Here is a 72,089-nt window from a genome sequence, read left to right on the forward strand (position 1 = left end):
CATAGAAGTTCTTTCCTCCGATCTACAATCATTTTATCTTCAAAAGAAGAATCCAATAAAGGAAGCAGTCGTTGAGAAGGGAGTGAGACAGGGTTGTAGCCTATCCCAGATGTTATTCAGTCTGTGTATTGAACAAGCAGCAAAGGAAACATTTAAAAAAATAGAGCAGAAATTAAAGTGCAGGGAGATAAAATAAAAACTTTTAAGGTCTGCCGCTGACGTAATCCAGTCAGAGACAGCAAAGAACTTGCAAGCGCAGTTGAATTAAATGGACAGTGTCTTGAAAGGTGGTTATAAGTTGAACATCAACAAAAGGAAACCGCACGTAGTGCCGCGCGGTTAGAGCATAAGTTAGTTTACGTAGTGTGTAAGTCTAGGGACCGATGACCTCAGGAGTTTGGGCCCTTAGGAATTCACACATATTTATTGTTTTATTAACAAAGGCAAAACGACAACAATGGAATGTAATCGACTATAATCGTATGATACTAAGGGAATTAGATTAGAAAACGAGACACTTAAAGCAGTACATGAGTTTTTATTTGGGCAGCAAAATAACTGAGGATAGCCGAAGCAGAGAGATTTGAAAATGTATACTGGCAATGCCACGAAAGGCATTTATGAATATAGCTTAAAGTATTAGGAAGTCTTGTGAAGGTATTTTTCTGGAACGTAGCCATGTATGGAAGCGAAACGTGGACGATGAATATTTTAGACAAAAAACGAATAGAAACCTTCGAAACGTGGTGCTACAGAAGAATGTTAAAGATTAGAAGGGTCGGTCATGTATATTGATGAGGAGGTACTGAGTAGAATTGGAGAGACAAGTAAGTTGCACACAACTTGACCAAAAAATAAGGGATAGATTGATGACATACATTCTGAGACATCAAGGGATCACCAGTTTAGTATTGGAAGGAAGAGTGGGGTGAGGGGAGGACGGTTAAAAGTCGCAGAGCGAGACCAAGAGATGAATACAGTAAGCAGATTCAGAAGGATGTAGGTATCCGTAGTTATTGGGAGATGAAAAAAGCTCACACAGGATAGGTTAGCATGGAGAGTAGCATTAAACCAATCTCCGGACTGAAGACCGCAATAACAACAAGATTCCAATAATATAAGAGTTTGATACTTAGTCTGGTTGGTTAGTAATATAAAAAATACAGTAATAAACATTATATCGTTAGGATGTGTCATGTTTCATGACATATCCTTAGTGGCATTTTCGTAGATTATTATTATTTCTCAATTTACGAATTACGTTTCATACATCTATGAGTATAATAAATGTGTATATAGCCCTGTATTTCTTTTCACCATTTTTAATAACATTTTCGTTTGATATTTTTGTTTTTCATTTCTTCAGTCCTTGTCGCTTCTGTGACAGAGAGTGTGCGAATTTCTTTGCTTGACACTTCCTTTTACTTTGATTCTTGTGCAGGGGTGCTTTAAGTGGTAGTGGCAGTTTAGTTGACTTTTGTGTAGAGATTAAGTTGCTTCTATTGGGCCAAAGAGACCTTTGGTGTCACTCCTCAGCATCCGTTGTAGAGGTTGGCGCAGGTAGATGGAAAATATCTTCTTTGCCCGTTTCCGCTACTATGGGTGAATCTGTATCTGGTAGCGTGGAACATCACAGTTTGCTGGGTAGTCGGAAGGTGAGGTTGTCTGATCTGGTCATCTTTTGATATGTAAGTTTAAGTAGCTGGACTGTGTAAGGATTTGCTTGAGGCTGAGATGCTCGTACGTTTCTCAGAAGTAAAGCAGTCGTAAATCATACCGGAGTATCTATTTCATTATTCTTATTAATATTTCGGAGATTTAACGCGATTCTTAGTGATGGGGGATTGCCTGGCCCAACGTATGTCTCACTTGAATTAGTGTGAATATTTTATCCGAGGAAGCGTTGCTCGCCTGTGTGTGTGTGTGTGTGTGTGTGTGTGTGTGTGTGTGTGTGTGTGTGTGTGTGTTATCCGTCTGCAGTATTAGAGTTCTTTTCTACGCTTTGGTTTCCTCTCGAGAGTTTCCGGTTCTCGTAGAGTATGAACTGGTAATAAAGCACGTGCCTCTCATGTGGTGCAGGAGAAACTTTCACTCTCTAAATCTCATCTTGTCTCGCTCAGATTTCTTTTTATAACTTTCCGTGTGTGTTTGATTTTTACCTTATTTGAATAACTTACTTGTGTTCGGTGTTTCTTTGTGTTCGTTGCCTAAACTAAATCACGTGTCTTTCCGCCACGTGAAGAGCCTTCAGCTCAACGTTATTATTCATTCAAGCGTGCTGTCCAACTTGAAATTCAAATCGTATGAGAATTTGCTTTCATCCTACTTTTTTTTGTATCACCGAGACGGAGGATATCTGTGTTAGCTACCGACCACGCAGCTACTTTGGCCCACCGTGTTTCATTCTGGTGTATAAATTTATTCTTATGTATAAATTTATTCTTATGTGTGTATTGTGGGATCAATGTGGCTGTGCATGTAAATGAAATGAATCCTTCCACATACCAAACCGAGCCTTTTCCCGCGTATTGTGAACTAGTTACTGAAATAGTAGTTGTATTACACAAAAAATATTAAGCATTCTTTTAGTGATAATTATTGATCGCATTTGGTGTTCTTACCTATATTGATTTTTAAATAAATGTTAAATGATTTTTAAATTACATTTTTAAAATCACTTGTACAGCCTGTCCAACTTTTTGTCTGGCTTCCTGCGACCCATCTGACTTGACTATAGGTTTCCTAGTATTTTATTTGATCGTCATACGAAACTCGTATTCTGAATTTCATGAAATTGTAGGTAGATATTATACCAGTGAGTCAATGAAATCTAAATTATGTTACTTAGTAATGAGCTCATAAGCTTAATATATACATGCGCCTTAAAAAAACTTAATTTATTGTCACTTATTCTATGCAAACAAGCAATAGGTTCGTGATCAGTCTGACTGTTTGGATAGGGTATGTAGTTAAATGACGAGTAGGTACCATTTACCAGTTTAAGGCAACGATTCAAACGCTGTCTGCAGGTAAGTTTTGGTTTGGCTGCTGTAAAGTGGCTGGTTCTGATAAAATTCCACTTGACACGCAGGCTCTCATGCAACACTCAACTCACTGTCCAACTTTTTGTCTGGCTTCCTGCGACCCATCTGACTTGACTATAGGTTTCCTAGTATTTTATTTGATTGTCATACGAAACTCGTATTCTGAATTTCATGAAATTATAGGTAGATATTATACCAGTGAGTCAATGAAATCTAAATTATGTTACTTAGTAATGAGCTCATAAGCTTAATATATACATGCGCCTTAAAAAAACTTAATTTATTGTCACTTATTCTATGCAAACAAGCAATAGGTTCGTGATCAGTCTGACTGTTCGGATAGGGTGTGTAGTTAAATGACGAGTAGGTACCATTTACCAGTTTAAGGCAACGATTCAAACGCTGTCTGCAGGTAAGTTTTGGTTTGGCTGCTGTAAAGTGGCTGGTTCTGATAAAATTCCACTTGACACGCAGGCTCTCATGCAACACTCAATCAACATGTAAACTTCCTAAAATGAGTCAGTCGCAAATCACTTCAGAGTTTCATACCCATAGATGAGTCGTCAGTTAGTAAATTCTTGTGATACGATAAAGAAGTTGTTTCAGATATATGACGCTTTATCACGAGCTGTCCGAGGCTCGCAAGCAGACTCACATGCAGACCTGTAGGAACGTCGACTGCTCCGCTGGGACGACTGAGACTGGTCATCTGTGGCTGCTAACAGAGCCCGGCCGCCTTCTCCGCAGTGATGCTGCAGGCGCATCTGAGCACGGGTGGAATAGGGATCACGACTCAGGCTACTACTTCAGAAATCCCTCCAGTTGGCCACTAAATGCCAAAAGTCGCGTACATACTTGTTTTGGTAGTGAAGCTGGAAAAGTACCAAACTTGTGCTTTAATAAATACAGCTGATATAGATTAAAAACGGTCATGACCATGGTCTTTCATCTTCCTTACTGTAGTTTCAAACTCACACATCTCTTGAACATTATAGTTACGATACTCAAGTTTCATACAGCATACCTACTTTCTAAGAACTTACAGCAGAGAATCACATTTTTCTCAATCATTTCGAAAATAATGGGTATGTTTTAGACCGTATTTAGGACACTGTTTTTATGTTAAAAGTAATATCCTCCGCGAATTTCAAGTTGGTAACATAGTTCGCAGCGGCGTTAAAATTTATGAAAATTACTTTATTAAATTATGTCAAACTTGGAATTACACTCTTTCACACACACCTCCAATGAAATTGCTAAAATTTTGTATAGATATCAATTACTTTTGGTGATGCATTATTTCTTATTGCTATCAGCAAGGGCAATGTCACATCTAGCATGGCCTGCTACAACCAGTATGAGGAAGTCCTGTATCCACAGCGTTCTAGTTTCATTAGTACCTCTGTTACGTATAGGAAGCCGTACTACCTTACTCATACCGTAAGTACACACATTCGACACATTCGCCCGCTCACTCACCTGCATTGTGTGTGACCTGTCACATTGAGGGTTGATTTAGTCTCTATTAATGACGGTGAAATTGATTAGTTGCGAAGAAAAATTACGAAAAAAAACATCTTACCGAAAATATCGGCAATCGCTTTCGGTTGAATACTCGCCTACTTGAAATTCTTTTATTTTACCAAAAGCAGCAGTTAGTTTCAGAGACGCGATTGATCTTTAAGAAAACGGAGCGATTTCCAACTCCACATAAATGTCATAATTAAAACAAGCTGGCATTGCAGAGACCGTATTTTCATAATTCTTCGTAATATATACTCCCAGACGACGTACAACGGAAGTAAGTGAATTTTAAATGATTTTGCTATAGTGTTATTAATTTCCAGATCATAGGAAAAGAAACAAACCACACGTTGCAGGAGTAGTAGAGTTTACATTATATAATACCACAGACATCGTCTTACAAGTGTAAAACTTGTACGGAAATTCATACTTTATACACTGTAATAAATTGCTTTTCCAGTTCAGCAAAAAAATATGCAACTCCTCAAGGTGGCGTGTCTTGGTGCGTCTCAACACTGTCGGTGTTTGATAGTAGCCAGTTTGTGAAATACAGTGATAGACAGCAACACTAAAAAAGAATGGGTAATTTTTTCACAGATGCCTATGGCTGGTTGACCTTATTCTACCCTGTTTGGCCAGCCGGGGTGGCCGAGCGGTTCTAGGCGCTACAGTCTGGAACCGCGCGACCGCTACGGTCGCAGGTTCGAATCCTGCCTCGGGCATGGATGTGTGGAATGTCCTTAGGTTAGTTAGGTTTAAGTAGTTCTAAGTTCTAGGGGACTGATGACGTTAGAAGTTAAGTCTCATAGTGCTCAGAGCCATTTGAACCATTTGATTTTGCACTATTTGTATGTTCCATCCGAATATTGTGTTCGAATTTGAAAACGCCACGTCAGGGACGAAGGACGTGAAGGTATCTTCAGAACGCAAAGTGAATGAATTAAAAAGTAAACACAGAGGGGCTTTCGCAAATAAGAGGAGTGAAGCGGCTGAACCTCCAGTAACCATGTTACGTGTAGTCAGGCGTATGTATGACACTTCCACCTCTTGGAAACTGAGTAGAATTTTGCGACGAATCCCGTCCCGCAGTTTCGGCGGCGTCGGCAACGGAAGACTCCACGTCGCCTGTGCCACTGTGTAGGGGTTGGGAGGTGGGGAGAGCGGGATGAGGAAGGGGGCGGGGCAGAAGGGAGGGAGGGAGGCAGAAAGCAGGCAGCGCCGAGCCGCGGCGCAAACAGCCGCGCCACTTGCACACGTCACTCACCTGCGGGTTATTAAAACCCGTAATGAAGCCCGCGAGCGCCAGCGGGCCAGCCCTAAGAGGATTGGCTGCAAGCCGAACACCGCAGCCGTCTCACGGACTTTAGATTAAATTCGAGATGCACCCGCCGCAAGTCACAGACGCACATTACGATTAGTGACTTGTCACTTGCAGACGTGCAGCAGTGGCGAACTTCTACCGTTGCACCCAGAAGACATGTTCAAATGTCAATGAAACTGCGTACACGTACATACAACCGGTGAGTACGTAAATGATTTGAGTTGCAGTTCCCTGTAACAGGTGGGACGGCCACTAGAGTGCATTAGAGCTGTAAATGTTTTGTTACCTGTGTGGTAACAAAGCTTAGAGAAAGCTTTTGACAATGTTGACTGGAACACTCTCTTTCAAATTCTGAGGGTGGCAGTAATAAAATACAGGGAGCGAAAACCTATTTACAATTTGTACAGGAACCAGATGGCAGTTATAAGAGTCGAGGGACATCAAAGGGAAGCAGTGGTTGGGAAGGGAGTGCGACAGGGTTGTAGCCTCTCCCCGATGTTATTCAATCTCTATATTGAGCAAGCAGTGAAGGAATCAAAAGAAAAATTCGGAGTAGGTATTAAAATCCATGGAGAAGAAATAAAAACTTTGAGGTTCGCCGATGACATTGTAATTCTGTCAGAGACAGCAAAGGACTTGGAAGAGCAGCTGAACGGAATGGACAGTGTCTTGAAAGGAGGGTATAAGATGAACATCAACAAAAGCAAAACAAGGATAATGGAATGTAGTCGAATTAAGTCGGGTGATGCTGAGGGAATTAGATTAGGAAATGAGACACTTAAAGTGTTAAAGCAGTTTAGCTATTTGGGGAGCAAAATAACTGATGATGGTCGAAGTAGAGAGGATATAAAATGTCGACTGGCAATGGCAAGGAAAGCGTTTCTGAAGAAGAGAAATTTGTTAACATCGAGTATAGATTTAAGTGTCAGGAAGTCGTTTCTGAAAGTTTTTGTATGGAGTGTAGCCGTGTATGGAAGTGAAACATGGACGATAAACAGTTTGGACAAGAAGAGAATAGAAGCTTTCGAAATGTGGTGCTACAGAAGAATGCTGAAGATTAGATGGGTAGATCACATAACTAATGAGGAGGTATTGAATAGAATTAGGGAGAAGAGAAGTTTGTTGCACAACTTGACAAGAAGAAGGGACCAGTTGGTAGGACATGTTCTGAGGCATCAAGGGATCACCAATTTGGTACTGGAGGGCAGCGTGGAGGGTAAAAATCGTAGAGGGAGACCAAGAGATGAATACAGTAAGCAGATTCAGAAGGATGTAGGCTGCAGTAGGTACTGGGAGATGAAGAAGCTTGCACAGGATAGAGTAGCATGGAGAGCTGCATCAAACCAGTCTCAGGACTGAAGACCACAACAACAACAACCTGTGTGGTAGGGTATACAAGGGGCTTGGAGAGCGTCAGATGTTGAGTCATGACTGTGAAGGACGCAGAGATGGTGCTTATTCGTGTGAGACAGCGTTTTCTACACATGAGAGAACTAGCTAGAAAGGGGCCTCTTCATTTGGCCAGATAGTCGAATCGTGCAATATCCAGGTGTATAGGAAAACAGACGTGACTGTGGCCCAATGCTGGACTACTTGGAAACCTGACGTCAGGTATGCGTGTCTTCAAGGTTCCATTCGACAACGTCTCACCACCACCACCGTATTTTTCACACCCTAAAACCTTCACATCTGCCATTAACGTACATGAACAAGTAATGCACTCCTTGCTTCGTTCTTCGTTATCCCCTACAATTAGCCGGAGACTAGCGGCAGCCGATACGGGAATTGTCGTTCAATGCATAGGCTGCCGTTAAAAGCAGAGGAGAAACGGCAGTGTTTCGAGTTTTTTAGTCACCTGGAACAAAGAGCCTGCGAAGATCTTGACTCTGTAATCACTGAAATGACATCTTAACTCGTTGAGTCTGATTTCCTTTCCTCCTTACGTTACAGTAATTTCACCTTTCTCTTTAGAGTTAAAAACGGCCGTATCAATTGATTTATTCTTAAAATCAACGCAGAAAGAGAGTGACTCAGGCAATCACTGGTTAAAATATTCTTTATTCCGATCAATTCAAATACACACATCAAAAAATTTTGCATCATCTCGGAACCGAGAGTTCCAGAACCTGTACAGAAAATTGGAATAGAGGTCAATATAAATCTAATTTCCGCCCTTTTTATTGCTCATGAAAACCACACATTGCATGCTGTACCACCAACAGCGAGACCTTCATAGGTGGCGGTCCAAATTGCTGTACACACTGGTACCTCCAATACCCAGTAGCACGTCCTCTTGCATTGATGCATACCTGTATTCGTCGTGGCTTACTATCCACAAGTTCATCAAGGCATTGTTGGTGTAGATTGTCCCACTCCTAAATGGCGATTCGGCGTAGATCCCTCAGAGTGGTTGGTGTGCCTCGTCGTCTATAAACAGCTTTTTCAATGTATCCCAGGCATGTTCGATAGGGTTCATGTCTGGAGAACATGCTGGTCACTCTAGTCAAGCGGTGTCGTTAACCTGGAGGAAGTCATCCACAAGATGTGCACGATGGGGGCGTGAATTTACGTCCATGAAGACGAATGCCTCGCCAATATGCTGCCGATAGGGTTGCACTATCGGTCGGAGGATGACAATCACGTATCGTACAGCCGTTACAGCGCCTTCCGTGACAACCAGCGGCGTACGTCTGCCCCACACAATGCCGCCCGAAAACAGCAGGGAACCTCCACCTTGCTGCACTCGCTGGAGAGTGTGTCTAAGACGTTCAGCCTGACCGGATTACCTCCAGACACGTCTCCGACGATTCTCTAGTTGTAGTCTTATGTGGCACTCATCGGTGAAGAGAACGTGATGTCAATTCTGAGCTATCCAGTCGGCAAGTTGTTGGGACCATCTGTACCGCGCTGTATGGTGTCATGGTGGCGAAGATGGACCTCGCTACGGACGTCTGGAGTGAAGTTGCGGAACATGCAGAGTATTTCGCACAGTTTGAGTCGTAACATGACGTCCTGTGGCGGCACGAAATGCATAATTCAATATGGTGACGTTGCTGTCAGGGTTCCTCCGAGCCATAATTCGTAGGTAGCGGTCATCCACTGCAGTAGTAACCATTGGGCGGCCTGAGCGAGGCATGTCAACGACAGTTCCTGTCTCTCCGTATCTCCTCTGTATCCGAACAACATCGCTTTGGTTCACTCGGAGACGCCTGGACATTTCCCTTGCTGAGAGCCCTTCCTGGCACAAAGTAACTATGCGGGCACAATCGGACCGCGGTATTGACCGTCTAGGCATGGTTGAACTACTGACAACACGAACTGTGTACCTCCTTCCAGATGGAATGACTGGAATTGATCGGCTGTCAGACCCCCTCCGTCTAACAGGCGCTGCTCATGCATGGTTGTTTATATCTTTGGTCTGGTTCAGTGACATCTCTGAACAGTCAAAGTGACTGTGTCTGAGATACAATATCCACAGTCAACGTCAATCTTCAGGTGTTCTGGGAATTGGGGCGATGCAAAACGTTTTTTGATGTATGTATATCCCTTAATTATTTTCCCGCATTAGTAAGGGATTACTGGGCTCTACAATGGGAGAAAGCGTTTTCCTCCTGTTCTAAACTGGAAATGAGAAGTGATAGCGCTAACACAGCAAGACATCTTTGGTTATTAGATCTTTAAAACGTGGTAGTTCCACTATTAATGCACGTGCGATTTTCGGCATTAGTCATCTCTCATATAATTTTACTCCACAAATCAAACACCTGAAATACCCTGAATGCTCCGTCTCTCTTTATAGGAGTATATTCATGCTACCGTGGAAGAAAACGTGCCACACACATACACAAACACAAAAACACATGTAAACACACACGCATACAACACAGACTTTTCAAATTTATGCGAGGGTTGGAACTTTAATGGTGGCAACTATTTATTTACAGCTCGCACAAAATAGATACGTATTCGAAAGATTCACTGATCTTCATTGTAGTCTCCAGCATTGTGTACAACCCGTTGCCGGTGATGTGGAAGTCGTAGGATACTCTTAGCAGTGCCAGTTGTGTTGACAGTTCGAGCGGCGCGGTCTATTACCCGACGAATTAGTAGCAATTCTGAAGCGAATGCCGTGAAGTGTTTCCTTTAGTTTAGAAATCGAGTTGAGCTCACGAGAGCTTAAGTCAGCGGAGAGCAGTAGATGGTAAAGCACTTAACAGCCTCATCAGTCAAACGAATAAGTAACAGCTTGCACTGTACGTGCTTGAGTATTGTCCTTCAAAATGATGGTCAAGTCATGCATAAAGTGTCGTCACTTCTGTCTATATGCTGTTCATTTTTGGAACACAACCTATGACTATCTTAGAGACAGGAGTTATAATACTTTCTGCAAGACCTGACCATCATTTTGCAGGACAATGCTCAAGCACGTACAGTGCAGGCTGTTACTGTTTTGTTTGATGGGGCTGCTAAGTGCTGTACCCACTGCACTCCCCTGACTTAAGCCCTCGATTTATAAACTGAATGAAACACTTCGCGGCATTCGCCTCAGAACTGCTACAAATTTGTTTGGCAATAGACTGCGCCGTTCGAAGTCAACACAACTGGCAGTGCTAAGAGTATACTACGACTTCCACATCGCTGGAAACTGGTTATACATAATGCAGGTGACTACTTTGAAGGTCAGTAAAAGTTTGAAACACGTATCTATTTTGTACGAGATGTAAATAAATAGTTGCCACTTTTAAAGTTCCAACCCTCGTAGTTTTACTCAGGTGACAAAATGTGAAAATTAATAATAGTAATAGTAATAATAATAAAATAGTAGTTTATCATAACAAAAAACGAATTTCATACTATCAGAATAAGCTATTTTGTGATCAGGCAGATGCATTGCTGTTATTCGTGGAAGTGAACGTTATACAGTGTGAAGAAACGGAAATGAGCGTGCGGCATTGTGGGCCGGGAGTCCCCCATTCAGCGAAGTTCGGCCGCCGAGGGCAAGTACTTATTGCATTCGACGCTACATTGAGCGACTTGCGCGCCGGATATGGGGATGAAATGATGACGAGGACAACACATCACCCAGTACCTGAGCAGAGAAAAATCTCCTACCCCAGCCGGGAATCGAACCCGGGCCGCTTGGCGTGGCATTCCGCCGCGCTGACCACTCAGCTAACGTACCAGTGTGAGGCAAATAAAACTTGCGCGGCCGGGATTAGCCGAGCGGTCTCGGGCGCTGCAGTCATGGACTGTGCGGCTGGTCCCGGCGGAGGTTCCAGTCCTCCCTTGGGCATAGGTGTGTGTGTTTGTCCTTACGATAATTTAGGTTAAGTAGTGTGTAAGCTTAGGGACTGATGACCTTAGCAGTTAAGTCCCATAAGATTTCACACACATTTCAACATTTTTTGCGCGGCCGGGTGGATACGATTGCAACATTACTGGAGGAGGAAAAGACCTACAGCTACTTCCAACAGGATGAAGCATCTGCCAGTACAATCGGCCGAAACTTGAAGCACATTTACAAAGTCTTCACACCTGACAGAGTTGTTAGTGAAGATCGGTCTTGTCACTGCCATAGCTAGCCGCCCGGTTCACCTGATCTATCACAGTGCGATTATTTTGTGTGGGGAGCCCTCAAGTCTAAGGTGTATCGCAATGGCCCTCATACTCTTCAAAAACTGGAGCAAAATATTTCATATGAGACTGCAGAGATTCCAACGGTCCTGCTTCGATCCGCTATCAGCAACCTCCTGACCAGGCCCCAAAAGTGTCAAGAGATGAATGGTTGTCCCTTTCAACACACGCTATAGTCAGGTTAATGCTGTATTTCCTTCCGTCTAGTGTGTTTCTTTGCAGCCTGGAGCGCTGTTGTCTGGGCCGCCTTTATTTGCCCCACCCTGTACAACTTTTCATTCTGTACCCCTCAGGGTACAGTGATTTTTACGTATACTGACCCACTGGTAAGTCCGGGACTTTGCAGCCAAATATCCGGTAGGCTGGTAGTGGGGCGGGGGGGTTTACGACGGGAATACATTTGAGGAAATTGCCAGTTACAGCTACTTCCTTACAACCGAAGGAAGTCTTCTTGAAAACCGTTCTGAAAACTTGAGTATGGGAACTATTTGTATTCAGCGACGGAGTTTCCCAAGGAGGATGTGTATGGTAAGTGTGTAGTTTTACACTGTACATCGATTACAGTCGATGATCTTTTCCACATGTACATACGTTACACTGTACATCGATTACAGTCGATGATCTTTTCCACATGTACATACGAAGAGCTCCAGATAATGTTGTGGCCCAATTAACAATATCGTGTCTGCTGAGAATAAACGCCTGTGAGAAATTAGTTAATTTCTCAACCAATGTTTAGACTGGAAAGCAATGTTTGTATTGCAGTTGCATAACATCACATAGTAAAGTTAAATTAATTTTCTGCGTACAACATTTAAAATTCCTAGACTAAACAAAAGTCGCAGATCACTGAATAAAAATGAAAAATGGTGTTTGTGTGTGTGTGTGTGTGTGTGTGTATGTGTTTAAAGTAGCGTTTCTTGTCCTAATTAATTTTAGTATGGTGCCTGTTAGGAAGGACCAAGTTATGTACACTGCCGTTAAAAAGTGATCTGATAACGGCATGTGTCACCCGTGATTTAGTAGGCGTTCTGATAATGGTTGCAGTGTCGTTTTCTAGCAGATGGCACAGTGACGTACCTGCCAGAGTGTCATCTGTGCTTACCCTATAAATACGGAATGCAGTGTGGTGCAAACCACTGAGGCAAGCCGGTAACTATGCCACGGAGATGCTGAAATGTTGTTGTTGTTGTTGTGGTCTTCAGTCCTGAGACTGGTTTGATGCAGCTCTCCATGCTGCTCTATCCTGTGCAAGCTTCTTCATCTCCCAGTACCTACTGCAGCTTACATCCTTCTGAATCTGCTTAGTGTATTTATCTCTTGGTCTCCCTCTACGATTTTTACCCTCCACGCTGCCCTCCAGTACTGAATTGGTGATCCCTTGATGCCTCAGAATATGTCCTACCAACCGATCCCTTCTTCTCCCCAATTCTATTCAATACCTCCTCATTAGTTATGTGATCTACCCATCTAATCTTCAGCATTCTTCTGTAGCACCACATTTCGAAAGCTTCTATTCTCTTCTTGTCCAAACTGTTTATCGTCCATGTTTCTCTTCCATACATGGCTACACTCCATACAAAAACTTTCAGAAACGACTTCCTGACACTTAGATCAATACTCGCTGTTAACAAATTTCTCTTCTTCAGAAACACTTTCCTTGCCATTGCCAGTCTACATTTTATATCCTCTGTACTTCGACCATCATCAGTTATTTTGCTCCCCAAATAGCAAACCTCCTTCACTACTTAAAGTGTCTCATTTCCTAATCTAATTTCCTCAGCATCACCCGACTTAATTCGACTACATTCCATTATCCTCGTTTTGCCTTTGTTGATGTTCATCTTATATTCTCCTTTCAAGACACTGTCCATTCCGTTCAGCTGCTCTTCCAAGTCCTCTGCTGTCTCTGACAGAATTACAATGTCATCGGCGAACCTTAAAGTTTTTATTTCTTCTCCATGAATTTTAATGCCTACTCCGAACTTTTCTTTTGTTTCCTTTATTGCTTGCTCAATATACAGATTGAATAGTATCCGGGAGAGGCTACAACCCTTTCTCCCTCCCTTCCCAACCACTGCTTCTCTTTCATGTCCCTCGACTCTTGTAACTGTCATCTGCTTTCTATACAAATTGTAAACAGCCATTCGCTCCCTTTATTTTACCCCTGCCACCTTCAGAATTTGAAAGAGAGTATTCCAGTCAACATTGTCAAAGGCTTTCTCTAAGCCTACAAATGCTAGAAACGTAGGTTTGCCTTTCCTTAATCTTTCTTCTAAGATAAGTCGTAGGATCAGTATTGCCTCACGTGTTCCAACATTTCTACGGAATCCAAACTGATCTTCCCCGAGGTCGGCTTCTACCAGTTTTTCCATTCGTCTGTAAGGAATTCGCGTTAGTATTTTGCAGCTGTGACGTATTAAACTGATAGTTCGGTAATTTTCACATCCGTCAACACCTGCTTTCTTTGGGATTGGAATTATATTCTTATTGAAGTCTGAGGGAATTTCGCCTGTCGCATACACCTTGCTCACCAGATGGTAGAGTTTTGACTGGCTCTCCCAAGGCCGTCAGTAGTTCTAATGGAATGTTGTCTACTACCGGGGCCTTCTTTCGACTCAGGTCTTTCAGTGCTCTGTCAAACTCTTCACGCAGTATCGTATCTCCCATATCATCTTCATCTACATCCTCTTCCATTTCCATAATATTGTCCTCAAGTACATCGCCCTTGTATAGACGCCCTATACTTCTTCCACCTTTCTGCTTTCCTGTCGTTGCTTAGAACTGGTTTTCCATCTGAGCTCTTGGTATTCATGCAAGTGGTTCTCTTTTCTCCAGAGGTCTCTTTAATATTCCTGTAGGCAGTATCCATGTTACCCCTCGTGAGATAAGCCTCTACATCCTTACATTTGTCCTCTAGCCACCCCTGCTTAGCCATTTTGAACTTCCTTTCGACCTAATTTTTGAGACGTTTGTATTCCTTTTTGCCTGCTTCACTTACTGCGTTTTTGTATTTTCTTCTTTCATCAATTAACCCCCCCCCCCATAAACCATGGACCTTGCCGTTGGTGGGGAGGCTTGCGTGCCTCAGCGATACAGGTGGTCGTGCCGTAGGTGCAACCACAACGGATTGGTATCTGTTAAGAGGCCCGACAAACGTGTGGTTCCTGAAGAGGGGCAGCAGCCTTTTCAGTAGTTGCAGGGGCAGCAGTCTGGATGATTGACTGATCTGGCCTTGTAACACTATTTTACGTCCGGAATATTTTACCCAAGAGGACGCTATCATCATTTAACCATACAGTAAAGCTGCATGCCCTCGGGAAAAATTACGGCTGTAGTTTTTCCTTGCTTTCAACCGTTCGCAGTACCAGCACAGCAGGGCCGTTTTGGCTAGCGTTACAATGCCAGATCAGTCAATCATCCAGACTGTTGCCCCTGCAACTACTGAAAAGGCTGCAGCCCCTCTTCAGGAACCACACGTTTGTCTGCACTCTCAACTGATACCCCTCCGTTGTGACTGCACCTATGGTACGGCTATCTGTATCGTTGAGGCACGCAAGCCTCCCCACCAGCGGCAAGGGCCATGGTTCACAGGGGGGACGATGAAATAGGTACATATAATTAAAGTTGCTAATTTTAACGTATTAACCTAGAGCATAAGCGATATATCAATTAGACAGATGTACGTGTGATAGAACACTGCTAGGCAGCTATCGCTGAGGCAGAGAATGTGTAGTGAAAGAGTTATGTTAGGCCGCGAAGTAGTTGGCAGTGGTTGCTCGGGAGTAACAGGAGTAGCGCGCCAGAGGCTGGCAGTGCCTTTTGCGATGCTCCGGAGTGGGCAGTCACTTAGTATTGAATATTCTGTGTAATAGTTTCAGTCTTGTGTAGTAATGATTTATGGAAGAAATACGATTTGAAGAAAAATTAATTAAGGAAATGCTACAAATATTGTTATGAAATTTTGATGAAGAATGTTTCTACATATTGTTACATCGATCTACAATAAGGCAATGAATATTCATGTATTTATGCGCTTTTGCTGTAGAACGAATTTGAATAAGACCAGCTTTGTATGTACCCCAAGTTTTTTACTGTATTTTTTTGTAAAGATCATTTGTTTGCGTAAATGTAATTTTTTTGATATGGCTTAACAATGGTAAGTCATTTACACAGTACAGTAAGATTTTCAAGTAAGATATTGCAGTCATTCTCCTCAGTCATGTTCCGCCTCCCAGTTTCAAGTCTTTTTATTGAAACAAATTCTAAAGGTTTCACAGTCAAATATCTTGGATTTTGATTTTTGTACCTGTAGTTCGTTTAGTAGTGCAGATAGCAGAACAACGCGTTAGCCAAGACGACATCAATACGAGGTAAGATTTTTACTTCACATAATGTATGTATTTTCGCCCGGGGACCACTTAAGTACTTATTCAGGTTTACAGGGCCGTAGTAAGATCGAGTAGATCAGAGTGTACTTACCCCTAATTTGTCATTATCGCGCACAGTTTTAATTATTCTAGGTTTATTGGTATTGACGTTTGCTAGTAGACAGACTGTCTAAAACAGCGTCAGGTAAATGTACAGGTACACGTAATCAGATACGCAGTAAACACACCGCTTGACGTAGCTGTTCTTTGTTGGACATAAACAACACACCTTACTTTAAGACATATACGTTTCAACGCGCTCGTTCTTTCTACAGGTATCTGAGCGTGTTTGAAAGGAGCCAGATTGTGACTGTTCGAGTGGCGGGATTGTCCTTTCTAAGAACTGCCATAGTAGGTGGATGTGCTGCGTCAATTGTAGAACGATTCTTCTATCAGTTCTCACGTGAACGTTCTCACACCCGTAAATAAGGTTCTAGATGTCCTCAGAGCACACACGCCCGCCAGGATCGTCGTTTTGTAAGGGCGGCAGTGGCAGATCGTACAGCCTACTAAAGCATAGATAAGATGTCTTACGAGCCGAGACGTCACCACGAACTGTTGCGAACCGATTAGTAGCAGTGGGAATACGGGTATGTACATCTGTAGCCAGTCTTCCACTCACGCCACAGCAAAGCCGAGCACGGCTCGACTGATGCATTCAGAGGATCACTTGGAGGATGGAATGGTGGGCCGTGGTCGTCAGCGATGAAACCAGATTCTACGTGCACGTACGTGATGGTCGTTTGGAAGTACGACGGAGACCTGGTGAACACTGTTTCAGAGAGTGCATTCGTCCAAGAGACGCTGACGCCACCCCAGATCCTACGGTCTCGTACAGAATGTCATTAGACCCCTTATTTTGCCTTCCTTGCAGCAAGAAGGTGGGCCCAGCCGGAGTGGCCGTGCGGTTCTGGGCGCTACAGTCTGGAGCCGAGCGACCGCTACGGTCGCAGGTTCGAATCCTGCCTCGGGCATGGATGTATGTCCTTAGGTTAGTTAGGTTTAATTAGTTCTAAGTTCTAGGCGACTGATGACCTCAGAAGTTGAGTCGCGTAGTGCTCAGAGCCATTTTGAGCAAGAAGGTGGCGTGTGGTTCCAGAAAGTTAATGGTCGCCGACGCACTGTCCGTGAAACTCAATGTGCTCTGCAAGACGTGCGCCACTTCCTTGGTCAGCACGATCTCCGGACTTGTTTCCAGTCGACCACGTATGGGATATAAATGGGACGACAAGCGCTACTCGTCAACCAACAACTCTTAGAGAACTACTTGAACTGGTCGACCAGGCGTGGTATAATGTACCCCAGGACAATATTCAGGATCTATACGATCGATTGGATCGCAGAGTCAGCGCCTGAATTGCTGCCCATGCAGGCTACACTAAGAACTAGCATGTGTGTTGCAGCGTTGGTCGATACCTAGTGTGCTATTGACCCTTGTATACATTATTGCAATAACAAATCTTCAGTGAATTGGAAACCTCTATAGGGTTGCACTAAGTTCGTTTTTTCCGGCGGTGTATACTAATTAATCTCCACGATGAGTCGTTCTCATTTCATATCTGCACTTCGTCAACTGAGTCGTGCTTCCACAAACGTCTTTCTGTCGAAGTGCTCAACTTCAGACAAATAAGGCCCCAAAATGAAGTTAACTTCTTAACAAACTGAATTACCAATGCCACGGATAACGGAGGATAATGCCAGCCTTCAGAGGAAAGTACACAGTGCAAGCACCTGTCAAACAGACCACTTGTTTCATTAGGATTTGCGACAAGAGTTCAATAAGGAAGAAATAGTCAATTGCTTGGAGGTAGAATGCTGTGGTGGGGGTGGTGGTGGGAAAGGGCTAGAGTGGGCTTCTTGGGATATTAACAGTCACTTTTCACCACATATTTCATGTATTTATTTACGTTCAAACATTGACAATAAACATGCAAGGGATAGTTACATAAATTCTGTATCGAGTGGTCTCACAGGAATTATCAATGCCACTTGTACCTAATTTGCATATGGAGCGGCCCAGCTATTTATTTTATTATCCACATGGAATCAAGATTAGGACAGGGATATGAAACAGGGGGAGGAATAACAATTCCAAACGCATGCAACTACTTGAGGACAGACTACTGTTCCTCCTGGACAGACTAAACAGATTCCACACCCACTGCGAATTTTAATAGTTGGCGTCATACAATTATTGAACTATATGAAAAAAAAGTAAATTAGTTACGGCGTGCACACACTTTATTCAACATGTGAACGTCACTACAGATATTCGGATCTGAGTTATGACATGTTCGCTGTGACTCCTATCACTGGCTATGATGTGGCACAGACAAATAGCGAAATTCTGCATGGCCCGCTGAAGTATCGGAGCATCGACGCTGTCGATGATCTCCTGAATGGCTGGTTTCGGCTCATAAATGGTTTTGGAGTTATTTCTGTACACCTTGTCTTTAATATAGCCCTACAAAAAGGAGAAGATGGTGGTTAATCGACGCCGGTACCAGGGGCCTCTGGATATCGCAGAGCCAGAATTCGGTCTCCAAAGTGCTCCTCTCCTGCTTCGATGGTGTCACGTTACGTCTTGACGTCTTGCATGTACCACATCTTGTCGAAATCAGGGTCACTTTGGATAATGGGGGGGGGGGGGGGGGGTGAAATCGTCTTCCGAAACCTTCACGTACCGTTAGGTAATCACCCTGCCATCAAGGGATGTCGCACCGATTATTCCGTGAGTGGACATTGCACAGCACACAGTTGTCCGTCGAGAGTGAAGAGACTTCTCAATCGCGAAATGCGGACTCTCAGTCCCCAAATGCACTAATTTTGTTTATTGACAAACACATGAAAATGAAAGTGGGCTTCGCCGTTAAACCAAACCATACAGCACATATTAATTCCTATTATACCTCGCGGCCAACCGTGCAGTTTGAACGTCCTAACGCAAACCGTTCAGAAATTACGACAGTTTTATTTCATATAGCTCAGTAATTGTCATCCTATATAAGCAATTTAATCTGCCTTCATGAATCGGTCACTGGGAGAAAGCTCACCAGGGATTAATCAATGAGCTGAAACTTAAGCAATAATACTTGCTAGTGGTGGATTTGGCAACACGTGGAGGGCGTTGCAAGTCAAAGTTATCAGAGTTACTAGAAAGAAATCATCATTCATAATATAAGCTGCATCGGAACTATATGCGGAATCAGCGGCGCCAAGTGAAAATTTGTGCCGGACTGGGATTCGAGCACAGGACGTCCTCCTTGTATATAACTGTGTCGCCTCTATGGGGTATAAGTCCACCACCTTTAGTGCAAATGCACAATCACGTTCGACCTCCTGCGGGAATCTCAATGTAGCGAGCATGCAGGACATTGACATGGACTGCCGATAGGTGGCCCAAGGTGGGCCGAGGAACGTACCGAGTCAGCGCAATTGCTCTGTAATCTATATCCGGGTGTTGCTGACTAGTAAGTAGGAGAGCACGGATTAGAGTTCCGCTGCGGCATGCATTTTCACTCGGCTCCCAGTGGAGCATGAAGTCATGATGCAGCTGACTAATTCCTTCCATTTCCTTTATCTTTCTCCCCTCCCCACCTTCACTATACATAATATGTATCACAGTTGCGGAATCCACGTAGTGTCCAAAGAACAGACACCACGCATTCGTATCACTGAATTTATTGGAACTGAGTCGAAAATTACGTTCACATTAATTACGATTAAATATCAGCACCCGAGTGTCAGTCCCTGAGATGGAAGGTCTATAAAAACTACCTTGGTTTAATGACTGTCACGAAGGGCGATCACATAACTTCGCTTCCAAAGTGAATTACACAAAGATGATCAAAACTGCCAGAACTTTCAGCTCTTCCTTAGCTAATACAAGCCACAGACGATGCTTGTTAGTGGATTCTGCGAGTAATTTATACATTCCGATACGTAATTCGAAAACCAGGAAGACGGCCTAACAGAGCGATTGCCACTTACCACACTGGACAAACAACGAATGCCTGGAAACCACTCTCCATTCATGATCGTGTTGGGGAGAGCCTGACATACCCTCAGTCACCAACTAACACGTGCTCAAGTCCGACCCCAGCTTTTAGCTTTCCCTGTAATTGTAGTCTCCATTCTCTGCTGAACCTCCTCAATAAGTTGACCATGAACCTACCCTCGACATGCATCTGTTGTTACACCCCCAAGCATTCAAACACAAGTCTCACACACAAGCATTCATAAAGGACGTTAAAGGTGTAACATACCTAGAACAAATAAAGCCTATGTTCGTCTGTGAAAATAGAGTCAATAAGCAACCTGAGCTCTCAGTAATCGGAATCTAACCTGCGTAACACTGCGTGCGTGTTATACGAGTGTCAGTTCGACTGTCATTTAAGTCTTCAACAGATCGTTACATGAAAAACTTAAAACTAACTTTTGGATAAGCTATCTGACTGTGTAACTGAATATGAGAAACTACAAGAAAAAATGAACGTCTACAATTAATACCTAAGCTATCTGACTGTGTATTTGAATAAGAATTTACAAGTCATGCAGAATCTGGCTTGTGTAACGGTATTTACTACATTAGAGTACATGGCATGTTGTGGCGTGTCTTTCGCCGTAAATTTTGCACTCACCTCTTTAGATGACTGCCTTTCTCCGAATGGTTTACAAAAATTCGCAGTAGCGTGGATCAGCAGCGGCTAAAGCTTACTGTTACTAATAATGAATGTAATAAAAAGGAGTTTGCTTGGTTCCTGTTAACTACTACATAACTTGTAAGAAGGGATTTCGTAAATTAAGTCCATTTAAAAACTTCAGAAATCATCATGTCCAATAATAGTTTGACAAGTATTGATAATGGTGAAATGCCTGACAATGACCTCGTAAGACTCAATAAAGGCTGAGTATCAAATTAACAATTTATTTAAATTTAAATATTTCATTAACATTTAACAACCACAACATATTTATGAATTAGATGTGTAGACTAATTATTATTATCTGTAGTATAAGGAGGCTAGTTTAACTGACAAGCAAAACATGGGACTATTGCACACTCGGACTAACAATCACGAGCCCATCCCTGCAATAGCGCTTTACGCTCTGCTTGCGAATTTTTCCTTCAATTCCATCTTCAAGCGAAGTTAAGCCATCTAAATTTTCCTGGCCACATGAAGGAAATCAGGTCTTGAGTGTGGTGAGATCTGCCATCACCGACGTGAGGGTAGCGTAACACCTCTTCTGCCTCCGAGGTCTCGACCAACACACTGAAATTTTACTCTCGCAGGCAGACCTCGTCTCACAACACTGCTTAGATCGCGCTCCCATGTTTCGCCCTCAAATTGTTACTATCGATATCTGAGTGCTTATTTATTTAGTGCTTATTTATTTCCAATCTTACGCAATGTAAAGAATAACCTTAAGTTGGCTATATTGTTTTCGATACTCAATGTAATATTTAATCAATGCGATGGAGAGTTCTGACACACTCCTTAAAAAGGGAAGGAAATTAAGGGAAGAGGCAAAGAAGCAGGTGCAATGTGTACCAATAAATAAATTTAACAACACCGTCATTCTTCTTTTACGGATTGTTAGTCCGCTGTACAGGTAATTGCACACTAAAAAGGGTAGCAATGTGAAAGTGCACCAAACATGGTGTCGTTACAAAGATTTTCTAATTTTAAAATCAAAAGCTATTCACTGGCTATTAAAATTTCTCTTTTACTTGTGATAAACTTCATAAAAATAGCTATTTCCTGAAATGTTATGTTTTTGTTGACTTCGCTGGCTCCACAGAAGTGACAGAACTGCGAAGATATACCTGCATACATCATCTATGTTGAGCGGCTGCTCAGTGATGCTGCATGTCTGCGACTTGTGCTGGACTGGATAAAATGGCGGCCTATCAAAACGCCGTACTTCTTCTTCCTATATTGTATTTAATTACTTGTAAAACTGATACCGATGCTCTTTCAAATATTTAAACGAAGTACATAAAAATATAGAATTTCTATTAATGTTAGAAGGATTGTTCATTATTGGCTCAATTACCTTGGGACAGTTTTGGGAACCTTTTAAAATAAGTAATTAGGCACATTTTAATACATGAAAAATTCCAATTCGTAAAGCTTAGAAAAATAGCAAGAAAAACATGTAGTGTGTCATTGTTTTGTAAGAATGGAATGTTCACTCTTTTGCCCTCTGCACATTTGTAGAAATGTGAGAGGAGAAGCAACATCATAAGCTGTGTGTGGAGGTGTGTTTAGTGTCTATATCACTAACTCCTAAACGTAGAGTGTAATAGAATCATGCAGCGGTGTTTAAAGTGATATCTCACTGACACATCTACGTGGATAAACTGCATTTTTAGTGACACTGTGACTTTTATTGTCTGTGTCCTTTCACAGAGACAGCACTGTGTAATTGTGGCTCTCGAAGGCAAAGCTCAGCATTGGTTTCTGATGGCCACTCAAGAACAGGTATTTAGTGTTTTACATCTGTAGTTGCAGACACCTTTCATTATGACAGATCTCCTTGGTTGCTGTCATCACAGGAAGTGACGTCAACGTTGCAGACATCACGTGCGCAAGTGCATTTTGTAATTTGTTTGTGCCCTGGCAATATCTCAGTTACTTGGTAGTCTATGGACAAAAATTGACTCTAGTGTTAAATATGGAAACATTACAGATAAGAAATGCTTAAAGCATCGTTGATGTGTTTTCCTACTGTTTTTGTATTCTGCATGTTTTTGCTGGGCATTTGGATTACTTTTCCTATTAAATTATCTGACGGACTGGAGCTGTGTGTTGGATCAGGACTCGAAACCGCAGTTTATGGTTTTCGAACCCAGTGCTGTTACCTGAATTTTCCAGTACGACAACGAATCTCCACACAGCTCACCTCACACGCTTCAAAGCTCCAGTTCTTCTAATACGTTCGCCTTCTTTCCACTGACTCTATTCTGCAGTCCTCTCTCAACTCAAACTCTAAGAAGAAAAAATGAAGCAATTAATGTGTTAGAAACTTAGTACGAATACTGAAATGAAACTTAGTATGAATAGTGGAATGTTCTTTCCAATTACATTCTTTTATTTTCTTATGACAACAAACATAAAAGCATATCACAACGCGGTAATCAATTTCGACCAGACAGTAGTTATCGTCAGACTAAAAGCACAGGCTGAAAATGCTGAGGTGCCGTTTTCAGTACAAGTATCAACTGCCATATAAGTCGTTGAAATGATTATCGCCAAGAAACAAATTAGGTGTAAACAAAAGTATCGGATGCAGAAAGATAGCAGCACTTATTGTTCATTTTATAGGTGCAACTTTGTATGGACGCCTCAGTTCTTGAAAAGTTGGATCTCAGGTAGAAGCATACAGACCTTTTAAGGTATAAACTTGAAATATTTCGGAGGAATGGTAGGAATGAAGAGTACTGAAGCGCTGTGGAAAATGGAATGAAGTATAACAGAAAGGGGGCCAGCAATAAGATCTGTCAACATAAATATGCAGGTGTTTGCGACATTCTTCTTTGCAGGGATGCAGCTTGTGCAAAATCGTGAAACAGGACAAGAGTCGTGCCACCACACATACAACGTCCAGTATGTAGTTGAAGAGGTAATTCAATTTATTTATATATTTCGGCGTTCTACGGTAGACCCTAAGACTTTCTTTTACGTTTCCTCACCCTAGAAGCACAGTGCAACAGATATAAAATCATTAAAGATTACTGTGAGAGCTTGGAGAAGCTTATTTTGCGGAGATTTTGTTGGTATAGGACAGAGGCTGCTGTGTGGGCAGGAGTGGCGAAAGCTGAGCAGCATAAACAATGGGGCGCCTAGTCGCCTACCGCTTCCCTGCCTCCCCCTCCCCCCCTTTCCCTCACGCCGCACGCGCTCGGATTTCGCTCCCCTTCCATTCCTCCTGCCCCTCCTTCTACTTCCTCTTCTCCTTCACCCGGCGGCTAAGGGAGACGGCCTCACACTAAGTACCGCGCTGGCCTCAGGGCGGGTCGGCAGTTTGCCTCGGGCTACCAACTTTGGTTTTAATGGACAACACAGCCGGGACAGGCCAAAGATTGTGGATCGATAGCTGCTACACGTCAGGATGGTGCTTATCTACAGCCGCAAAAGATTCAAAGGCGAACAGGTAGGTCTGTAAGTGGATGGTAAAAAGATAACTACACAAATTTTCGTAGGTATTTCCGACAGAAAGTCTGGTAGTAAACGGCCCGACTCCGTAACTTTCTTTTTAGGCAGACTTTATGGATTCTATACTACTGTACTCTGTAGAGTACATTCGTAAAAATGTGTAACATTCCTAATTTCTCGTATCTGGTTCAAAGAAATAAAACCGGATATTTGTATAACGATAGCAGGCGAGCATTAATCCGTAGAGATGAGATCGAAGATTTGTTACCTTCCAAGATATAACTGCTAAGGCTTTTCGATGGGACAAAGTGCTTATCTAGCTGTCTACAGTTCGTAAAAGGAGGAGAGCAGTGGGTCATTATATGGTACATATAAATGTTCGCAGTGAAACTTTAAAGCAAATGGGGTTTACCAGAAGACATAAACTTCAGCTATTATTGGTTTTTCCGACTTCGATTTTAATAGCTGCTGCAGAAGAGGGCCATAAAAAGGAACGTACCTTAGACTTCAAATTTAACACTTTTAAGGTCAGTTTGTAAGAAAAGTTTCAAAGTAAACTTGGATAAGTGCTATAGCTCATCATTCTTCTCTTTCTGAAGCAACGAATCCAAAGGGTGTAAATTGTTTAAAAGGGAAAAAATACATTTACTATTTTGTCCTAAAAGATAAGCAGTGAAAAACTTCTCTCTAATTTAGTGCAAAACAAATCGTTGTTCAGTGGGAACTACAATGCTTTAAATGACACTGGTCGTACGTCAGCCGAATTTTCCGACAGGAAGATGCTTCTTCTTATCACATCATTCCAGAAGAAAACAAACATCAAATGCACTTGGAAAGGATCAAACTGCAAGGAAATAGTACTTGATGTTCCACTTAAGTATCACCACAAAATGTACAATTTTAATAAAACAGTAAGATGAAGAGCAAAGAGAAATAATGACTTAGTAATTTTAAAATATTCAGTACTAATTGGTTTGAGAAACAACTGATTAAAATAAACAGTACGTTGATGTAACGAAATGTACGATGTGTAGATATCAAATTTCAACAATTAAGATGATGTTGCAACTAAGAGCAAAGAGATATTTGTTGAAGGGTTCGAAGGGTTCTTTCAAAGTTTACGTGGTCAAAGAGATAAACCGGAAGGAAAATTAGTTAATAATGAAAATTACGTCCGGAAATAATGCCACCAGAGCTGTGTGAAGTCTTTCGAGGTATTATGAAGCCTACAGCTACTGGAATTGATGGAATTACAAAAACTGTAGACTGTCACTGTTATGAACATAACGTGAAAAATATTCTCTAAAATGTTCAAATGCATGAAAAATTAAGTTCGAACGAAGCAAAGGAACAAGCTGTACAGATTACTAGTGAAGGCATAGAACCAACTGAATGAATTTGGTATTTAGACCAGTTGACAATAGTGATGCAATGGAGAGTAAAATAAATAAACATACGGTAGGAGTAAGTATGAATAATAGGGCAAAGGGGGTGCTGGTACATTTTATTAGAATGGGTTGCATACATCCGTGGAAGCATACATTCAGGGGCAAACCTGATCGATTTATAACCCTCTCCCCATCTACTGTTCTATTAATTGATTTATTACCCCCTGACGATAATCCATCTTCTGAGCAACACTCTACCCTCCCCCTCTCCCTTATCCTCCCTCACCCCTCTGGGAAACATTCTCACTGATACACACACACTTTTTATATCAAATTAATTAGCTAATTATGATTCACCAGTGGCTATAGTCATCAAAATACATCTTCGCAGGATCCGACACAAGTGTGTGGTTGAATGGGGAGACTTGATTCCAAATTGCAGACAGCATTTGTACCAGAAACCTTAACACAATAAACCAGAAAATTCACGGTATTGGTCATAGGATTTTGTACATTTCTTACGACTTCAATCTAGAACTGCATTTCTTAAGTGATTCTTCACATAGCATACCATCTACTGTATGTGATCATTATCAATCAACCATCATCTTCCCTCGCCTATAGCCCTATGATTATATCGCAGAACGTCTGCTGCACTGTATACATGGCATAGAAATAGATGCATTACAAATATCATTTGTCAGCGTAGCAAATGTCTAGCAGCGGCATGAGAAAGATTGAAATATCGGCTTAATATCACATTCCTTAGCCGAATCACTGACTAAGTTCGTGAAAAGAGTGATTTTATCACGGGCTTACACCACTGATGACGTGCACCTGCACTTTTGGTCTGTTAACACACACTCAAGGGGTCACCATTTATATTCAGCATCGTGGTATTTGTGTCGAAGACCACATCATTTGGAAGCAATACCATACCTCACTTTATAAAGCATGAATAGCTTTTAACATGGATATCGTTAGTGATACTTCTGCAGAACCAAGAGGGCGTTTATGTAGCATGGTAGTAGCATAGTTGTTGCGATAATGTATTCAATAGCTGTTCATTTATAAGATGAGTATGTCTCTCTTTCTAAAACATACTGGTACCACTCGAAGGAAAACAATTGGAGCAATCCCAACCATACCAGAATTTTCTCTGCATATTTTTTTGGTGTCACCAGCATTCAGGTATTTGCTTAGCATTATATTTTATGGGTTTGATAGATTCGCTGTGATCAACAGGCCTATAAAGTACATGTCAGGGTACAAATTTACCGTGGTCCATGATCCGATGTATGTAAAGAAAATGACTCTGTATGATCATAAGGGAGGTATGGATTTGATGTGAGAAACTGCGATTTCAGTGCACCGATAGCCAAAGTAGGATTAAAGATTTTATTTGGGAAATTATCTCCAGTCATCAGATGGATATAGATACTGATATTTCCAGACCCACAATGTCAGGAGGAGGCATTTTTTATACTTTCCTCATTGTTGAATGTCATCAGATTGGGGCTGTTAACTATAATTACAGTGACAAATATGTGGCGGGTTTTCTGAGATGACATGCGGGATGCATAGCGGAGATAGCTGGTGGTTGAATGAATAGTTTTGGCTGACATGTTAGTCGGCACTTGCTAATAGCCATGCGGACAAGTCCTGGTGTTGGCACTTGCAGCGCCCTCTGGTGAATAAAGAGCTAGCCAGTGTGCTGGTAGAGCAGCACATGACACGGAAGTGGATATGTGTGTTGCATGACAAGATTCAATATGACAGAGGTTTGCAGTGGATGATTGTTCCATCCATTTAAACTGATTGTTTGACTGCTTAGCGACAGTCTGTCCAACATCGGAGCATTCAGTATCATGGGCATGCAGCTGTTGATTTGTAGGGGACAAGGGGTTATTTTTAGGAAATATGGTGCGAAATTGTGATTTAGTGTGTTACAGTGCGCGATACGCCAATCTCATTGCAGGCGGCGGATGAAGGCTGGGCCGCACGCTATGCAGGTGACACAGTTTTGCAGCGAGCGTTGGTATGTGTGTATGTCCGCAGTAGCTATCAACAGCCAGAATGCAGCATTAGCAGAATTACGCAGGAGCGGGCTACGTATGCCGCGGTTGCGTTAGCCAACTCTTCGAGAATGCTCGAATAAACATGGAACTGCGTAACCGGCGGATTCAGCAGCGGTCTGCACTATTTAAGAGCATCAGAGGTGGGCGTCGGCAGTCGGTTCGACCGATTTGGCGTTTGGTCGCTGTTACGTCGTTGTCATCAGTGATGCTGTCTCCGAGGACCGGCCGGCGGAGGGCGTTGCCCGCTGCTGCAACGGCGACTCCCGGCGTTGTCACGAGCTGCAGTGTCTGCAGGAGGCACACTCTAGGCTGGGCCTCGTGCTAGCGCCTGCGCAGCTGCTGACCAAGCACAGTGTCGCGTTCCCTGGGCTACGTGCATCACCACGTCTCCACCACGACACGAGCGGTGGGGCTGAGCTACCAGAAAATGTATTGGAAGAACCAACAATAAAGAGGAAGATTGGTATAAACAGCCACCTTCTTCTACCCAGCCACACCCTACAACCCCGATCACGTCACCCGCTCCGGTCATCCTATTACAAGTGGTGTCAGTCAGGCAACCTGTGCGTCACACACTCCTATTATAATTGGTGACAGCAGTGGTCTTCTTCCTGGATTTGGAGGAAATTGTGGCTCGTAATCGACGAGGATATGTGGCACCTGAGAAGGGCTACAATGGATCAGCAACTCATGCAACATTACAAGTAAGTGCCAATTTTTCGTTTGGTGGTTTGTCTGAACCTGTAGCATAGTCCGTCTTCCCTTCCTGTTCTTCTTTCTGGGCTTACTGTAGTTTTGATTCGATAGCTGGTAGTGATGGAGCAGTCTGTGTAAGCCAACATGGCTATTCAACAGCTACTTGAGCGAGTTTCGGAATCGGAGAAAGAGCTTGCTCGGTCTAAAGAAGAGAGCAAGGAACGGTTTCCTGTTAATGCAGTAATTCTTGACACTAAAGCTGCATCGTTGGTCTCCCTTTCACAGGAAAAGCTTGGGAGGTTGTTATGATTTAGCATGGCAGCTACACTTTTGCATGCAGCTAAGTTGAAAGTAACTGGGGATGCCAGAGCGTATGTTACATGCCATGAAGAATTAAGGGATACTCGGACACGTGAAGTATTCAAAAAAGGGTTGCTGGAAAGGTATCGGAGGAAAAATTATCGAGAACAACTGAATACAATGTATCAAAGGAATGGGGAGAAGCTTTTATAGATCGAATTCGAAAAATTAATGTTATTACCTATGAGCTAAAAGATTCCGGTAGGATTAATGATGCCATTCTGCAGGAAGCTGAGCAGAGGGCACTAGACACATTTTTGCGGGGAATACAACCCGGAACCTCCCGTAAGATTAGGATGGAATTCCCTAAGACTCTCAATGAGGCAGTCGGAATTGCTGTGGCGTTAGAGGAGGTTGAAGCAGTAACAAAGACACGGGACAGGAAAGCAGTATTTAATGCAGAAATAAAATGTTTCAGATGTGGTCGGATTGGACACATTAGACGCGATTACAAGGAAGCGCAGTGCAGGAAATGCAGACGTTGTGGTCATCGGGAGCGTAATTGCAGTGGGTCCTGACAGAAACATGATAGGAAACCGCAAGGTGGGCCTCACCCCCCTCAGTTAAATGGGGCAGGGGGTGGTGTGTCTACTGTGCAACACCCCCAGCAAGGATTAATGCTAGTGCAGAATCAGTGGCAGATTTTTTTTCTGACCGGCTTGGTGAGGGGCAGACTGTGCAGATTTTTATTGGATACCGGGTCTCAGGTATCCGTGGCGAGTAGAAATGTATTCGGTAAAGTAGAATTAAAACCACTACGCTGGGCGTTAAGTGGTATGGGTGGGGGACAGGTGAAGTCACTCGGATCAGCGTTGTTAAACTTCCGAGTGGAAACGAGGAACTTCCAGGTGAAGGTAGAAGTTCTTCCAGTTGTTGGCAGCGCCGTAGCGTGTCCTACGTGCGGGAGATAGAAGGAAAAAAGGTTGTGCCTGTCAGTATTGATAATTTTGGCCTTGAAGAGGTGCAGTTAGCACGGGGTACCGTAATAGCGAATCTGGAGATAATAGGGGAAGATGAACTGGATAAGGATTTCGCAGCAGATTACACAATGCTGGGAGAGTCTGTCAGCTGGTTCACACTGAGGGGTAAAGTAGCACATTTAGAAGGGCAAGACAGAGAAGTCATGGAGAACGTTTTGACAGAATATAAAGAGTTATATAATTCTCATGGTCCACTGCCCGCCACACCGTTAGTTCAGCATAACATCCCCACTGGGAATGAAGCACCGGCGCATAAAACTCCATATTGTGTTCGAAAAAGTTTACAGCCTGTCATGGAAGAATTTATTAATCATCACCTTACGGATGGGATAACAGAAACCAGTAGTAGTCCCTGGTCCGCTCCTGTCATAATAGTGGGTAAAAAAACACCTGATGGGGGCAAGGCATGTAGTTTTTGTTGTGATTATCGTTTCCGGAATCAAAAAACTGTATCGGATGCATACCCAATGACTGATATCACTGAAACTCTGGATAATTTGGGTCAGTGTCGGTACTTCACGACCATGGATCTTCGAAGCGGGTACTACCAGTTGGAGGTCGCCCCGGAAGACCGACCGAAGACAGCTTTTCAACAGCTACAGGTCATTTTCAGTATCAGTGAGTGCCTCTCGGACTCAAAAATGCTCCGGCAACCTTCCAACGGTTACTAGATAGCGTGTTACGAGGGCTGAAACCTAATCAGTGTGTGGTATATTTGGACGACATAATTGTTTTCTCAAAGGACGTGCAAGAACATGTGCACCGTTTGCGCGAAGTTTTCGATCGGCTGAAAGCAGCTTGGTTAACTCTTCATATGGAAAAATGTCACTTTTTGTTGCAAGAAGTCTGTTATTTAGGTCATATTGTAGGACAGGAGGGTGTCCGCATGGATCCAAAACCTGTAGAGGCGGTAATGAATTTTCCGACACCTACAAAAGTAAAAGAGTTGCCGTCTTATTTAGGACTCGCCAATTTTTACAGGAGGTATATTCCACAATTTGCAGAAATTGCAGGACCTCTCACGTAGTTGTTGAAGAAGGGAGCAAAATTTCACTGGTCAGCAGAATGCGAAGAGGCTTTTCAAAAGTTAAAAAAATTGTTAACATCTAGTCCGGTTTTGTTTCAAATGGCTGTGAGCACTATAGGACTTAACTTCTGAGATCATTAGTCCACTAGAACTTAAAACTACTTAAACCTAACTAACCTAAGGACATCACACAACACCCAGTCATCACGAGGCCGAGAAAATCCCTGACCCCGCCGGGAATCGAACCCGGGAACCCGGGCGCGGGAAGTGAGAACGCTAGCGCACGACCACGAGCTGCGGACGATCCGGATTTGGCTTTTCCAGATTTTATTAACCAATTTATATTATCCTGTGACTCTAGCAATTTTGCTATGGGTATTGTATTATCTCAGGATATAGATGGGCAGGAACACCCAATAGCATATGCTTCCAGACAGCTAAACAACGCAGAAAAAAATTACGCATCAACCGAGAAGGAGTTATTGGCATTAATTTTCGGAATAACCTATTTCCATTGTTATTTGTATGGACGACGTTTCAAGGTGATTACTGACCATGCAGCACTTAAGTGGTTGTTAGGGCTTAAAGACCCAACCAATAGATTAACTAAGTGAGCTTTGTGTCTTAGTGAGTACGATTTAGAAGTGATTCATCGACCGGGTAAATCGCACGGAAACGCGGATGGTCTGAGTCGTAAAGTACGCGCCATGGAATGCACAGGAATAAATGAGAACGACTGGGTGGAGGCACAAACCGCCGACACAGATTGTCAACGATTTACCTCACAGCGACAGTTCGTCGTGGAAGACGGGATATTGTACCGTAAAACTAGGAACGGTCCACGCATAGTCGTACCAGAGATACTGCGAAGCGAAATTTTAAGGCAAGCACATGATTCAATGTTTTCTGGTCATTCGGGTTGAAGAGCAACGGAAAGAAGGGTAGCACAGAGTTATTGGTGGTCAACGCGTAGGCAAGATGCCGATCAGTACATAAAGAATTGCATTCAGTGTGCTCAACGGGCAGAATTGAGTCATCAGAAAATTGTGTTGCAATGACTACCGGAAGTGGACAGACCTCTCCAATTACTTGGCGTAGACGTCTTGCGACCGTTTGTGCAAACACCAGCGGGTAATCGCTATGTTTTAACAATAATAGATCATTTTGCGCTATGTGCCTATGACAGCTATTCCGGACCAGCGAGCCAAAACAGTGGCTCACGCCATGGTAGATCAATGGACATTGAAATTCGGAACACCTGAAACTATAATTATAGATCAAGGGCCAAAATTTACGTCCAATTTGATGAAAGAGTTATGTAAGTTGTTGCATGTAAAAAAATTGAGAACGAGTGCGTTACACCCGCAGGTTAATGGTCGGACCGAGAGAGTTCATTGTACAATGGCTAAGATGTTAAGCTATTATGAAAATTCACAACACAACAATTGCGATACCCTATTGGCGTTTGTAACCGCGGCGTATAACTCAATAATGCATGAAAGTACAGGATTGTCTCCATATGAAGTACTGTTCGGTCGGAAGATGCCATCTCCGTTTGAATTGCTCAAGACTCCACCAGGAGCCGATATTTTTGCTGTTAAGGATTTATCCGCAAAGTTGAAAACAATCTGGCGGCAGGTGAAAAAAAAAAATGAACACTAAAGTGTAAGAGAGACAGGACAAAGTTCACAACAGAAAGGTGGCTTTACCCAAATATCATGTAGGACAATGGGTGATGATGAGTAATCCTTATGTGCCACAAGGCAAAACGAAAAAATTTGTATCCCTTTATCAAGGTCCTTTCCAGGTGATGGAGATGACATGGCCGGTGAAGGTGAAATTACAGTTTCCAACTCGCCCTATTATTGTGCATGTGAGCCGAATTAGGCTTTTCAAGGCGAATTTTGGGGAACTTCCTTTATTGTCTGCAGTAACGTCTAGTGGAGAGAAAGATGAATCTAAGAAAAATAATAAGAAAGGAGTAGATAAACAAGAGAACGAAGTTAATTGTGGAAGCGATCAGATATGCTATTACGCTCTTAGGCCATGCGTAAAAAGGAAGAGCTAATGTGAGTTGTTTTTCTTTTGTTTCTCAGAAGGCGTGACGTTCTGGTAAGACCAGCAGTTCTAGCGTCATGGGTTGCGCTGAAGAGGGTAGAGGGAAGGTGTGCACTATCTCTAAGCATAGTTATTCTGTTTTGCTGTTGCAACTTAGCTGTAGCCATGAAGGTACGCCCTACATCAAGTGGTGTTTTGTTTTCGCGACAAGCGGACGTAATTATGTCCGGACAGCAATGGACCTTGAGGGTGGACTGTAATATTTGGGCGGTTGTAGACGAAATCTGTAAATTAGATGATATATTTAATGAACTTCATTCCATGGTGGCTAATCAGTCAAGGTTTAGTGACACACAGGGGGGAATATCAGCTATTACGATCAGCTTTTGCACGATTACAAGCTCAGTTGCGGCAAATTGCAGGGTTAATCCGGCACATCCATAGGAAAAGAGGATGGTTAGTCGCAGATGGCCGTATCCTAAAAACTGTTTTTGGGACCGCTGATGCGGAAGATATTAAAAGTATATGAAACGCTACAGCAGGTACAGGATAATGTGAATAGCATCCAGGAAATACTAGATCTTCACACAACCCAATTAGAGAGTTTGGGGAAAGATGTAGAAAGATGCAGTTAATAATACGAGCCAATTGCGAGCTTTGGCCGCGACCTTGATGTCCCACATTAAGGCCACAGCCGACACAACCAATCACGACTTGGGTATAATCAAGTACCGGATGGATGACATCGATTCACAGCTGATAATCGCTAAGCTGCTCCGTTTTCTTGCTAATAGTATTACGGAAGCACACATTGAAGCCACGGAACTATAGGAAGCTTTGTTGCAGGCAATGTGCGGGCACCTAATCCCGGTACTGTTACCTTCGGAACAACTTCGGAAAGTTCAATCGGAATTGACCGCATCCCTGGAGCTACTGAGAACATAAACAGACGAACACTTATCTCTGTACTACAAAATGGCCACTGTAACTAGTACGCGGACGGGTGCCCTGCTGAGAATTCATGTCATAATACCATTAACATGTAAGGAATGTGAATTTGAATGTTACGCCTTGCATACGTATCCAGTGAAGTGGGAAATTTTGCAGAAATTCGTACAATTAACCGTACAGGAAACACTGTTAGTGGCACGAAGAGAGAAGCTCATGCGTTCCTCACTGCACAAGACTCGCTGCGTTGTCGAACAGGTCCAGTTACCATCTGCCCCGCGAAATTGTTACACACTATTCCCAAATCTTGTGAGTATTCTCTGTTCCGCTCTCAAGAACCAGTCGCAGAGTGCCCTAAGGAAATTATAGCAGGCACGGTGCAGTTCTTTCAGCAACTGGGTCCACATTGGGTATTTTCAGTAATGGAAAACACAGTTGTTATTTGTGTTTGTTACGAGCAGGGTAAGCAAGGGAGTATGCAAAGAATAGAATCGCAGGGGCAGGGACTGTTAATTAACGGCATACAGTGTGACATTTTAGGGCCAATTTTCCGTTTACCAGCCGCGATTACTGGAACTACAATCATGTAGCCGACCAACCGGTGCAATTCGCCACGAAAGAAAATCTCCCTCTTTTCAATAGCACATTAGACACAACTTTGCTCGCCTCTTTCGACCGGAAGCTAGCAGCTGAGGATAGACGTATAACTATGGAACATCTTTTTCAACGAGTGCATGAGTACTGTAATGAGCATAACCAATGCTTACTAGTTATTTGATAATCAACCACCGCCACCTGTATTTTTATCTTCGTAATAGTATTAGTGTACTATCAGCTCAAGAGGAAGGTAGCCCAAATCCCGCCCCTTCCAACCTTTAAACTAAGGGTCCAGCCAAAATCACTGAACAGTTGTGAGGCACTGCAGAAGAACACTGAGTAATGTTTACGAACAAAGATTAGACTGAGGATAGAAGTGAATGAACACAGTGTAAATAGTGAATCAATCGCATTTTGTGGTGTTTGTGAAGTGAACTGTAGTTGTTTTGACGTTTTTGGTTGAATTCGGGGACGAATTCTTTTCGTACGAGGGAGGAATTGTAGAGGACAATGGGTTATTTTTAGGAAATATGGTGCGAAATTGTGATTTAGTATGTTTCAGCGCGCGATGCGCCAGCCTCACGGCAGACGGCGGACGACGGTTGGCCGGCACGTTATGCAGGTGACACAGTTTTGCAACGAGCGTCGGTAAGTGCGTACAAGCGCGGCAGCCATCAACAGTCAGAACGCAGTATTAGAAGAATTACGCTGGCGCGGGCCGCGTGTTGCGGGGTTGCGCTAGCCAACTCATTGAGAACCTTCGAATAAACACGGCGCCGCGTAACTGGCGGATTCAACGGCGGTCTGAACTATTTAAGGGTATCAGAGGTGGGGGTCGGCATTCGGTTCGACCGATTGGGCGTTCGGTCGCTGTTACGTCGTCGTCATCAGTGACGCTGTCTCCGAAGCGAGGACCGGTTGGCGAAGGGCGTTGCCTGTTGCTGCACTGGCGACTCCCGGCGCCGTCATGAGCCGCAGCGTCTGCAGGAGGCGCGCTAGGCCGGGCCTTGTGCTGCTAACCTCCTACCGCCTGCGCAGCCGCTGACTGAGCACGGCGTCGCGTTCCCCGGGTTGCGTGCATCAGCACGTCTCCACCACGACACAAGCGGTGGGGCTGAGCTACCGGAAAATGTGTTGGGAGAACCAACAGTAAAGAGGAAGATTGCTAAAAACAGCCACCTTCTTCTAGCCAGGCTTGCCCTACAACCCCAACCGCGTCACCCACTCTGGTCATCCTATTTCAGTATGACCGGCACAGGTGCGGGTCTCTCCCAGCTGTTACAGGTGTGCCTACCCAGCAGTCGGTGTGTGGCACATGCTTCAGAGTCGTAAGTATGTGTGCCACTGGAAGAAATCAACTAGTGATACACAATCTCTGGTGTGGTACACTCCATGTGGACATCACGACATGAGGTCACAAGTTGTATGAGTGTTTCAGCGATCTCTGACATCTAACAGTGACAACTATTACTGAAGTGCGCGTCATTTATGACGGCGGCCGAGTTTAGGTTCGTTCTGCGCATCTGACGTCACAAAACACAGCCAGCCAATAAACAGAGAACGACGTTGCCAGAGCTCGACTGCAGTGCAAAGCACGGACGAGTGACTTCAGTTTTAGAATCGTTCAGTCACAAGTAAAGTAATTGAACAAAAGCAATGTCTTGATAGCAGACTTTCTTTTATAGAAAGTTTGGAAAAGGCATTCTTTATACCAATTGCTTAATATTCTATTAATTAATTAAACCAAACAAGCAATAAGCTTCCTAATTAAAGCGATGGCAAGGAAAGGTGTTTGTATTATTCTCACTAACCGCTTTTACGCAATAAAGAACAGTGGTAATTGTTTATTTCCTATTGTACTTCGACGAAACGTAAGTAATTCATAATCATACCAACAGTGTTTGTCGGTATTTTGCGTGATATTTGAAAGTACTCCGGGAAACCTGTTGAACGACCAGCTGTGTTAGCGTAATGGTTAAAGTTTTAGGCTGGCGAGTGAAAGGTTCTGAGTTCAAATGTTGATCGGTGCTTAATATTTTCTTTATTTTAAAAACAATATCGAAGTGTCTTACTTCACGAATTTTATTCGTTTGAATGTAATTTTTTGAAATTTCTAGTGGCAGCTAAAATCGACCATACGGAAAGTATACGCTATGGAGTTTCATCTCTGCAAACTCTTAAAAATTTCGTGCAATGGTTTACTACATCTAATGCTGCACAATAACTGTGTTGAACATCGAAACAAAATTAAGTCATTTATGAGGGGAGGGTATCAGTCAAGAAGTTGTGTAAAAATAAAACTTTTGGGCCAAATAGTTTTTGTAAAATCGAATGATAAAGTGTGTCAAAGCAGTTGAAACACCAAGTGTCTGCACAGGCAAACAGTGCAATGATGACAAAATCGCGCACATCGCGGAATGCGGGGAACACGTCTCTGTAGCAGCCATAGGATTAATGCGTCCGTAGTGGCTTTACTTCATAAACTGCGCGCTCCCCCTTAAACGTAAGTTTGCGAACTATACTATGGCGCTGATTCTCTTGGCGCGTACAACTGGCAACACAGCAATCTCCCGCGTCTGGGCGGGCATGCGCGAACCGCCAAGATAAAAGAATTGAACTATAGTATGAAATGGCATGTGGTTTAAGTGTGTGGCGTTTGGTGCTTCTTAGGATATTGCAATGCTCAAGGTCTTGCAATGGTATTGGTTGTTGTCACTGTCCAATCACATATAGACTCTTCCTTCTCCTTCTTCATCCTGGTGGACCATGTCACTCTCTATGATGTGATCATCTATCAGTAGTTCCCACCAGTGTCTTATGGGGAAACTGGAATTGCTCATTAGCTGTCTGTGGGCCTAGGCTCAAGGCTACTTGTCACTGTGGGAAGCTGACACGATGTCACAATGGTCCCAGCGAAATGCAGTAAGGAAGTTATTTTTGTACCACAGTGCAGAGCTGTCAGTAGGTGTGTGTTTTATAGTGTCAACTTGCAGAAGACGTGTTACATGGGCATTTTTCGCAATATTTGTGGAATGCTTAGGTCTTTATTAGTGATGTATTTTTTGTGATATGTTATTCCCACCGCCAATCTGTAGCACTCTGATCAGAGTAGGATGTAATGTTTGTGACAGAGAAAAGCTAGTGCTTTCCACCACCCCGTACCTGTCGGCACAGCTACACAAAGAGCTATCGACACCTGCACTTTGTTCAGGCATTAGCATGACTTATTGTCTATGCACCACATGAGGTCGCACTGTGTGCAGGCTGCTATCTGCACACATGAGAATACTTGAAGCAGCTGGCACTTCTGTCCTGTGGTTAGTGCAAAAATCGGATCAGAAGATTTTTAATTGTGTAGTTACGTGCAGTGAGTTTTGTTGATATCGATTTGGTGACAGTATTTCTTGCACAATCGGACTAGAAAGTGATATATTTAATTACTACTTTTCGATGTGTTTTACAAGATTTTCTTCTTCCAAACAGCAGAGACTGATGAGCTTTTTCCTGCCAAGTGAGAGAAAGACCCAACCCCTGTGAACTAAATTTTATTAGTAAACAGAATATCCTTTGCTATGTAACTGACACTGATTTGTATTTCCTGTCGCGAGATCTTCCTACCCAGCACAGACTGAGACCTTTTCCCACAAATTTCCAGGTACAGGAGAGGAGGGATGGTGGGATGTGAGAGGGGAGGGCTGCAGACTTCTCTGAGGGTAAAGTATTAATTTATTTATCAATTTAATTGATATTGGGTGTGTAACTGTATTAGTGACAGTGTTTCCCAGTTAGGTGGATGAGGTGAAGGGGGAATCAGAAGGGGAGAGCTTTCGTAGAAGGATGGATTATCCTCAAGGGACATACATAAATCGATTACTGGAACAATAGATTAATGAGAGGGGTCATAAATCAATCAAGTTGCCCCTGAATGTATGCTTACCCTTGAACGTATGCAACCTTAACTACTGAATTGTCTCAGCACCCCAGTTACCCTACTACTAATATGGTCTGTAGCGTTCTTGGGTAACTAAATTGAGTTTCCAGAACTAATCATCTGATATGTCAGAAACGAAATGTTTATCATCTGTGTGTATTATTGCCAACTTAGGACAATGAGATATGGACTTTTAATGTTAAAGTCTTTTAAGAATGTAAGTTTCTCAACAAAGGAAGATGGATGTGATGAAGTGCACTGCTGCAATGTTATTTAGTAGCAATGAAAAAGTATTGAGTGGAAAAGTTTAGGCAAAGCATTTATTCTGAACCAAGTGGCGCATAGCTGTTGATGAAGAAGACTCTGGTTAGTGATGACAGTAACTACGTCAGTGACGATGATGAAAGTGCAGGAAGAATCGACCACCTTATCACTTGGCTCTGAGCCATCAGTCCCCTAAAACTTAGAACTGCTTAAACCTAACTAACCTAAGGACATCACACACATCCATGTCTGAGGCAGGGTTCGAACCTACGACCGTAGCAGCCGCGCGGTTCCGGAATGAAGCGCCTAGAACCGTTCGGCCACCGCAGCCGGCCATCTTGTCACTGTCACAGAGAAATGTGACATTGTCCAAGAAGTGGTTCACACTGTGCAGTGAAGGTAAAATTTGAAGGCAAAAATGCAAGCAGCATAAACCATTCTCATATTTGAGGAACTGTATTAAGCAACAGTATGGAAATTAAAGATAATTCTGATCTTCTATGGCGCGTACATGGCCTGTGTTTGTATTACTTCGCAAAAAGATTTCCCGGAATCACGTGGTGCTAAATCCTTTTCCCGTGGTTACTCATGTACTCCTATTTCTCATAGATACATAATTAGTCATTTAATTTTAATTCACTCAGTAGAGGTGGGCTTTTATACACACATCAAAAAAAGTTTTGCATCACTTCGGTTCCGAGAGTTCTAGAACCTGTACAGGAAATAGGAATAGAGATTAATATAAACATCATTTCCGCCCTTTTTATTGCTCATAAAAACCACACATTGCATGTTGTTCCACCATACAGTGAGACCTTCAGAGTTGGTGGTCCAGACTGCTGTGCACTCCAGTACCACTAATACCCAATAGCACACCCTCTTCCACTGATGCATGCCTGTATTCATCGTGGCACACTACCCACAAGTTCATCAAGGTTCTGTTGGTCCACATTGTGCCAATCCTCAATACTGACGTCATCTCATCTTAATGTTTGGGTGAGTTAATGGCACGGAAAATTATGTTCTGCCTCAGTTAGAGCTACAATATAGTTACCTATAGTTAGTGATGCTGAGACGTCCAGCTTCCACATCTGCTCTGGCTGCTGACGTAGCGGCGTCCCATTGTCACAGATATCAGGACAGATGTATACCGCTGGCGTTGAGTGGTATTCTCGTCACACGAAGACACAGCGGACTGAATAGTTCCAGAAAGAGTAGGGTAAAACTTAAATGATGACTTGCGCTTTAGTGTGGAGAGTTATTCTCTTCATTTGTACATCTAACACGTGCTTGGGATACTTTTCAATTGTTGTGACGTGATACACGTTACATCTGTTACACACATGGTACAAAGCACAGTTCCAATGCACAGAACCAGGTCCAACTATAGTTGTCGTTAAACAGCATGGGGCGTACGACCACCAAAGTTATCCGTACCAAGCCCATGGGCTAGGCAAGAGTCGTCATCGGTGATGCGTCCAGTGCATAGGCAATTAAAATACTGCTCGCTAAGACTTTAATCTGCATGTGTTTCGGTGTGCAGTCCCACTTACTACGTCGCGGAGACATTAGACACTCTGACCTCACATGAAACTCCCTGGAGCAACTGGAGTGGAGCGCTGCTAGAGGTGAAATCTGACTAACTTTGTCTTCTGGGTCGCTATTAGTCTATTCAGGATTTTTAAAGGAAAGAGGTTAGTAACAAATTGGACTTTTGCACAGACCTTTCTACAGACTAAAAGTTCCCAAAAATTATGCTGGAGCTTCATCCATCGTCTTGGAAAATGGAGGCAAGAAATCACCTTTCGCATTTTTATGGAAAACGATTGCATTTATGAGCAAAGTACTGTGGTACAAAACAAAAGCACACAGAATTGTCTACGAATAGGTCATATGTACTGTTTCCATAGGATTGACGGTTCAGCTCTAAAATGATAATTATAAATATATTCTGAGCGTATAATGGCAGGAATTTGTGATTACGGGTGTGAGAGTAATTTCTGTAGCAAGAGTATGGAATGACACACAATAAAGGTTTAATTAACATTTATTGATCAAGTGTGAATTATTCACAGGGTATAGGCAAAATAATGTGGTCACCTGTACTTACGTTGGAATGGTTTATTAATAAGGTGTTCGACCTTCATTTACCCGTAATACAGATGCGATTTTTCTTGGAATTCTGGTATTAAATGATTGTATAGTCTCCAGTGGAATGTTATGCCACTCTTCTATCAGAACCTCTTCTAACTCCTATCGTGATGAGGGAGTCGGAAATCTGTTCCGGAGTATGCGCTCCAATACCGCAAGAAAGGGTTCGATAATGATTGAGTCCGGGGCTGTGCTGGCCAGGGAAGACGATGCAGTTCAGTTGCATGTTCCTCATACCAAGATTGTACTGCTCTGCCAGGTGCATTATCGTCCTGGCATCATTATTCGGGAACAATATTTGAATCGTGGGGTGCACCTGATCATCTAAAACGTTCACATAATCGTTGACTGTAACACGCCCTTTGAGAGTGATGATGGGACTAGCAGAAAACATGGTATGACTGCCCACACCACATTCAACCTTCGTGCTTAACCGTTAGAATCAAGCAGTCACTGCTGTAGGCTACTGTTTGCGTTCTCCAGACGTAAACCCGGCCCGTTGTTAGAAGTAACGAAAATATTGACTCGTCGGACCATATGACGTGTTTCCTCTCATCATCCGCCCAAGAGTTGTGCTCCTGACACCATGTTTTACATTTTTTTGAGTTCGTTGTCGTCAATAATTGTTTAGGAATAGGAGCTCTTCCATGATAATTCGCTTTACGAAGTTCTCGGGGATTAGAGTCTGTAGATACGGGGTCTCGAAAATGGATATTGACCTCTACAGTCACTTTAGCCGCCGTAGTCTTGTGTTGTTTTGACACAATTCGTGTTAGCGTACGACGATCTCTATCATTTAGTTTTGATTTGCGCTTCTTTTAAGTTTACAAGTTGATGTCTTTCCGAGTTTGTGTCGGCTGTCATGGCTGCTGAAACAGTCGCTCTTGTAACAGTCGCCCGCATCTCGTGGTCGTGCGGTAGCGTTCTCGCTTCCCACGCCCGGGTTCCCGGGTTCGATTCCCGGCGGGGTCAGGGGTTTTCTCTGCCTCGTGATGGCTGGGTGTTGTGTGATGTCCTTAGGTTAGTTAGGTTTAAGTAGTTCTAAGTTCTAGGGGACTGATGACCACAGATGTTAAGTCCCATAGTGCTCAGAGCCATTTTTTTTGTAACAGTGAAGAAGTTGGCTGTCTCGGTTACTGATGCTCTAGCTAATCTGTTCTCTTTGGAACTCTGCTAGGTCTTTCATTCCACGTCGACCTCGGCCCCTGCATGCAAATACGAAGTGTGCCCTACTCGTAAACAACGTGCACTGATGCCTAGTCCGTACTGAACACGCAAAGTCCAGCGCGACACATGCATTCCCTGTAGAGTGTTACAATGTGCATTTGCCACTATGGTCTCTTCGCCATATTTCACTTTAAGTAGAGTCCTTACAGTCTTCTCATTTGGAACGTAACAACCAGCCTGCTCAGTAAAGACCTTAACTGCAAATTTACATTCATTACTATTGTCATTTATACTGAAGATCCTATTCATCAATGCATTTCAACATCAGGAGTTCTACTTGACCTTTTACTTTTAGCCGCGGAACCCTCAAAAAATTCAGCAAAACAATTTTGATGATACACTCAATCTACAGCTACAAGATCAGTGATATTATAAAGATGTTTCTAAACACTTTTACTTCACTCATCGTTTCTGTTTTAGCCTCTGATATTATTGAATCTTTACAGGCTACAGTTTCAATTTTGTTAATTTCTGCCGCCTTTGAACTGGTTTATTTTTTCCTATTAAAATTTTTCCTCACTTATTTCTTTCAGTCAAAACTAATATTTGCTTTGAATAGCCAATTCTGCGCCAGATCTCAGTTTACCCTTGGTTGGTGAAATTAACTGCCTTGTGTCGCTAGTACCAACGGAGGTTTGTGTCTCTCACACTTCTTGATAATACTTTCTCTAGTATCGTGTTCCTAGCAATCAACGTGAACTATTAAAAGCATCACATTTCCCCGCACCACGTCTCGCCCTGGCGATTGTCAGTGTAGCAAGACCTTTATCCGAAATTATGGAAGTAGCTCCTTTCCAAGTCAAACACCTTTCTTGCGTCTCCATTTTAAATATTATTATTTTCTATTACCAACCATTTGGTGCAGTAAATATTCAATACTGGAGCAACTAGAAAGGCCAGTAATAGCAATCACGATATCTTGGCTCATCATGACACTGCAATAAATTACTTCTTTAAGAATACAGCTGTCCGCGATACACTGTATAACAATAACCCTTAAACACACAACTACCGAAAATGAGACAAGGTTAAAGCAGTTTAATTCCTCGTGGGAGGCTGTAGAAAGGGTTTACAGGATGATGGGAAGTGCTGTTTCGTAATAATATATCAGATGCAGGGCCTGTGTGCTCATATATTTAATCCTATGAAAACAGTGCATGGGACCTTTTTTGTACTGAAGTATTTTGCTCACAAATCCAACCGTAGTCCATAAAATTGGTAAAGGTGATTCGTTGCTGCCATTTCGCAGTAAGACGGACGAAACTCCAGCTCGATCGGTGAAAATTTTTAGTATATCGTTTAGAAAGCTATACGGAAGGTCTGTGCAAAAATTCAGCTTATCGCTAACTTTTCCCTTAAAATTTGGCATAATCTGACTGGGCTATATCACTGTCATTGGTGGATACATCACCAACCCCTTTCGATCTTATCAAGAGGGATCGACAGCCATGTACTTGCTTGGGTAACGTGATGTTTGGAGCACATACGCCAGTGCATGTGCTTTCTGGGGGTGAAGGAAAGGCTGCGTACCACAGTGACGATAAAATACAACAGTGACACATATGGACTTGGGTTATCCTACATCTGATGGGGGATAATTGCTGACTTCATAGAGTTCGCCTAATGAACTGATACCTGCTGCATGTAGAGTGACCATTTCGTTCCCAGAAATAGAGCCAGTGACTGGGGCAGCAACACCAACACCTTGGACAATGGCTGACGCCTTGAGAAAATGTTGCCACTGTAAACTGGGGACGCCATGGTACACAAACCTTTGCATCACGTACTGCCACGCGATAGAATCAAGATCTGTGTTTGCGATCTGTATGCCGGTAGCAGAGGCAGTGTTGCGTGCTCCCTGTTCACTTTCCTAATGCGAATTAAACTCTTATCACTGAGAAACATGTCACATTGTTCCCAGAAGACGCTTTAGTGCTGTAGTCTGCAGTCTGTAGCCAGGATTCATGCAGCTTTCCATGCTAGACTATCCTGTGCATGTCTCTTAATCTCTGTGCGCTTATTGCAATTCACGTCTATCTGGAAGTGCTTAACTTAGTCAAGCATTGATCTCACTGTACGATTTTTAGCTCCCAGAATTTCCACTGTTACCACATAAACTATTCTGCGATACTTCAGGTTGTGTTCTATCTATCGAGCCCTTCCTTTTCTCCCGTCACTCATAGTACCCTTTATTAGATATCTGATCTAAGCATCTAGTCTACAGCACCCCATTTCAAAAGCTGCTATTCTCTTCCCATTTTTGCGGTTTATAGGTCATTGTTTACTCCACTACGAGGATAAACTCCAGACACGCTCAGATTATAGTTTCTATAAAGTAAATTTTTACTGCGTGTAAAGATATTGTTATTTTACACAGTTTTTCTCACTGCTGCCAGTAATCATTTATGTCCTCGTTAAGGAAGCCATCTTTTCCTTATTTTGCTCTTCAGATAGGAAAACTCGTCTGCTACCTTCATACTCTCATTTCCTAACATAATTTCCTCAATATAGTATAATTTAATTTGACTACATTCTATTACCCTTTATTTACTTTTCTGCGTTCCATTCAGCATTGTCAAATGCTTCCTTTAAATCTATAAATGATGTAAACATGGCTTTACACTTTATTTTCAATATGTCTTACACGCCAAGCCGTGATGGCACTATTGCCTTGTACGTACCTACACTTCATCGGAAACTTTGGGCCTACTTTATTATACCGTCAGATGTAATTTGTGGCATTGAGTACGCGTATGTATTTCGTGGAACATGAAACTAATTTCCTAAGTAACGCAGTAGTTTTCCAAGTAGCTTTCTTGCGTGCTTCTTCATAACGTTGTAGAACAATAATATTAAAAATCATGGAGGAAAACAACAGAAATATTTAAGACTGAACAGTAAACAGAGAATATACTTCGTGGTCTCAACCGGCTACGACTATGGTTGATATCAAGAGGGTAATTACCACTTATGGAGTAAAATGAAGGTTTACGTTGTTAATTGGCCACCACCAAATCAGAAATAAAAGAATCATCAAAGTAAGCAGTCTCAACCGTCTCATTGACTCATTACTTTGTAGTCTAATTTAAGACTGAAAACATCTAAAGCTTGACTATCGACTAAAGTATTATTTGCCCTTCATCGTTTTAAAAATAGAAGCTTTAATTTTTATTTAATACGAATTTTAATTTAGTACATAATTTCATTGGAGTTTTGTATGATACGTATCGTTCAAAGATAATGGACTCATGGACGGTTGAAACAACTGTGCTAGAGCTATGCAGAATTTTTCATCATGAGAACAGTGTTCAGTTCCTTTAATTATGAAACCCTAAGCGAATTGCTCGTCAAAGTTTTTCATGTCACATATATTTGTGGCTTATGTCAAGTTCATGTCATTTGAACAGCAAGACTCGTTTTAACACCCCAACCCCCTTCATGTGCAACATCTGCCAAAAATATTCGCTTCTTGTTTTTACTGTGCACCAGAAATTGATCTACATTCTTGGAAACAGAAACGTATCTTCAAATCTCTAAGTTTGTTATTCCTTTGTAATACACTCCGAAACATTGCTACATGAAGCGTAACAACATGTATTTATTGTGATTAAAAGGTAATGGAATAAAATATCAGTCGCTTGCATCAATCTCAAAATCACAGACTCTGGCAAATATATTAGCCTTTTTAGGGAAACGCAAATGGCCACCGTTCAGTAACGTACTTGACTTTGTAATGAGGTCGTTAATATTTAGGTTTGCTGGCGCTTGTCTGCACGTGAGTGGATTTATCGGACGGCCCCGCGCCTGTTGCGGCGCCAGTAGCGCTTAAACCAACCGAAATTAACGTTAATTGGGAAAATTCAATCCGTTGTTTGAGTTTCCAAGTTGTCAATAGCAATCGAAAATTAAACATGGAAGTTCATAACTGGTGGAACGTTTACACAGGCCATGACGAACTCTGCTCTTCTGCAACAGACGATTGACGCTCACTTTCATATCGTAGTGAGACAGGAAAATTCTTTCATTAAGTACAAAGTTAAATTCTTATGAAGAGTGATATTAAAATGTACTATCTAGGACACGGAAAGAAATTCTAGCGTTTTAGTGCTGTTAAGCGTTACACTTTTTATACCATTCACTATACCACCTTAAGTAAGTATAGTTCAAAGTAATGAAATTAAAGACACTCTTTAGATTCCATATTGCAATATATAGATACGTATGACTAAATGTGTGTTTAGAACACAACACAGGCGTACACGCACATAAAAACTCAGACACACATGCACACACAAATTCATACACACACACAGACACACGCACACACATACACACACACACACATATACAAAACTTTGGCATCATCTCCGTTCCCAGAACTCCTCAAGATAGACGTTGACTGTAGATATTGTATCACAGAAAAAAAAACCTTTGACTGTTCAGAGGTCACTAAACCCACCCAAAGAGAAAACAACCATTTACAGTGGTGGAAATATTTATTGTGTTACCTCTTACAATTAACAATTTTTGTTAGTCATTGAATAAATGAGCCAAATTGGCATGATTTCTCTTGATTTCTATCAGAAATGAATATACGCAATAATTTTTGTCAATTTGTTTTTATTCTTAATTTTTGTTTGTATAAAAATGTTTGCTTTTTTGTAATTTAACACTTTATTGAAAAACGAGTGTAAGTGGATATGTCAGCTATTCTGTTTGCTACTCTGAAATATGAATAATAATGTTGAAAGAAACACTGCACATTAATGTTGTAACATAACACTGATGGATTTTTAGTGTTTGTATTGCCTCATATGAACACACTGTAGCATTTAAAAGTTTGTTGCCCCACCAAGCGCGTTAATAGCCGCTTGGCATCATGAAGGCATTGAAAGAATTTAATTTAATGTACTTCTCGTTCTGTTCATGAAACCACACACGCACAAGGGTCTCCAACAGCTCCTGTTTATTCCATTTTTTTTTCGGTGATAGCATTTCCCATAACCTTCCAACATTTCTCAATAGGATTGAGATCAGGGCTGTTTCCAGGCCACTGTAATACTCGAACCCCATTTTGTCGAAGGAAAGATTTTACCTGAAATGTAGAAGTACATGATAATTAACCAAGAAAGTAATTTGCTTCGTGTTTGGTATAAATATTAGGCATAGGACTCTTCTTCAAGGCTCTATGGGGAGGAGCGGAGTCATCCTGAAAAATGAAACTGGAAGTGTCTCCAAATTGGTCTCTAATGGTTGGCATAAGCTTCATTTCAAGGATGCTTATGTAAGTATCTGCATTGACAGTGCTATTGATGAAGTCCAGACGACCTATTCTGTGACTGGAAATGCATCCCCAGACCATTTGTCCTTGTGGGTGTGTATTATGCATGATGGCAAAAATTCTTCCCTTTTTCTTTGACGCACGAACACTTTTCCTTATGAGCAATGCAGATTAAATTTGGACTCGTCTGAAAAGATTATTTTGTTCCACATCTCTGGTGTCTATGTCACATATGCCTTTGCGCATTGTAGTCACTGTTGTCACATTATCTTGGTCAATAAAGGCTTTCTTCTTGGACAACGGGCTGAGTGTCCAGCCTCCAGTCGTCTACTTCTTACAGCTCTGCTGGTTACTGAGATGTCGCACACGTCTTCCCAGTCTCGCTTTGTTCATTTGATGACAGGTGACGATCGTGAGCGAAAGCCTTTTCAATACTCTGTCTTGTTTGGCAGTAGACGCCCTTTTCCGACCTCTTCCTTTCTTACGATCAATATTTCCTTTTTCCCTGTATTTTTTCAGTAACCTCGAAATCTTAGACTGATTAAATCCTGTCTAAGAGGCAATCTCTCTGGTGCTGAGACCAACAGACGAATAAGCAAGTATAGCAGCTTTCTTTTTTGGCGTTAATTCAGCTGAACTGCCCATCTTCTCACTGCAAAGTCTCAACTCAAAATGGCAGTATAAAGACTGGTTTCATTGTAAAACCAAACAACCACAACAAAGAGTTGTGTATTGTTGGAAAACATGCATGAAGAAATCAGGTTCTTAAGGCAAGAATATGTCAACCAAGTTTAGCGACAGTGGGACTGGTATAACCTGAAGCAAACTGCTGCAAACGGCAAAATGACGAAGTAATTCATGGCGATGCAATAAATATTTCCACCACTGTATGAGGAGCGCATATTAGACGGAGAGGGTCCGAAAGCCGATCAGTTCCAGTCATTACAACAGGAAGGAGGTACACGGCTCGTGTTGTCTTTAGTTCAACCACGCCTAGACGGTCAATAATGCGGGTCGATCGCGTCCACATTGTTATTTTGTGCCAGGAAGGAATCTCAACAAGAGAAGCGTCCAGACGGAGTGAACCAAAGCGAGACAGTTCGGACAGGAACTGTCTATACCATGCCTTGCTCAGGCTGCCCAATGATTACTACTGCAGTGGATGACCGCTACCTACGGATTATGACTCAAAAGAACCCTGACAGCAACGCGACCATGTTGAAAAATGCTTTTCGTGCAGCCACAGGACGTCGTGTTACGACTCAAACTGTGCGAAATAGGCTGCATGATGCGCAACTTCCCTCCCGACGTCCGTGGCGAGGTTCATCTTTGCTACCGCGACACTATGCAGCGCATTACAGATGGACCCTACAACATGCCGAATGGACTGCTCAGGATTGGCATCACGTTGTCTTCACGGATGAGTGTCATATATGACTCCAACCAGACAATCGTCGGACGCATCTTTCAAGGCAACCCAGTCAGACTGAACGCCTTAGACACACTGTCCAGCGAGTGCAGCAATGTGGAGGTTCCCTGCTGTTTTGGGGTGGCATTGTGTGGGGCAGACGTACGCCGCTGGTGATGGAAGGCATCGTAACGCCTGTACGATACGTGAATGCCATCCTCCGACAGATAGTGCAACCAAATCGGCAGCATATTGGCGAGGTATTCGCCTCCATGGACGACAATTCGCGCCCACACGCTAGTCTTGTGAATGAATTCCTCCAGGATAACGACATAGCTCGACTAGAGTCGCCAGCATGTTATCCAGATATGAACCCTATCGATCATGCCTGGGATAGATTAAAAAGGGCTGGTTATGGACGACGCGACCCACCAACCACTCTGAAGGATCTACGCAGAATCGCCTTTGAGGAGTGGGGAACTCTGGACCAACAGTGCTTTGATGAACTTGTGGATAATGTGCCACGACGAATGCCGGCATGCATCAACAAATGAGGACGTGCTGCTGGGTATTAGAGGTACCGGTGTGTACAGCAGTCTGGACCACAATCTCTGAAGGTCTCGCTCTATGGTGGTACAACACGCAATGTATGGTTTTCATGAACTATAAAAAGGGTGGAAATGATTTTTTTTGATCTCTATTCCAATTTTCTGTACAGGTTCCGGAACTCAGGGATTTGAGGTGACGTAAAACTTTTTTTGATGTATGTATATATTCGAACTTAAAATCGAATGTGTATTCTTTGAAGATCTTTAATCACGATTTATGTGTTAGAGTATAAAAGCTTGAGCGTCATTGTGTTTACTCTCTGAAAATAGTCATGTTACTGACCATTTTATAATTTGTTACACAAACTTGCAGAACACTACTGTTAGTGAAAGAAACCATTATGTACGTGACTCATAAAATAATAACAAAATAAATATATAATACGTCGACAATTGATTTACTGTAGTAATTACTAAAATGAGAGACGCCTATGTCAAGTAAACGCAACAAAAAATAAGTAATGTGAATGCAGATATTTGACTTGCTATAGTATATAAAATCAGAGAACTCCTCTACTAAATAAATGCACAGCAACACAAGAAAGCACTTACACTTATAGTGTATTTGTCAATCTGTATTTATTATTTACATATTTCATTTCTGGAAATCTTAACGCAAATATAATACCATACTATATAATTAATACATAAAGAAAGTCGCTCCGAACTGTATAGTTCCTCAGTTCTTTCTTGACTGACAATGAGTGTAGGATGCTGTTTTTTCCCTTTTTTGTGGGTTCTTGGAATCAATTGCAAGTCAGAACACGAAGTACATGTACAAGGATGACAGAGCCAAAATTTCGAGGACCTTGAAAGATTTGCAAGAACTTTGTCAGCTGTCTCAGCAGGCGTTCCAGATCGCTCTTTTCTGGGCTGTAACATTCTTTGGAAATGAACAGTGTTGCATCAGAGTGTAAATGTATAGGATACAGTAAGGTGAAAGTAATCAAAATAATATCTCGCGTTTCAATTCCATGGGTAGTAGATATTATATTTTAAGAGAAAGCAGCATTCTGTTTCCAAGACAGTTGTAATTCTTTCAGTACTAAGCATTGAAAGCAACCAGTTTCAGCCATTTATTGATAATTTTTGTTACATAAAGGTTAGCTTTAAGATAGTGGTGTCTCAGAAAATGTTTCCACTGTATTATATAATAGTTATGCCACCACATGATCTATATAAGGTACGAAATGAAGGCATTCTATTCTCCAACTGCTAACTCAGTTACATTATATTCCACGACATCCCCAATGACACGCGTCACCCTGAATAGAGGAAAAAACTCCAAGTCACCTGTCATGTATAGTGAGAGATCACTGATAAATAGCGTCTTTTCTTGATAACGACACAAAATTTCAAGGATGATAGAAAAGTGCAAATGTATCGGTTTGAGATTAGGAAGCGTGATCCTGGAGGGACCAACGTGAAAGTGACGATGCCATATATTTTAGGGGATACCTCTGCCAGTGGTACGTAAGAAACTATAACTAATATAATTATATATGTGGTAGCAATGGAGTAACTGGGGTAGCTGGAACCAGAGAAATTCACCCCACACCCCACCTCTCCCATGCAGACATGTACACACACACAAACACATACACACACACACACACACACACACACACACACACACACATACACACACACGCTTCTATCGTTTACTACCCATTGTTTCTTTACTCCTCATCGCTACTTAGCTAGTTTATTTGTTTACTGTGATCAACATGACATTACAATGGAGTGAAAGTTCAATGACTGGTTTTTGTATGATACAGTTCAAAAGACAGAACGACGTATAGTCATTTCTGATTAATATTGAGCCGTAACAAGCAAAATAACAAACGACAACACATCCGATTTCATAAGACTGCATCTCCTACATAAATATAAGTAGAAATTGGACGTATTTTAACTTACACATACTACCACAGAGTGTTTATTTTCAGAAGAACCCTCGCCCTCTCCCGTCCCGAAATTTAACACATATGCACTTACGACTTCGAGATATATTTTATATTTACGTTTATGATAAAAGTTTTTATTTTTCTTCACAAATGTTCAATCTATCCTCTACGGCACGCACGTCAGACATCTACACGATAAGTAAACTCGTCCCATACCTGTTTCTATGCGTCGTCCCACTTCAGCGAAAGTAATTGGAGAGAGGCACATAGAAGGAGGCTTCCACGACACTTCCCTCTCCCTCCTCTTAAGAACACCAACACATTCCGCGTGGTAAGGCGACTGTGGAGTCCAATGGTGCAATACGAGAACCGTACGCCCGTTGAGCTGTAGAAGGTGCAGTTACGTAGTCTTCATCAAAATCACGCCATAGGGTTGTAGCTGAATTGAACTTGCTGAAATTGAGAACTCCAAACGCCATATTGAATCGGCGATGGTAGGCTGATGTCTGAGCGAGAGAATTAAAAGCCTGAGGGTGATGCTTACCAACACCTACATGAAGTGGCAACTTACAATTGGTGCCAAGATAATATTTTACTTTCGATCGCTAAGTTAAAATTAATCGCAAACTTCTGTCTTCATTCACACTGAAGATACAAACGTCTCCACAGAGGGAAAGGTAGATCTTATGGAACTGTTTATGGACACGGTCCAGTTCCAATCTTCTTACTTTTCCCTTTCAATTCTCACCGCCCCCTTCTCATTCTGTTTCCCATGAACACATTCCCACCCTCTCTTTGTCTTCTTCTTTTTCCCCTTTCCATTATGCCATAGCTCTTCCTTCTTTCTTTTGTACCTTTCCATTCTCACCACCCGTCACAAACTGTAGCCCCTGTCCTCCCACCCTCATAGAGACGACGCCCAGGGATCGCGGCCTAGCTACCATATCCTAGATGTGCCCTTGCGCAGGGTTGTCGAACTCGACCAACAAATAGACGTAGAGGAGCACACGAAAATGTAGGAACGAAAGAAACATAACACATTACAACGCCTAATAGGATTTAAGAAAACCATTGGCATTCAAATCAGCTTCCAGTCGTCTCGGAATGCGTAAATACAGATTCTGCATGATTTTCAAAGGAGTCTTGTATTATTTTTCCTATAAAATACTGGCAATGTCAGGTAACAATGAAGCGAAGGATAGCGATCACGGTTCCTTCTCCGAATTAGCTCACCTAAGTTCAATAACATCGAGATCTGGTGAGTCTGCGTGTTAGGGGGCAGGGGCGGTGTGACACTTCACCTCAACTAACAAAAACGGTCCTGGACAACACGATCAGAACGAACAGGTGCCCTGTCGTCTAGGAACATAGTACCCCCAATGGGGAACAAACATTTCACCATGGAATGGACCTGATCAGCCAGAATGGTCACTGATTGAAGTTTCTTGTATTGAGAAAAGGCAAGAGGCAGTCTATATTTAACTAGAAATTTTTTTTCCATGATCTCAATAATTAACATTTATTACTGACGTCCTGTTTTGACAGTTGATACATCCTCCGATCACCAAAAACTATTTAGTTATAACCAGTCGAAACCAGTCATCGGTAGTAAATATTTGTGGTATCAGACGCCAAATGTGGCGTATTGACACCAAATGTAGTGCGTGGGTGCCAGGAGGTGCCATATTAAAACTCAGTGAAAACCTTCCAGATGATTTATCCGTTTCCACTTCAGTGCTTCCTTCACCTTGGTCTGCTTCACAGGCCCTGCAATGCTGAGGCTACTGCCCAGCGACCTGTGCAACGGAACGCTGTGATGTGCTGGCCTTGTTCGCCAGCTGTAGAATTCCGGTTACGTCAGGATGGCTGCGCCAGCAGCTGACTCAGCAGCCACTGTCCACATTGACTCCGTGCTGCTGCGCTGGGAGCCGTAGGCTGGTCCCGCTGCTGCTTCTTCCTCGCTAGCATAGCTGAGAACACAGCAGCAATGACCGCCCGTGATAAGGCGTCCGAATTTGCGGCCCCTCGCCTCGAAAGTCTCCATCGTGTGTCGTGAGCTGAGACGACTGCCCGCAGCAGCGAGCTGTAGAGTGGCCCACCCTGGCTGGCTGCAGACCCCACGTCGGCCTCAGAGGGTCAAACCAACGACCTGCCGTGGACTGGGATGCTGGCGCCCTATCTGTTGCCATGTGTCACAGGTAGTGTGACACGCCCTGCCGTCCAGGAGAGCTGCCGCACTTCAACGAACCTCGTTAGAAATGGACACCAATTTATACTCGGCTGTTTGGTTCTGTTTTGCTAACGCATCGCTTCACATCATGTACGCACCACACTCTGGTTGTGTCAGTGGACCCCTTCTGCCTATAGCTTGCACCATGCGAGCTGCTGTGTTTACTCATTTCAGCAGTCCGACGGCCCTGTGGACTCCATTTCACTCCGCAACCACTGTTCAGCATAACTTACTACAATCCAGCCCGTGCCTGGCTGTCATTAGTGCTCAGAATATCGCACAAAACTAACTTTCCCTATCCTAAATGGTGGTGCCGCTACATCATTACCTTCTTTGGAAAGACCCGGTCCCTGGGTGGTCCTTTAACTAACTCTTAAACTTGTTTGGATTGACACTTATGACATACTTACTTACTATTAGAAAACTTAAATGTGGCCTAGTGCCCTCTTAAAACAATGACACGAAACAAAAAGTAAAAATTCTTTACTGGACGACCACTGCTCGATCAACCCCTTACCTACTCATCTCACGCCCTCAGTACCCAATTAACTGGGACTTGAACTACCCTTGGTTCCCTCATGGAATTAGCTCTCCACTTGATCAGAAAGAAAACGACACATAGCAAAGTTAAGGCCGCGTTGACACTTTGCACAGAGGTGCTCAAAACGATAGTTATTTGCCATTGCCTTTCCCTATACTGAGCGATATGTTGAACGAACTGTTCGGCTGATATGCGTCCCTCTTGCTCTAAAATGAACTGTTTTACGTATCTCAACACACCTGGCTCCAGAAGTTGATTTAACAAGGTCAGGCTCTGCCTTGGTAAAACTCTAAAGTAGTTTCTGGCCAGTACAGCTGTGGCTGCGTAGCATTCAATTGTGTGACTCCTGAAATTGACGCTGGCAGATGAGAGGTTGGTCCTATTATGTTACACTTAGTTCCATTGATTAAAATTCCGCACCCCTCGAGTTCCATACGTTTCGCTTCTGTAAACACTCCTTGCGCAAACAACTTGCTACTACTATCAAATTCTTATAGGTGGAGAAGAGCCAATGCATCCTGACCCATTGCAAGCTCAATTTTAGTTCCACGATGTCCCTTGGGCAGTCTATTCCTTTTCCCCTGGCTAGAAATAACTGCACCGTGCATGTGCCCCATATTTGTAGCTTCACAGATTTTCCTCTAACATTCACTATTTTTTATTCAAACTCAACACCGATTGTGTGACTTCTTTCATCCATAAATTTACATTACCTGAACTGATGCAATAAACACGACTTTCCTGATCCAGCACTGTCGATAACTAAAAATTTAAACAAGAAGTCGTACGACTCTGACATCCGTTTATGCATATTTATTACGGTTTTTCCGAAAAATTTACTTCGACGCATTTATTTTTTCAGAACTGCGTTTCATTTCTCCTCCAACAACACTCCACATACGTCAGACGCTACACTTCCCTTTTCAGTGACCTGAGGACACGGATCACCATCACTCTTCCCCCCCTCTTCAAAAAGACTGCTGCCCCTATATATGCCCCTATATATAACAAACAATGCCTAAATACTCAACACCAACCTAATGATACACAAAAAGAGAAACAACAAAAGTTACAAATACTCTACTACTTTCTAGATCGCAAAGAATACGGTACTTCATCCTGTACTGTATCTTCCTGGTTTTCTCTGCGGTTAGGACCTCTCTTCACTCTCTCATTCTTCCTCTTTCCTTCCTGGGACACGCCTGGCATCACACCCGGGCAAAACTCAGCGTATTCCCGATTGTTCTGTGTACCCGTTTGTCCTTCCGTTGGCCGATGGATGCAACGCACTCGTCCTCAACTTCTTTACGTTCAACAATTTACACAGCTCCTTCATTAAATCCGACATGAAGATGGTCCCTTGGCCAGTAATTATTGTCTCTTGTACACCAAACTTCAAACTCCAGTTGTTTACTAACGCTTGCACGACCAGTGCTGCCTGTTGATTTGGCATATCCACCATCTCCATATACTTCGATAAATGGTCTATAATTGTCAGAACGAACCTGTTCCCCGATGTTGTTCACCTAAAAGGTCCTAAAACATCGATCCCGAGGAAAGAGAATGGACACGTTGCTTCCGGTAATCATTGTAGCTGTATCTGTTTCCGACTCAAATCTGCTCTCTGCGCACATGGTATACAATTCTTGACATCCACATCCACATCCACATCCACATCTGATTTCCTACCTCTTCACCAGTACCTCTCCGCCACTCTCCTATTCGTCGCTCTATGCGCTCCATGACCGGATAACACGTGATCACGTGCTTCCTTTAAAACATCATCCCTCAACTTCGCTGACACTACTACCCTTGGCCTTAGCTTCGTTTCGCTGCACAGAACACCGTCGTACATATTAAACTGTGGCTGTGTCAGATACAGTTTACAATCGTTGCCCGTATCCTGTAATTTTTGCCATACTGCTAGGTCATTACCTATGACTTCTACTTTCGCCACCTTCCTACTTAGTGCATCCGCATTACCGTGCTTCTTCCCCAGCTTCTACATCGCCTCACCCCAACAACCACTGCAATGCAGCATCATCTCTCACTACCCGAAATCTTCTCCCATATAAATAACATTTAAAATACGTGATTCCGTAGATTACGCTAAGCATCTCCCTCTCTGTTGTTGAGTAATTCTTTTCTGCTGCATTCAACTGCCTAGACGCATAGGCTACAGGATGTTCTTTCCCATCAATTCCCTGATTAAGAACACACCCTAATGCTTGATTCGACGCATTGCATGATAGTATGAATTCCTTTTCAAAATCTGGAAACACAAGAACCGGACTTGAAGTTAACACTTCTTTCAGCTTGTTGAACCCTTTCTGACACTGTTCTGTCCACTCAAATTTCACACCCTTCCGTAACAATCGCGTCAACGGCTGTGGCAAATCGGCAAAATCCTTCACGAACTTTCGATAGAAACTGCAAAGTCCGATGAATGACTGCACTTCCTTATCCGTTTTCGGTTCCCGAAAATCTCTTACAGTCTGTACCAACCTTGGATCTGTTCGCACTCCGTCCTTAGTGATAGTATGATCCAAATATTTTACTTCTTCTAATGCGAAATGACACTTCTCCAGGCTCAACGTCAAACGAGCTGCTCTTAACTTCATAAAGACTTCCCTTAAACGCTGTCTATATTGCTCCATACTACTTGAAAACACTATGATGTCATCCAAATAGACAAGACACTGCCGTGATTTCAGACTTCTCAAGAAACTGTCTAGCAACCTCTGAAACGTTGCCGGAGCGTTTTTCAAACCGAATGGCATTCTAATGTACTGGTGAGGGCCTCCAGGTGTAGAGAAAGCAGTTTTGGGACGATCCTGTGGAGCCACCTCTAAACGATGATAACCAGTTGTCAAATCCATTGTAGAAAAGTACTGGCACTGTCCTACGTGATCCGAAGTCTCCGATATGTTTGGAATGGGGTATGCGTCCGTTACTGTCTTATTATTGTGGTATCGGTAGTCACAACAGAACCTGTATTTCTTAGTTCCATTCGCAGATTTTTTAGGCACGACGACAAACCTGCTCCCCAGCAGCTATTACTATGCTCTATCATACCGCCCGCAAGCTGCTGATCAATGAAATCCTCCACAATAGGCTGCAAATACCTCGGTATTCTGTATGGTTTACGGTAAACAGGTTCTTCATTCCCTGTTGGTATCCTATGTTGATCTAATGGAGTTGATGGCAACGGCCCTTGTGAAAAAAACAAATTCCCACAATAATTCTTCAATATGCCCTCTTTCTCCTCCTTTCAAAATCTTAATTTTTTCACGCAGTGCAGTTCAATCGGCAGTTAGTGGTTGATCGCTTCGCCTACCTTCGTCATCTGGCACATCCAAATTTGCTACTAAAACTCCTTTTCCCGAATTCGCGTCTACAGCACTAAAATTATCTTCGTTCACGGGAACTACTTGCCCGTCCCCCCCCTGTACGCGTACAACACTACGTTTCACAAAACATACCAGAGAACGAAAATCTTCATTATCCTCCAATGGTTCAATAACACATACTGTGCCCACAGGTATATTCGACTCCACACTTACCTAAAGCGACTTTCCGGTGCCACTAGACACACACTCATGCGAATTAAGTGTTAATGCTAATGTACGCGGTTCAATTCGTTTGTTCATTACGTTGAACGCCCCTCGCAGCAGCTCTGCATTGACAACAGTTTCCCCTAACTGAAATAACATTCCACAAAGTAACACAGTCCGTTGTTCAAGGTCAATTTTAGCATGATGTTGATGCAAGAAATCTACTCCAATGATCATGTCGTAGCCCTCTCTCATCCATGGTACCACGTCCATGCATGCATTAAATTGGACTTTTCCTATGCGAAAGTCAACTGTCACCGACCCCAAAGGCGTGACCTCCTTATCACCCACTCCACGCAACCTGTAACGTGGTGGGTCTAACTTCCTTCGTCCCATTATCTTCTTAGTAGCCACTGTCACTTGCGCCCCTGTGTCCAACAAAAGCTTAAGCTTTGTAGTTCCTACGGATCCTACCACTGAACATTCCACCTCCGCATACGTATCTGTAGCATTGAAATTAAACGGGAGCTCCCTTAGGTGGGTCTTGGGCCCCTCTGTCGTTTAACGATTGTGCACCTCTCCTATATCCACTTCTCCATCCTCCACGCTGCTAATTTCCAACCCTTGCTCTATTCCTTGGTGACTGGGTAAATTGTCTCTGCACATGTCCCGTATGACCACACTTAAAACATTTCATACCCGCTACAAATACCATTTGCCTCTCGCGTACCCCTGTTGCGACGTCTATTTCGTTACATTGAACTGCCAGCTGAATGGCCGAATAGAAATCTATCGGATTCCCTTCACGCACTCTCGGCGACATATGCGCCTGTAACCCCCTCAAAAATACATCAAGTGCCCTTCGCTCGGCCTCCTGCACAGAACACTATTCGCTTCATCGCACTGACCCAACTCGTAAGTATACTCATTAATTTCCCTTATCCTGTCCGCAAATTTCTCTACCGTCTCCCCCCTGTCTCTTTGACACTGTACTTAACCTCTCTCTAAAGTACCGAGCGCTATTCTGCTTCTTGTACCTTCGTAAAAGCCCTTCCTTTAACTGCTTAAACTGTCCTGACTTCCTTAAGGCCTCAGAACACCTTACACATGTTTTCGCTTCACCCATTAATCTAATCTTGGCTATATGTAACAACTGCTCATCAGACCAACCATTCATCAGTGATGAAGTCTCCAAGTCCTCCACAAACGAATGCACATCCTCAGATGCCTTGCCAGGAAACGGAATAATTAAACTCATGGCAGCTGGATCCGTCTTCTGCACCCCAGACAACAACGACTGATCAGATGCTGTTTTGCGCTCACTTCTAGATGTTAATTCATTTCTCAAACGCGTATTGTCCGCTGTCAATTGTGCTACCTTTTCCATCAAAAACCGCGCAACTTCTGGTTCCGACACACCTTGCATCCTTAACTCTGCCATTGTGTTGCTTTCATTCCCAGTAAGTCGTTTTGTTTCGAGACTAAGTACAAGAATAGTCTGACTTCCTACAGCTCCGTATCATCCACACTCAGTATCATCATAAACCCATACAAAAGTAATTAAATGCCATGAAAAAAATCTTACTGTGCCCAAACACATTAACACTTACTCTGACAACAGAAAATACTATGCCCAAGCAAAATACCTAGCATGTCGCTTTTTACACATCATACTCAAGACACAAACAAAAGGAAATAAAACGTCCAACACTCACATAAGACAATTTTGACAGCACTCACCACATCCTGTGACTGTACTGCAGGTGGTGGGCTCAAACGTCGTACTGGACAGACGACGTCCGCTACTCTGACACCAAACGTGGTGGATGGGTGCCAGGAGGTGCCATATTAAAACTCGGCGAGAACTTTCCAAATGATTTATTCGTTTCCACTACAGTGATTCGTTCACCTCGGTCCACATCACAGGCCTCGCAATGCTGGGGCCACTGCCCCAGTGACCTGTGCAACGCAAGCTGTGTCCCGCGAGCCATGTTCGCCAACTGTAGGGTTCCGATTACGTCCCCGCTGACTCCGCGCTGCTCCGCCAGGACCCGTAGGCCAGTCCTGCTGCTGCTTCTTCCTCGCTAGCGTAGCTGAGAACACAGCGGCAACGACCGCCCGCGATCCGGCGTCCGAATTTGCCGCCCCCTCGTCTCAGAAGTCTCCGGCGTGTGTCGAGAGCTGAGACTACTGCCCGCAGTAGCTAGCCGAAGAGTGGCCCGCCCTGGCTGGCTGTGGACACCGCGTCGGCCTTGGAGGCTCGAACCAACGACCTGCCATGGACTGGGACGCTGTCGCCCCATCTGTTGCTGCGTGTAGCCTGGCGGAGTGACACGCACCGCCATCCAGGAGAGTTGCCACACACACTTGAATGCCCCGAGTTGACCTCAGAGGGTTGAACCAGTGACCCGCCGTGGACTGGGACGCTGGCACCCCATCTGTTGCCATGCGTCGCAGGTAGTGTGACACGCCCTGCCATCCAGGAGAGCTGCCACACTTGAACGAATGTCGTTAGAAAACGACACCTATTTACACTCGGCTGTGCGGATCTGTTTAGCTAACGCATTGCTTCACATCACATACACGCCACACTCCTGTTGTGCCAGTGGGCCCCTTCTGCCTATAGCTTGCGCCATGCGAACCGCTGCGTTTACTCTTTTCAGCGGTCCAATGGTCCTGTGGCCTCCATTCCACTTCGCAACCACTGGTCAGCATAACTTACTACAATCCGGCCCGCACCTGGCTGTAAATTGTGCTCAAAATATCGCACAGAACTAACTTTCCCTATCCTAAACGGTGATGCCGCTACATAATAATTAACAATAAATGGTCACATGTTCTTGGTGGTAATGCGACCTTGCCCAGTAACCTTGGGGCTCATGGAATACCACGATGTGGCTGCTCAAATCATCACCGAACCCTCGCTACGTTTCACTCGTGTTATGTAAACTTGAAAACAGTGTGCAACAAGACTGATCTGAACAAATGGCTTTCGTCCATTGCTGTACAGTCCCGGCTTCTAGTTTTCTTGTCAGGGGCATTTAATCACTAATGAGTTGTTTTGGCATTCCAGGCCGCCTTGGAGTTCCCTGCTTACAGAGTTCCTTTCGTGATGTTTTGGAGCTGACAGGGTTCGAAAGAGCGACATTCAACTGTGCAATGACTTTCAGCTATCGTTCTGCTATTATTCGTCATAGTCCTCTTCAATTACCATCTGTCACGAGCGCCGCGTCGGGTAGCTGCGCGGTCTATGTGGCTCCTCACGTCGGAGGTTCGTGTCCTCCCTCGGACATGGGTGTGTGTGTTGTCTATAGCGTAAGTTAGCTTAAGTTAGGTTAAGTAGTGTGTAGTTTGGGGACCGATGACCTTAGCAGTTAGATTCCATAAGAACTTACCACAAATTTTCAATTATGTCACGAGCGCTCAACGCACACTTTTTCCCCCGTCGTAAATTAGTGAATGATGTTCTCTCGCTTTTCCTGACCGCCCTATAAACCTTTGATAGAGGCACCGTCCACGGGCAGCTACAACAGAGCAAATTGCAATTTGTGGTTAGCAAGTGCATTTATGTTCAATGAAGCATTTGACGCACCGTTTTCACCTTCCCCCCCCCCCCCCCCCCAACCCTGTATACGAGTATACGAGAGGTCGATTTCGTAGCCAGCTCGTTCACTTTACTTGGCCCACTTGATTTCTTCTTGTGGAGTATTGTGAACGGTTCATTGCACGAGAAGCTGGTCGAGACTGAAGAGGATTTCCTGGCCAGAATTTTCACTGCCGGTGACGTGGTTCAACGGCATAGGGATTGTTAGAAAACAACTGTGTAAAGGTCTGTGGGACATTCCCATAAGGAGAGCAGGAACGATGCTCCGTTATTAGACCTGTTTCCTTAAGGAGCTCAAATGTTCCGTAGTAGTTGTAAGTACCCCACGGATCGACAATGTTGGCTGGAATGTCGCTCGGGACTCTTTTCAATGTTTAATTTTCTGTATTTCATTTATATACGGCTAACAGTATATTTATAGCCACTTACTTGGAAATGATAACTAATGAACATGTTGTTGAAATTGACCAACAGCAAACAAAAGAAATACATAAAGTTACAGCCTTCGTGGAAAGTGTCTTAATGTAGTAGTATTTGATGTATGTCGACATGGTTAAGCAGAAAACAACTGGAACAAAACAACATTAATACATACTTCCAGATTCCTTATGATGTAGCCGGCCGCGGTGGTCTAGCGGTTCTAGGCGCGCAGTCCGGAACCGCGCGACTGCTACGGTCGCAGGTTCGAACCCTGCCTCGGGCATGGATGTGTATGATGTCCTTAGGGTAGTTAGGTTTAAGTAGTTCTACGTTCTAGGGGACTGATGACCACAGATGTTAAGTTCCATAGTGCTCAGAGCCATTTGAACCATCCTTCTGATGTACATAGTGACAAGACGTATTTGACATGTGCTGCAAATAAAACTATATAAATATAGCTTACGAACAATCCCTTGTGAAAAGGAAGCCATTACATAAGTTAGAAAACACTCTAATTACTCAAAGCAATGTTTGCTCGTACTTAAAAGCATTTCTAGACGACAGAATACAGCAAACACAGTGTGCACAATGGCGGCTGAGATAAAGCATAAGCTTGTCAGCGCAGGCAATGTCAGCCAGTACGTCCCAGCGGAGGCTGTGAAACTGCACTAAAATGCAATCCAGGTTTCCATTGTAATACTTTTAATCACCGAGTCTGAGCCGCTGTGAAACGCGCGGAGCGAGGAGTTCCCCTAAGCCATGCGGAAGCCTGCAGCACTACCCCAGCAGAGGCACTCCTCGTCATGGTTCCATGTTATGCGTTCGCGACAAAATTTAGATGAAGTACACGAGGTAACATATTCCAGAGGAAAGAACGTCACGGCTGTTGAAGCTGAAAACGTATTGAATGACATCGCAATGGAGTAAATTGAAATATGGAGCGGTGTGTAGACAGTCTCCATCAGAACATTAGAGATACTACAAATAAATCACATCAACACCAGTAACAGTCTATTTCGTTTAACGAATGATATTGCACATATCCCCAATATTTTCATGGAACAGGAAAGAGGAACTAGAAATAAATGCAAATAATATTTCAAACACTGACAAATTTTGGATGAATCAACATGATGTAAGAGAGAAACGTTTCTCAGCGATTTCACGAACTAAGCGGTGCACCAATTGATACTTGCATATGCTAGTCTGCAAGTGTGTTTAGTAAATGCTTATATAGTTCATCTGTTATGGAGTGTCACCTAACATGAATTACAAAACGTTGCTACATGCGTCCAGCAACTTTGCTTACACCATAACACATGTTATTTAAATAATAGCCGGCCGGAGTGGCCGAGCGGTTCCAGGGGCTACAGCCTGGAACCGCGCGACCGCAACGGTCGCAGGTTCGAATCCTGCCTCTGGTATGGATGTGTATGATGTCCTTAGGTTAGTTATGTTTAAGTAGTTCTAGGGGACTTATGACCTCAGCAGTTGAGTCCCATAGTGCTCAGAGCCATTTGAACCATTTAAATAATAAAACATTACAGCAGTCATGTTGCATCAAAAATAGCACTACGCGTTTCAAGAATTTATTTCCGTTTTCAAGTGTTTCTATTAGCATTAGTATTATATATTGTGTATGTTCGTTTGTTGCTCTGCTTCTCTTGCACTGCAGTCGTCTTTTTAAGGTTTTACTGCAGTCATAAGATATAAATCTTGTAATTCTTTTAGACGATGCATGAACAACAGTAATATCCTCTGCAAACCACAGTTTGGATTTCAGAAGTGTTCTACTGAGAACGCCATTTACGTGCTCACTCACCAAATTTTACAAGCATTAAGTAATAAAGTAGCGCCAGTTGGTGTCTTCTGCGACCTATCTGAGGCACCTGACTGTGCGAATCCTAATATTTTGCTAGGTAAACTGAAGTTTTGTGGGATGGTTTATTTTCTACGAGACATGAAGATATGTCATGGATTGCACTATTTGAAACCGAGCCAATGTTGCACACAACATCCTTTACTACCAAGCTAGTGTCATCAGAACACAAACATTTCACAGTTACTCGTAATACCAGAGGGCATATCATTTATATAAATAAGGAACAGGAGTGGCCGCAACACAGATCCCTGGTGCACCCTCCACTTGATCATACCCCACTCAGACCTCACATCACAGCCATTCCCAACATAATGGAGAATGACCTTTTGCTGTCTGTTGCTAAAGCAAGGGGTGAACCAATTGTGAGCTTCTCCCCGTATTTCGTAATTGTTCACCTTATGGAGCAATATTTTGTGGTAAACATCAAACCTTAGTTAAATCAAAAAATATCCCTATCGTTCGAAACCTTTTGTTTAACACATCCAGTACCTCACAGAGAAAAGAGAATATAGCATTTTCAGTTGTTAAACGACTTCTAAAGCCGAACTGTACATTTGATAGCAAACCGTGTAATATAAAATGATCTATTATCCTTACGTACACAGCCTTTTCACCTTTTCAATAACTTTAGCAATCACTGATGGCATAGAAATAGGTCTAAAACTATTTACATTATCCCTTTTCCCTATTTATAAAGCGACTCTACTACTGAGTACTTTAATCATTCAGGTAACTAACCATTCCTGAAGGAAAAATAGCAAATATGGCTAAATACAGGGCTAACACGAACACCACAGTACTTTAATATTCTTCTAGGCATTCCATAATAACTATGAGAGTCTTTAGTCTTCAGTGATTTAGTTAGTGACTGAATATCCCCCTTGTCAGTATCACAGAGGAGTATTTCGACATCAGTCTCGGAAAGGCATTTGCCAAGAAAGTTATGATTCCCTGCAGAAACTAAATTTTTATTTAATTCACCAGCAATGCTCAGAAAATGATTGTTAAATACTGTACACATATCTGATCTATCAGTGACAGAAATATTTTCATTACGAACTGACTTTATGTTGTCGACCTTGTGCTTTTGACCAGACGCTTCCACTGACCATATGATTTTATATTTATCCTGTGAATTAGCTATCCTATTTCTACACCACACACTCTTTACCTTCCTAATAAAATTTTTGAGCACCTTACTGTAATGTTTGTAATGGGCTACTTTAACTTCATTGTGACTACTTCTAACATTTTGATATAATTCCTACTTTGTTCAAATGGTTCAAATGGCTCTGAGCACTATGCGACTTAACTTCTGAGGTCATCAGTCGCCTAGAACTTAGAACTAATTAAACCTAACTAACCTAAGACATCACACACATCCATGCCCGAGGCAGGGTTCGAACCTGCGACCGTAGCGATAGCTCGGTTCCAGACTGCAGCGCATAGAACCGCACGACCACTCCGGCTGGCCCTACTTTGTTCTACATGATATGCTTATCCCACTAGTCAGCCGCCCAGGCTGCCTGCTACTGCTAGTACTCTGTTCAGAACGTTCTAATGGAAAGCACCTCTCAAAGAGCATGAGAAATGTGTTAAGGAAAGCATTATATTTATCATCTATGTTATCGGCACTATAAACATCCTGCCACTCTTGTTCCTTAACAAGGTTTAAAAAACTCTGTATTGCTGTTAGATTAACTTTCCAACGTAGTTTGTAATTATATATAACATTTGTTCGACTACAAAAGCCTTTTAGTGTTAAAATTTGTGCATCATGGTCTGCAAGGCCATTCACCCATTCACTAACAGAACGCCCATCTAATAATGAAGAATGGATAAAAATATTCTCTATGACTGTGTTACTGTTCCCCTGCACCCTAGTTGGAAAAGACACAGTCGGCATCAGAATTTAAGAGATCTACCAGCATCCTTTTTCTTGCACCTTCATATACAAAATTTATATTGAAGTCACCACATATAACTAATTTTTGGTACTTCCTATAAAGTTAATCAAGAACCATCTCTAGCTTGAGCAGAAATGCTCTGAAGTCAGCGTTAGGAGACCTACAAACTACAACAATTAGAAGTTTAGTTTCACTAAATTCAAATGCCCCTGCACAACACTCAAATATCTGTTCAGTGCAGTGCCTTCATACACCTATGGACCCATAGCCAGTCCCCCATTCTGCAAGGAGCTCCTTTAGAAACAGCCAGCTGATCTGTATGCTGATAAAGGAAGCCCCTGAATTCTCTAATTATTTAAGTGGTGCTCTAACATATCAATAATTTCAGAGTCAATATCTACAAGCAGTTCACTAACTTTATCTCTAATACCTCACGTATTTTTATGAAATATGCAAATTCCTTCTCTACTTAGAAACATGACGTCCTTGAAGGAGAGCCCTTAGTTAGAGAGACTTCCTTTAAGCAGGTATACCTATCAGTTGACTTCAATCTAAAAAAGGTGCAGCTCTAACACCAACAACTACAGGAATTTTTACATCAGTGATCCCACCACCACTAACTACACTGTCACCTAGAAGCTTTCCCAGTCATCCCTTCCCATGCCTATTGAGGTGCAGGCCATGTCTAGCGAAACCCAGTCTACCGATAGACCCAACTGTCACTACTGAAATGTGACCCATGCCCTCTGATCAGTGCCTTCCCCAGCCCCATGTTAACATGCCTAACAGATGCATTAAGATGAGGCCAATCATGATGTTGAAACAGTTGTCTGAACTGCAAATTAGTGCCACCAGTTTGAGTAGCTAACTTTACCAGGTCTCCACCTGCACCATATTCACCGTCCCTATCAAGACTGTTCCACCCACCACCACTACCTTATCCTCCTTTGTAATATTCCTATATAACTCCCCTATGCTGTCAGTCACTTGAGCCAACCCTGCACTAGGCTTCACAATGCTGGTGCCCTGGTACTCATTCCTCGACGCTTCCTGCAACTGGAGACCTATATCTCTAACGTTCGAACTACCTAGCAGCAGAACCTTCTTTCTGTTAGACTTTTCAACTGACATAGGCCTCCTAACTGCTAAGGACTGCTGCATGTTCCCTACATCTACAGCTGCAAGAGGCTCCTCTCCACTTGGCTCTTTCAGTTGGTCAAATGTATTGCTTATTCGAGAAGTTGTTGTTGTTGTGGTCTTCAGTCCTGAGACTGGTTTGATGCAGCTCTCCATGCTACTCTATCCTGTGCAAGCTTCTTCATCTCCCAGTACCTACTGCAACCTACATCCTTCTGAATCTGCTTAGTGTATTGATCTCTTGGTCTCCCTCTACGATTTTTACCCTCCACGCTGCCCTCCAATGCTAAATTTGTGATCCCTTGATGCCTCAAAACATGTCCTACCAACCGATCCCTTCTTCTAGTCAAGTTGTGCCACAAACTTCTCTTCTCCCCAATCCTATTCAATACCTCCTCATTAGTTATGTGATCTGCCCACCTTATCTTCAGCATTCTTCTGTAGCACCACATTTCGAAAGCTTCTATTCTCTTCTTGTCCAAACTGGTTATCACCCATGTTTCACTTCCATACATGGCTACACTCCACACAAATACTTTCAGAAACGACTTCCTGATACTTAAATCTATACTCGATGTTAACAAATTTCTCTTCTTCAGAAACGATTTCCTTGCCATTGCCGGTCTACATTTTATATCCTCTCTACTTCGACCATCATCAGTTATTTTACTCCCTAAATAGCAAAACTCCTTTACTGCTTTAAGTGTCTCATTTCCTAATCTAATCCCCTCAGCATCACCCGATTTAATTTGACTACATTCCATTATCCTCGTTTTGCTTTTGTTGATGTTCATCTTATACCCTCCTTTCAAGACACTGTCCATTCCGTTCAACTGCTCTTCCAAGTCCTTTGCTGTCTCTGACAGAATTACAATGTCATCGGCAAACCTCAAAGTTTTTACTTCTTCTCCATGGATTTTAATACCTACTCCGAATTTTTCTTCTGTTTCCTTTACTGCTTGCTCAATATACAGATTGAATAACATCGGGGAGAGGCTACAACCCTGTCTCACTCCTTTCCCAACCACTGCTTCTCTTTCATGCCCCCTCGACTCTTATAACTGCCATCTGGTTTCTGTACAAATTGTAAATAGCCTTTCTGTCCCTGTATTTTACCCCTGCCACCTTCAGAATTTGAAAGAGAGTATTCCAGTTAACGTTGTCAAAGGCTTTCTCTAAGTCTACAAATGCTAGAAACGTAGGTTTGCCTTTTCTTAATCTTACTTCTAAGATAAGTCGTAAGGTTAATATTGCCTCACGTGTTCCAACATTTCTACGGAATCCAAACTTATCCTCCCCGAGGTCCGCTTCTACCAGTTTTTCCATTCGTCTGTAAAGAATTCGCGTTAGTATTTTCCAGCTGTGACTCATTAAACTGATAGTTCGGTAATTTTCACATCTGTCAACACCTGCTTTCTTTGGGATTGGAATTATTATGTTCTTCTTGAAGTCTGTGGGTATTTCGCCTGTCTCATACATCTTGCGCACCACATGGTAGAGTTTTGTCATGACTGGCTCTCCCAAGGCCGTCAGTAGTTCTAATGGAATGTTGTCTACTCCCGGGCCCTTGTTTCGACTCAGGTCTTTCAGTGCTCTGTCAAACTCTTCACGGAGTATCTTATCTCCCATTTCATCTTCATCTGCATCCTCTTCCATTTCCATAATATTGTCCTCAAGTACATCGCCCTTGTATAAACCCTCTATATACTCCTTCCACCTTTCTGCCTTCCCTTCTTTGCTTAGAACTGGGTTGCCATCTGAGCTCTTGATATTCATACAAGTGGTTCTCTTCTCTCCAAAGGTCTCTTTAATTTTCCTGTAGGCAGTATCTATCTTACCCCTAGTGAGACAAGCCGCTACATCCTTACATTTGTACTCTAGCCATCCCTGCTTAGCCATTTTGCACTTCCTGTCAATCTCATTTTTGAGACGTTTGTATTCCTTTTTGCCTGCTTCATTTACTGCATTTTTATATTTTCTCCTTTCATCAATTAAATTCAATATTTCTTCTGTTACCCAAGGATTTCTATTAGCCCTCGTCTTTTTACCTACTTGATCCTCTGCTGCCTTCACTACTTCATCCCTCAGAGCTACCCATTCTTCTTCTACTGTATTTATTTCCCCCCTTCCTGTCAATTGTTCCCTTATGCTCTCCCTGAAACTCTCTACAACCTCTGGTTCTTTCAGTTTAGCCAGGTCCCATCTCCTTAAATTCCCGCCTTTTTGCAGTTTCATTCGAGAAGTATAACTGTCTCAATACCTCCTCCTCCCAGCTGCCTCCTTGCCAACTGCCAGTTAACATCCTCCACCACGCTTCACCCTCCCCAATCTATCTAGTCCTTCCTTTGCGCATTTAGCTGCACCTGAAGGGCACAGATATTTCACCCCTACTCCTCTATCAACTTATTTCTGCTATAGATTCTGCATTCACAGGAGAGGACCTCACTAGTATGCCCACTGGCTTCCCCACTGCATTACACACAATGAAAATCCTTTGAACAAATCCCACACCGCAACCCACTATTCACAAAACTATGACTAAGCACACACTTCTCACTCTTGGTAAAATATTACAGTTACTGAAATAATGCTTTGTGTCTACATTACTTAAGTTCACTTACACCAGTAGAACTAACGATAGCGGTCTCGAATTCCTCTGTCTACTAAGAAGGCAACTACGTGTGTTAATACTACTACACCACAGCTAATACCAATACCAACAATACTTCACAAAATTATTAGCTTAAACAAAAAATTCAAGCAGCCACTGTGACACTCAATGAAGTTCAGAAACAGAATGAAAATTTTACTGAAATATTTCACTAGAAGCAATAAGAAACGTCAGCTGAAAACTAAAGCACGAAGTTTAATAAAAAACTTCAACACACAGAAAACTATAAAAAACACAGTGAGCGAACGTTTCCAAAATTTATTGAAACGCTATTTCACCACAAACAGCACGAAACACCACTGAAAACTATTAAATTTAATGACTGTATAACAGTGCAGTAATAACTTTGTCAGTACTTAGTTTTATAACCGCTACAGCTGCAACTGCAAGCCGCACAATGTAAACTCACTACTGAGACGTGAGGCATGGATGAACGATGTAAGCACACTCATATTGAGAGGCACCCACATGCCTTGCTCATACTGTGGCATCAAGCAGTCAGGCCCGCAAGATGAGTGGTCTGCCAAGCGAGTGGATTCATTCTTATTTATCAAGTAACATGATGTATAGTACTCAAAATTAAGTTAAAAATTATTCTCCTGTTTCAATATTACGCAACGGAAACGGATAACGCACTCCTGACTATTAGTAATTTACACAACTCTGACTGTTCACTTCGCACTGGCAATATCACATTTTCTTTCTTACCCAACGGCTTTGATCAACACGTGGCCACCGCACTGAATATGAATGGCTGACACATTATAAATTCTGAATATCATGACAACATACTATTCGAAGGAAAAGGCCACCAATCTTTTTCTTTTCACTATCTTTTTTATTCCGATAAATTATATAACCTAAACACACCATTACATTTTCTACAACAATTACACATGAGAAAGTCCGCCCAGTTGGCATGGTTTTACATTGGTGTTTCTCTATCTCATGGTCTCGTAATTATCTAACACTAAAGTGCACTTTTAGGATAGGATGGTGGATCTTTCACTATATCTATCACTTCGACTCTCACACCCATCATCACGAAAATTTCTTCCAGACCGAGCAGTACAAAAAGAAGCATGCATAACCCACTGCCTCTGAGCCTATCTTACTACTCTCCCATGCAAATCACACATACTTAAATTACATGAAATACACCACACTGGCAACATGGAGTATAACACAAGGAATAGTCACAACGTTATAATCACATCACTTTCAGCTTTCCCACTTCAATCAGTATTCATCCCAGTTTCACACGACACTGTCCCACTTCGTAGCTTTTCTTTCCTACTATGAACTCTGGAGGATATATGCACGTCTTGCCGGCCGAGGTGGCCGAGCGGTTCTAGGCGCTACAGTCTGGAACCGCGCGACCCACTGCGGTCGCAGGTTCGAATCCTGCTTCGGGCATGGATGTGTGTGATGTCCTTAGGTTAGTTTGGTTTCAGTAGTTCTAAGTTCTAGGGGACTGATGACCTCAGAAGTTAAGTCCCATAGTGCTCAGAGCCATTTGAACCATTTATTGCACGTCTTCCTGTGCAATGCAAGGTATGACGCCATTAATAAATATAGACCTTAATCAGAAGCATATAGCTAAGGTAGAATATTCCAAATTTTTAGGTATGTCCATTGATGAGAGATTAAATTGGAAGAAACACATTGATGATCTGCTGAAACGTTTGAGTTCAGCTACTTATGCAATAAGGGTCATTGCAAATTTTGGTGATAAACATCTTAGTAAATTAGCTTACTACGCCTATTTTCACTCATTGCTTTCATATGGCATCATATTTTGGGGTAATTCATCACTGAGGAATAAAGTATTTATTGCACAGAAGCGTGTAATCAGAATAATGGCTGGAGTCCACCCAAGATCATCCTGCAGACATTTATTTAAGAATCTAGGGATATTCACAGTAGCTTCTCAGTATATATACTCTCTTATGAAATTTGTTATTAACAACCAAACCCAATTCAAAAGTAATAGCAGTGTGCATAACTACAATACTAGGAGAAAGGACGATCTTCTCTATTCAAGATTAAATCTAACTTTGGCACAGAAAGGGGTGAATTATACTGGCACTAAAGTCTTTGGTCACTTACCAAATAGTATCAAAAGTCTGACAGATAACCAACAAGTATTTAAGAAGAAATTAAAAGAATTTCTGAATGACAACTCCTTCTACTCCATAGAGGAATTTTTAGATATAAATTAAGAAAAAAAATATTTAAAAAAATAAAAAAAATAAAAATAAAAAAAACACAAAAAAATAAAGTTGTTATATTAACTTAAGTATGTTGTTAAATTAACCTAATTATGTCATGTATTGGAAAATTTGACTCGTTCCACATCATTACGAAATTTCGTATTCATGATCCATGGAACTAGTAGTAATCTAATCTAATCTAATCTAATCTAATCGTGGCACTGCTGGATAGTTGGCTGACTCACCTTGCTTCAATCTCAGAGTATTATAGTTTGAATCAAGCATCACAAGGTAACATAACACGCAAAGTAATATTAAGAACATATTCGTCACACACGCGAGTCCTCAACTGATACCATGGACGAGTACTTCTCTTTATGCTTTGTCTCATACACAGATTGAGACTCACACAGTACTCACCACGTGGAAGTACTCGTCTCTAATTTCAAGTCCTGCACACGCCATTTCTTAAATATTTCCTTCTTATTGTACACACGCCAGTAATTCAGCTTAACTTAAGCACTCGGAAGTATTTCAACTTATTGGTACACGTGGTTTCATTGTGTCCGTTGGTCACTTCCGAAGATTATTACGATCCCCTTAATACTACCTGCCTGACATTTAATTCTCCCCACAAAAGTTCCTGAAATAAATTATTATAACAAACTACTCTTAAGTATTCCACATGCATACCATTCTCTGCACTCTTTTGTCCTTATGGAGCACACTTAAGACAGGTCTTACCAACACAAGATCCAGCGTCAGAGTGCTGAAATATGGCCGTTCTTCAGGTCATCTCGCACCTCCGTCGAGGTGGGGGAAGACCATGCTACCCATTGGTCAGCCACATTTCAGGCGCTCAAAGCTTAGGTTCCACCGAAGGTGACAAAAGGACCGTCTCAAAGATGA

Source organism: Schistocerca americana, chromosome 5, assembly GCF_021461395.2.
Source record: "Schistocerca americana isolate TAMUIC-IGC-003095 chromosome 5, iqSchAmer2.1, whole genome shotgun sequence".
In the NCBI taxonomy this organism is placed as follows: domain Eukaryota; kingdom Metazoa; phylum Arthropoda; class Insecta; order Orthoptera; family Acrididae; genus Schistocerca; species Schistocerca americana.